We start from the raw sequence: 60948 nt of genomic DNA on the forward strand, positions 1-60948 counted from the left end.
AGCAACCTCTCTCTTGGCGAAAAAATAGCTTAAGTTTCCAGCTAATTAACACACTGTTCCGTACACTCATGTCAGGCTGGATAATTTCATGTACGTAAATTGTACAACAAAAGTATGTGACATGTAAAGATAGACTAACACTTATCTTATAAGTTATTAATATTATAATTAAATATATATATATAAATAGTTTGTTGAGGTTATGTTAAAATCAACATATATGAATACTCATTTGATGTATAAAATCAATCAATCAATCCAACGAAATAATTGTTTTCTAAGAAAAAAATTTAAATATTGTCAAGTATTCTTATTAATATACATGTACACAGCTGTTTTCCAAGTATATGAATTAAAGAGTGAAATTAATTTTATTTATATGTGAAAAACATGGGCCGAATTTCATTTTTTTTTCTTGCAATTAATTAATAATTTTATTAAAGTAATATTTGGTGGATATTAATTTTGACTAGATTTAAGATCAAAAAGCAAGGAAACATGCAGTGCCCAATGCATGAAATGTTCTTTTAAAGCAAAGGTGGTTGTAATACAGCATGCAAATGCCACATTTTTTATGCATTCCCCTTTCTGGGGTTTAGGGCAATTTATTTATAGTGTTGTAGTTTATAGTGAGAAGTAAGATATATGAGAGAGAGTAAACAACACATATACATATGTAAATATATGTAACATTTAGTTCTTCATCTTATTAAAATATGATATAGAGTTTTACTTTTTTGGGGATCTTCTCATGCTCTTCTTGGAGAGTAGCTCTAATATTTTTAAGGGAGAGTTTGATGGTCCCCAGGAAGCATGTGGTTTAGAGAGACCATTTTCTCCTCTTTTTCTCTCTTTTTTCTCTTCTCTTCTATTTTTGGTGTATTATTTTAACTTTTGTTAAAGGAATCAATAACAGCATGCCATGGAGCATGTGATCTCATGATCCATATAATTAACCATTATTGTTAAGAAAATCCTAAATATATAAGAGCTTTTCATCATCATATTTTTTATTAATTAATTAATTATTAGACACTCTCTCTCTCTCTGGAGACACATACACCATGGTTCGCATTAATAGTGATTATAACCTCTTTATTCTTCCTTATCACGATGCTAATCTTGAACGTTGTGCTTCAATTAGGGACCACAACGTCCGATTATACATGTCTATATTATAAGATATGTTATGTATAACTATAATATTATTATATATATGTGTATGTAATTCATTATTATTTTTATTGTTATATGAAGCAGGTGAATATATATATTATATATTATTAGTAATATAATTTTTTTTATATGCATGCAGTCGGCTATTTGATTTTGTCTGATTAAAGGGTATGAAAAAAGAGCCAGCATTACCTTTACGATACCCCAATTACATACACACAGTGATTTATAATATATAAACATACACACACACAAACCATAATTATTCTTTAATATATTAACCCTATTGTTTACTATACATAATAATAATATATTTATAAACGAAACTAAGTTGATCCGCTGATAAACAGCAAACAATGTTGTGATCTCAGTACTTGGCTAACTTTTTAACTTAATTAATTGTTTTATGTAATAAGTATATATTTTATTAGTAGAGGTTTCTGTTTTCTTGCGCTTTGTCTTGAGCATGCTTCTCATCAACATCTGAGCAATGTCTCCCCTAACCTAGCTACATGACAAAATTAACATTCCAATCGATCCATCTTAAAAGGTCAAGTTACAATATATAATTTCTTAACAAAAAATTATATACTAATTAATATATAGTAGTGTTTATTTTTTTGATCAATTAAGCTAGCCTCTTGTCTAGCTAATACTAATTAATATATATATGTTATTAATCTACTATATCTATATGGTTAGTACACCTCACAAAACAAGACAATTGAATTTTGAAGCAAAATTTAGCTAGATCGGCTCTTTAAGCAATATATATTGATTGAACATGTTTCTATGTGATTTAAGTACCGTTGGAGCCCCCTATGCATAAAAAAAATATATTTTGCTACAAGAAGGAGCAAAAAGGCCATTGTTTAATTCTTCATCCAAAATAACCAATTCCTAGAATTGTTTGAAAATAACGAAATGGGTTTTTGTCCCCCACCCAAAGTAACAACATATATAATGTGTGTGTGTGTGTGTGCATCCAAATGTGGGATATATACATTAATTAATATTGATCCCTAAGTAAATACTTAAAAGATTGAAGAGTAGTACACAAAATCCAAATGTGGGGTGTGTATATACGGTCGTGAAAGTAGAGTTAACAAAATCCCAAATTAATTTTAAAAAAATCTGGAAAATGTGTCTTCCCTTGATGAAGCTCTTGTTCATTATTAATTTTATAATTTATATATGCACTGATGCCAAAGCAATTGAGCTGGCTAATGTCTGCCCTTGATTAATGCGACGTTGTCGGTCTGTCAAAAGACCAAAGGCCAGAGAGACTTTCTCTTTGCATGATTGGCCATTTTCTCAATTCCCCCATTAGAATGCCACTTCTGATCTATTTGATCCATATCTCAGTGTTTCAGAACTGCCGAATCTTCACCTACACCTACCATTTTCTCTTCATTCATTTCACTGAGGTTTCTTATTATGATTATTATTTATTAATAATTCTATCTGCCACATGTAATTCCTTCTATTTATTAAACTTATTCACTCAAACATATAAATTTGTATTGAAATAATGAAAAATAATAATAAAAAAAAACATATAAAATTAAAATTGTATTTGTCATTAAACTCAATTCTCATGGCCGGGATAAAAAGTGTAATTTGTGTAATTACAAGTCCAGCAAGGCAAACAGTCCAACAGACATGCTAAATTAAATTAAGTAATATTATCTATCGACCCGGTAAAAAAAATTAAGTAATTATTTCAAATTAAACACAAATCTACCTATAAAGTGATTTTTCAACCACATACCATAGAAAATAAATATGTTCATGAATACAAATAGCAATAGCTGGTTGCATTTTTTTCCCTTAATTAGTTGAGACTGATTGCATTAAAGTGTGTTCTGCTCTCATTGCATATTAGTTGAGATTGATTACATTAAAGTGTGCTCTGCTCTGAGTTCTAACTTCTAAGTGTGCTCCCAAAAAAAAAAAAGCACACTCTCATATGGTTGAATTTGGTTATGTTTTAGCTGATATTTATCTCTTTGTAATTTTTTTTGACTGTTTTGGGCTTTTACCATTGTAATTGGTTGGGCAATATTGTAGCTCATCTTGCTAATTAAGCTAGCTCTTAATTTAGATAATTCTATAGTTTGGGTGATTGGATATTCCAAATTGTATGAGCTAATGCTCATGTTACCTTTTGATAAGGGTTAATTTCACAAATGCACAAAAACAACAAAAAAATAACAAAAATACGGTTTTACGAAATTTTAAATATTTTTACGATTTTTTTTATTTTATTTACATAAAATACGGTCTTTTTATGTTGAAATTTTGTTCATTTGTTGTTAATTTTTTGTTATATGTATGTTATTTTTTGTTGTTTTTTTTGTTGTTATGTTGATGTTATTTTGATGTTACTTTTATGATGTTTTCTTGTTGATTTTATGTTGTTTTCGTGTTATTTTTTGGAAAACCGTAAAAATGTAAAAAATATTTTTTGAACGTAAAAATATAAATATTTGACAAAAAATGGTGCCTTATGTAATTATTCCTTTTGATAAATTATTCAATTCTTTCCAAAAAAAAAAAAAAAACTAAACTAAACAAACATATTGTCTCATTTTTTTCCCCCTATTTATTCTGGGTCGACATATTGTCCTAGATCCCTTTATGTGATAAAGTTTGCAATCAATTTCTAAATGTATCATAAATATGAGTTAGAGATGTGAGTCGTGACTATAATGATCTCAAGTAAAAGAATTATAGTATCATATCTTATTTCTAATTATGTGTTAAAATATATAATTCATCGTGATATATAGTTTATAAAAGTGGTCATTATTATAGTTTTGTCCGATAATATATATAGTTGTGATTAATTTGTTCCTACCCTAAATTTATAATTGCATTTGCTAATATTTTTAAATATTAATTTTCTGTCAAAGACACATGTCACCAATTGTTCGGAGTCGAGACTTAGGATTTAAAGTGAGGATGTAGGATTTGAATCCTTACTTCTATTATATGCAATCTATCTTAACCATTATGCCAATTCACCAAAAATAATAATATGTCTATAAATATATATTATTTTTTATTACAAATATATGTTGTAATTAATTAAAATGTATATACAAACCCCTTGTTAGGAGTTAGGGGTGACAATTCGTGTTTGCGGGTCGTGTTCGTGTCATGTTGAGACTCATGTATAACAAGTATATTATCGACCCGAACACGACCCATTTAATAATCGTGTCAAAAAATAAAATCCGAACACGATCTATTTTGTAAACGGGTTAACACGACACGACTCGTGTAACCCGTTTATAAGCATATTTTGTTCAAACATATCAACCAATAACACGTTTATAAAATATTTATTAACTCGTTTATAACCTATTTATGACATGTTAAAGTACTAAAATAACTTTAAATATATCACTAACGGGTCAATTTCGTGTTAGCCGTATCAACCCAAACAAAACCTGTTTATTAAACGGTTTAAACGAGTCAACCCTAACACAAGCTGAACCTATTTTAAGGCAAATCCAAACTTGTTAACTCTCGTGCGAGTTTCGAGTCGTGTTATCGTATCCAACCCTTTTTGCCAGCCCCTATTAAAAGTGTGTCCTAAAAGTATGTAAGTACATATATTATTTTAACTTTGAATAAATAAATACAATGATTTATTATTATATTTGAATTGTTAAATTATTATTGAATAATTTATGTAAATATCAAAAAAATTCATATTAATTATTGAGAATGTGATCTTGTATTATTATAAGAAAATTAAGATCACATTAATAAATAAAATATTCAACAACTAATTAAAATTTTGGAATTTTGATATTTTCTTTCCCACATATTGCTAGGTAGCAAGTACAAGCCACAACGCTCTACATCATAAGGAAAGTGGTAGGTAGGGGTGTGTATAAATTGTTTAAATTCAATAAAATCTGACCAATCCAATTATAACCGACCACCAAACGTTGGATATTCAATTGTGATCGGATCGGATTGGATGTTATTTTTGAATATCCAATCGGATCGGATCAGATGTTAGATGAGGTGTCCAAAAATTTAATACATCCAACATGCAATCAAACTAATTAATATTTTCATTTAGTTTGAATGAGTAATTAAATTTTATGTTGTTATTATATGTAAAAAAAAATATATGTATATATAAAAATTAACATTAGAATTTTACTTTTTTTTTGGATTGGTCCAATTTAATCCAATAAATATTGAATCTAAAATATTAGATGAATCCGATTCGATTTAATAAATATTAGGTCTAAAATATTGGATAAACATAAATTAAACCAATATACATGAAATATATCCAATGATATAACCGATCCAATCCAACTAATTAATTGGATTGGATCTTGGATCCATTGGATGACTGAAATTAATTGGATCAGATTGAATGATAAAATATATCATCTAATATATAATTTGATTAGATCTGGATAGGCCAAAAAATATTGAATGTGTTCCAATGAATACCTCTAGTGGCAAGTCAACACTTTACACAACCATTGAGACAGAATTGATAGTTAAATACTACTTAACTTTGTATAACAAATCATCTTTTATAGGTAGTGTTTTACGATTGGTTAGCGATATTCTTTAAAAATTAATTTTAAAAGTTATATGTTAGTACTTAATTAATAATATAATGTCTTTTTGTGGATAAGATTGTGGTTGTTCAGGAACCTCTGGCAACTTGGGGTCATGATTTGACGGGTAATTTTAAAGAGAGGATTCAAAGCTGCAAAAGAAGAATTGGTACTTTGAAGAATTGTTCTGATGATTCATCCCTGGTTGAGTACCGTGCTGCAAAGAAGCAACTTGCTGAGATTTATCATCAAAAAGAAATTTTTTGGCGTCAGCGGTCTAAGCAACTTTGGTTGAAAGAAGGGGACAGAAACACAAAATATTTTCATGCTGCAGCTAGTTCTCGTCGCAAAAACAATTTCATTCATCAACTGCAGAATGAGGCGGGCGATTGGGTTAAGTGGGAGTCTGGTTTACCTCAAGTAATGGTTAATTATTTCACTGATATTTTCCATTCTTTGGGGTCTCATGGTAGTGATGTGTTGGATAAAATTCAGCCTTCGATAAGTGATGACGATAATGCTATGTTGCTTCAATCGGTCTTGGAAGAGGAAGTTCGCTCAGCGGTGTTTCAAATGCACCCTGATAAGTCTCCGGGTCCTGATGGGATGACACCTGCGTTTTATCATAAGTGATGGCATATTGTGGGTCATGATGTGGTTCGACTTGTTCAGAATTTTTTCCGGAATAAGGTGATGCCTAAAGATCTTAATGCTACCAATTTTGTGCTTATTCCAAAGAAGAAAACGCCTGTAGTTATGAGGGATTTGAGACCTATTGCTCTGTGTAATGTGCTGTACAAAGTTATTTCTAAAGTTTTGGCTAACCGTCTCAAGGGTTTACTGTCTAAGGTGATTTCTGAGTTTCAGAGTGCTTTCATTCCGGGTCGTCTCATCTCGGACAATGTTTTGGTCTCGTTTGAGATCCTCCACTACTTGAGACGTAAACAGCAAGGTAAACACGGTTGTACGGCTCTTAAGTTGGATATGAGCAAGGCTTACGATAGAATGGAGTGGTCTTTTTTGCATTCTATCTTGCTTCGCATGGGTTTCTCCACTGGCTGGGTTTCGATGATAATGGAGTGTCTGCATACTATTACTTACAACATTGTCCATGGGGAAGAAGTTCTTGGGCCGATTGTTCCAACTAGAGGGATTCGTCAGGGGGATCCTATTTCACCATATCTTTTCATCATCTGCGCAGAGGGTCTCTCAGCACTAATTCGGCTTTATGAAGAAAATAAGTGGATCCATGGTTGTCGTGTGGCTCGTAGAGCCCCTTATGTCATTCACATGTTGTTTGTAGATGATAGTTTTCTTTATTGCTCAGCCACTATGGATGAGGCTCATCGTGTCTTGGAGTTGTTGCATAAGTTTGAGGAGGCTTCGGGTCAGAAGGTAAATCTTAATAAGTCTTCTGTATTTTTTAGCTCCAACACGCTTGATAGTGTTCGCTCTGGCATTTTGTCCACCCTTCATATGCATGCTGCTGATGAGAATAGTTTTTATCTGGGTCTGCCAAGTATGGTTGGTCGGAATAAGAATGTGGCTTTTGGTTTTTTGAAAGAGAAGGTTAGGAAGCGTATTCAGAATTGGGATAGTAAACTTCTGTCGAGAGCAGGAAAGGAGGTTTTATTGAAGTCTGTGATCCAATCCTTACCTTCTTACACCGTGAGTGTCTTTTTGGTTCCCCTTGAAATTTGTAAAGACATTGATCGTCTCATGGGAAGATTCTGGTGGCACTCTAAGGCTTCTCAAGGAGGTGGTATTCATTGGAAAAGCTGGGATAAGCTGTGCCTTCATAAACATAAAGGTGGTTTGGGCTTTCGAAATCTGAGGGACTTTAACTTATCCATGTTGGGTAAACAAGGTTGGCGGCTATTAACCAATCCGACTTCGCTGGTGGCCCGTGTTTTTCAAGCTAGATACTATCCTCATGGTTCTTTCCTTGATGCTGAGTTGGGAGCTAATCCGAGTTATGCGTGGCGGAGTTTATTTGAAGCTCAGGATGTGGTCAAAATGGGAGCTAGATGGCGAGTGGGTTCTGGTGCCTCAATTTCTGTTCTTCACCAGCCGTGGCTCCCATCTGAGGATAATCCTTATGTGATTTCTTCTCATGAGGCTCTTCAGAGTTGTTCTGTTTCTAATCTTCTTCAGCCTGATCGGATGTGTTGGGATATGGAGCTTTTAGAGGACATATTTGAATCTAGAGATGTGGAGCTCATTTGTAAAATTCCTCTGCCTGCATTGCCAGAAATTGATACATGGTATTGGTCGTTTGAGAAATTTGGTGGCTATTCGGTAAGAAGTGCCTATCGTGCTTTGCAAGTGCGAAATGGAAGATGGAATGCGCAGGATAATTCTGGCTTTTAGAGAAAGTTTTGGTACTTGAAACTTCCTCCTAAAGTTAAGAATTTGCTTTGGAGAGCTCTTACCGATTGTCTTCCAACTCTAGTCTCTCTTCAAACTAAGCGGGTTCATGTTTATAGTGTTTGTTCATTGTGTAATTTTGAACCCGAAACCACTTTCCATCTCATGGCCAGCTGCTCTTTTACCAAAGCTTGTGTGGAGCGCGGTTTGGGTCTGGTTTTTAATAATGGGGAGGAGGATTTTGGTGCCTGGTTTGAAGATTTCTGTAATTCTCATTTGACTGAGAATATTGAGAAGTTGGCAATGATTCTTTGGAGTGTTTGGGGGGCCCGTAATGATTTAGTCTGGAATGATAAGGCTATTTCTGTGGAAAGGGTTGTTTCATCTGCAATTACTTACCTTGATCTTTGGAAATTTGCTCAAAATATCAATGGAGGAGCTTTGTCTTCTTCTAGTCAGCCTCGTGCTGGTGTTGAGCACTGGATTAAACCATCTTTGGGAGAGTTGAAGGTTAATTGTGATGCTGCTCTGTTTTCTGGAGAAAGGAGTCATGGATTGGGTTGGATTGCCAGGGATCATGCTGGGCTGTGTGTTGCTGCGGCAGCTGTCAAACACCGAGGAGATATTGATCCTGTTGTTGCTGAGGCGCTGTCCATGAAGGAGGCTTTGAGTTGGATTAAGGGCCCGTTTGGCACAGCTTTTGGAAAAGCTAAAAGCTGCTTTTCAAAAAAGCTGTGACAAAAAGGTGTTTGGTAAGCAGTTAAAAAACAGCTTATTGAAGAAATTATGGAAAAGCTACAGCTAAAAGCTAAAGCTGGTACAACCCAACTTTTAGAAAAAGCTGTTTTGATTAAAAGACTTTATAATAAATTATTTTTACTAAAAATTTATTTAATTATTTATTATATATTATAAAAAATAAAAATATTTTTTAAATGAAAAAATATTTAAAAATAAATAATATTTAAATTTCTAATTTTTTATTTTATTTTAAAAAATATTTTATATTTATATTTTTATTATTAATAAATAATATCAATTTATGTTTCTTATAAACTACAATTTTATCTTTTGCAAGTGATAAAAATATAATTTAAAAATATTAAAAATTATTTTTATCAAATGCATATAAATTTATACTATAGAAAAAAATAATTAAAAATATATAAAAAATAAAAAATTTATATAACATATTTTTATATATATATATTTGTAATTATAATGAACTAGATTAAAATATTATCATTATTGTAATAGAATCTTAACAACTCACAGCACTTTAAAAATTATAATTTACCAAACACTCAGCTCAGCTTTTTTCCACAGTTCTGCTACAGCTGCTTTTTCCCACAGCACAGCTACAGCTGCTTTTCCCCACAGCACAGCTGTGCCAATGTTGCTATAATTTTAAACACTACGCAAGTATACGCAATCAAGTAGTAAATCTCACACAGGTGAGGTCGATCCCACAGGGAATTGGATTAAGTACCACTAAATTATACTTATGATTCTATTCAGTAAATCGGAAGCAATTATGATTTAAAAACAGTAAAATATGAAAGAAATTCAGAAAACTTAATAACGCAATTTAAAGTTGAGCAAGATGAGATAATAGGGAGGAGAATCCTGTTGTTGTTTACCCAAACCGTTAGTGATTAATTACTATCCTATTCTTGAAGTGAATGACAGATTATGAAATAACCTAGCTCCTTTCAGATCTTCTAGATTCTAAACCACATGTTATCTAATTAATTCCTTAATTAAACTAACATGAAATTAGCATTAAGTAATAATCTACTCGTCACATAAGTCATGCAAATACTTTCGTTTCACATAGAACATCGATTATCTTAATTTTAGCATTCTCAATTCTCACTTTTCAAATTTTGAATTGAGATCATAAAGCATGCACAAGGTGATCAATCTTAAACATGAAATTAAGAACAAATTAAGATAATTTCACACACAAGAATTGAGGAATGGTAATTAAACATTAACTAGGCAAAACATTAAACAACAATCATCATCCTCCCTAAATGGGGAATTTAGTTCAGAAACAAATCCATAACCATTCCTATAGCAATATTCAACATAAATAAATTAAAGAGGAATAAAGAAAAGAACTGTTGGTGGATGAATTCTGGATCTTCACTTCAATCTCTGTGCTCTTCCTGCCGCTCTCAGCTGTATTTTAGGGTTTCTGATCGCTCTCCCTGACTTCCAATCGCAGTTTTCTATTTATAACTAATTTTTAGGGTTCGTCGGACAAAAATACCCCTGACCGTACGGACGCTCGCCGCGGCCAAAAGTGGTCTCGCCGCGGCCAAAAGTGCATCAAAAAACTACGTTTCTGCCCAGACTTTCTAGCCGCGGCCATGGAAATCTCGCCGCGGCGAGATGGAATTTTCAGCTTCGACATCTTTTAGTAAAATGGGCATAACTTTCTCATACAAACTCCAAATGGGCTGATTCAAGATGCTTTGGAAAGATAAGAAAGAGATCTAAAACTTTTATGTTTTGACTTTTTCCAAAATATGATCAGAACATAGTCGAATTTAGGCTTGAAGTTTCAGCTTTATTCTCTTTTAAAATTTTCTCTATTTTATAGATCACTGTTTTCTGAAATTTGTCCAATTTATACATTCCAAGTGTTGAAACCTGAAATCAAAGAAAACAAGCGTAATTCTATTCCAAAAATAATAATAAAGAAGAAAAACAACTATAAAATGTGACCCGAAACTTAGGCTAAAAATAGCCTAACAAATTCCCCCAAACTGAATCTTTACTCGCCCCCGAGTAAAGCTAAAACTCAAACTGAAATTAAACAATGCAATCGATAACTAAACCTTCAATTGATTGAACTCCCACTACCACCTGCACAACTTCAAGCAAATCAATAACCAGAATTTCAACTCAATAACTCTACGAACTAACTTGGATGCATAATTCAGAAGTAAGCAATTCATACAGGCACAAAACATCGCTTTTGACATTCATATCACAACCATTCTACACTTTCCGACATTCCGCTAACCCATGTTCAATAAGTTTGGATGACATACCTCTCTCCACTAATGTTGACAATTTTTGCTCGGAATCAAAAGGTCTTTTTCGGTTATAATAGCATGGCTTAGGCAAAACGGGTAGATGAGAAGTCATTTAGGTTACATTATACCATAAGCACAATTATACCAAACAAGCACCCACACTTATCCATTTTTTTCTTTTTCATATATCCCAAAGAAGATAGTAAGAGATTGCATATTTTTTCCTATGTGCCTACCCCATTGTTCACAATTGATTCTCAAGAAGAAATTATCACATGTCATTTTTCTCTTTTTTTTTCTTCTTTCTCTTTTTTTTCAATAGAGGCACAACACATAACAACTATTTAATTTTTTTTTTAATCTCTTACTGCAAAAATTATTCCCCCACTTACAAAAATTTATCCCCCCCCAAACTTGCTTAAAAGCTTATGGCATAATAAGGTATGTTGAGGGTGAAAGTAGTTAAAGATAACGAATTCAGCTTAGTTAAGTGGTGAAAATTTTTTTAGAATAGGCTAAGGCTCAACTTTGGGTATACTAAGGATAAAACTTTTTTAGGTAGGCTTGAAAGGCTCAATCGATCCAAAGAAAATTTGCCTAAATCATTTTCCAAACAAAAATCAACAAGAATTTCGCTTCAAGAGAGTATGTCAAACAAATTCTATTCCATGTCAAGCCAAATCATTCCACAATCCAAATAGAACACAAGTGATATGCCTCAAAAACAAATGTTTTTCATCTACATGAACAACCTTCTAATACACATCCAATTTAATTCAAAGAGTTATGACTCAAGCACACGGTTAAGATTTCAATCAATTACACAAGTGAATAACAGTAAGTCAATCAATATTCCAGCTCAGTTATCAACACATGACACTAACAAAAACAAAAACGAAAACTAAAATAATGAAAACATAAATTGAAAAACTGAAAAAAAAAAAAAAATAAATAAATAAATCTCTCCCCCCAAACTAAAGATGCACATTGTCCCCAATGTGTTAAAATAAAATTGTGGTTGAGAGAGACTTACCTGAGCGCCACATAAATAAGCGGTTGACGCCCGTAATAAGCGTCATGCAAGACAACTTGAAAATTGTTGTTGTACTTGCCTTCAAGCTTGGCAAGTGATGAGTTTGAACCAAAATCAGCACCAACAACATAAGACTTTGGATGATGTGCTTGGGGAGATGCCTTTTGTAGCTTGTAGAGGATATAATATGGTGTTGATGAAATATATGAATTCATTGGTGGTTTATTAGTCAATATCATTGATGAAGTTGAATCAATGATGCCATGTTCTTCTTCATCCTCCAATGTCACAGTTTCTACACATTCATCTAACAACCCTTCTTCTTGTTGCTCACTCTCCACTTGGCTATCCATACCCTTGCTTGTGATTTCATATTCAATGAGTTCCTCTTCACAAGGATCTTGATCTTCAATTGTAGGCTCATTATCTTCCTTGTATTCAAATAATGACACTTCTTCATTGTACCAACAACTCTCATAACTTTCATCATTGGAGTTATTACATTCTGAATCATGAGTCATTGAATTATCACATAAGGATCTCACCATGTCAGTTAAGCGGTTAATCTCTCCTGGAAGTGATTGTAGAAGTGATAGCAGTTGCTCATCTTTTTCAGTTTGTTGGGATGAATTTGGGCAATAAGGTGGGTATTGGTGACTCCAACCCTGTAGTGATGGATCCCAATGCCAGTCGTAATCAAATTCTGCCATATCATTCAACAGATCTATTACGTCATAGCCTCTCATTAATAGAGGTGCTCCAGTGACCTCTGCTCCATAATTAACCCAACTTCTTGTTTCATCATTAAGTCCGTTATAAAAGAGCCATGTAAAACATCCACTTGAGAAAGTGGGATAACATCTCTCTCCAAGCTCTTTAAATCTCCTCCAAGCAGAATAGAATGGTTCATTGTGTTGTTGGGCAAAATCCTCAAGATATAGCATCTGGAATTATCTTGCAGGTCAAACTCATAAGTAAAACATTAGTAAAATTAAAAGAAAAATAAAACTAAATTAGTACTAAAAAGATAAAAATTTGAAACAACAAAATTAATACTAAAACTAAAAAGTAAAACCAAATTAGAACAAAATTTAATTTTTAATAATATTACAAAATTTAATCTAAAAGAAACAGATTAGAAATAAGCAAAAAGAATTAACCAAAGTAGAAGTTAGTATAATTTTATGTAATATCAATCTTTATACAATTCCCCGGCAACGGCGCCAAAAACTTGTTGCTATAATTTTAAACACTACGCAAGTATACGCAATCAAGTAGTAAATCTCACACAGGTGAGGTCGATCCCACAGGGAATTGGATTAAGTACCACTAAATTATACTTATGATTCTATTCAGTAAATCGGAAGCAATTATGATTTAAAAACAGTAAAATATGAAAGAAATTCAGAAAACTTAATAACGCAATTTAAAGTTGAGCAAGATGAGATAATAGGGAGGAGAATCCTGTTGTTGTTTACCCAAATCGTTAATGATTAATTACTATCCTATTCTTGAAGTGAATGACAGATTATGAAATAACCTAGCTCCTTTCAGATCTTCTAGATTCTAAAACACATGTTATCTAATTAATTCCTTAATTAAACTAACATGAAATTAGCATTAAGTAATAATCTACTCGTCACATAAGTCATGCAAATACTTTCGTTTCACATAGAACATCGATTATCTTAATTTTAGCATTCTCAATTCTCACTTTTCAGATTTTGAATTGAGATCATAAAGCATGCACAAGGTGATCAATCTTAAACATGAAATTAAGAACAAATTAAGATAATTTCACACACAAGAATTGAGGAATGGTAATTAAACATTAACTAGGCAAAACATTAAACAACAATCATCATCCTCCCTAAATGGGGAATTTAGTTCAGAAACAAATCCATAACCATTCCTATAGCAATATTCAACATAAATAAATTAAAGAGGAATAAAGAAAAGAACTGTTGGTGGATGAATTCTGGATCTTCACTTCAATCTCTGTGCTCTTCCTGCCGCTCTCAGCTGTATTTTAGGGTTTCTGATCGCTCTCCCTGACTTCCAATCGCAGTTTTCTATTTATAACTAATTTTTAGGGTTCGTCGGACAAAAATACCCCTGACCGTACGGACGCTCGCCGCGGCCAAAAGTGGTCTCGCCGCGGCCAAAAGTGCATCAAAAAACTACGTTTCTGCCCAGACTTTCTAGCCGCGGCCATGGAAATCTCGCCGCGGCGAGATGGAATTTTCAGCTTCGACATCTTTTAGTAAAATGGGCATAACTTTCTCATACGAACTCCAAATGGGCTGATTCAAGATGCTTTGGAAAGATAAGAAAGAGATCTAAAACTTTTATGTTTTGACTTTTTCCAAAATATGATCAAAACATAGTCGAATTTAGGCTTGAAGTTTCAGCTTTATTCTCTTTTAAAATTTTCTCTATTTTATAGATCACTGTTTTCTGAAATTTGTCCAATTTATACATTCCAAGTGTTGAAACCTGAAATCAAAGAAAACAAGCGTAATTCTATTCCAAAAATAATAATAAAGAAGAAAAACAACTATAAAATGTGACCCGAAACTTAGGCTAAAAATAGCCTAACAGCCAAACTGGCCCTAAGTCCTGTTGGGAAGATAGCATGACTGTTGAGGGCTTGTGTCCTACAGCGGTAATGTTGGAGTCAGATTGTCTTGTGTTGGTTAATGCTATTAATAGCAAGAGCCATATTCTGTCTCCTCTTGGTCTTATTGTTTCGGATTGTATTTCTCTTATACGATCCTTTTCTAGTTTTGATATTTCAGTTCAGTTTGTTAAACGATCTGGGAACCAAGCGGCTAACTGGTTAGCTCGTTCTTCTGGTTCATGTCCTGATCGTATTTCCAGTAGGGGGTCTGTCCCTTCTGGTTTGGAAGCTATTTTGTTAGCTGATTTGCTTTAATGAAAGTTGCAATCTTTGTTTCAAAAAAAATAATATAATGTCTTTTAACAATTCGTGAATTAGTATGGCCGCCTTATTATATAGCAGCCTATAAATAGGGTATCACTTTAATCCAAATTTTGGTTTCCAAGCCATATATTACACTCTCGAAATTCTAAGAATCTCCATTGCTATAAATTCACTAAAAACTCTAATGTAATAATTGATGGTCTTTTTTTTCTTTTATCTCCAATATTATTTAATTTATTCTTCAATCTCTATAATCATATAATTAATTGGAATTCGATCACCTAACATCAATAGTTAAATAATAAAAAGTTCAAAAAAAAAATATCTATTTATTTAATTATGAAACACCATCTTCAATTTAAATTAAATTAAATTAATCAAACACTCAAATGCTTCATATGTGAATGAGGAACTCAGTAGATCATAGATCCAAAGTTCAACATTTGCCACAATATTGGTTTTCAATGTCTTTGTCTGTAATTAGTTAAAGCTTTGTTAAGAAAAGAATCTTAAATGATAATTTTGAGGTTCTATGTAAAGGAGTGAGATTTTCAATTTGTCATTATTATTGGACTATTCCACTTGGTTGAAAGAAGTAGCCAATGTGCTTACAATTTCAATCCATTTGAAAAAGATCTCGTCATTCCCAATCTCTCCCATTTACACTAGTTGTATATCTTAAGTAAAGAATCTAAATTTGGCCCCTAAATGGAAAATAAGAGCTTCAATTTCGTAGTTTTACAAAATACTGTCACATTTACACGTTTCATTACTCTAATATATAGCCTCAGGCACATCATATGTCAACAAAGCTGCTCTTTTCATAATCAGGACCAGTTGTTGATTAGACTTTCCAAAGAGATCTCTCTATTCGTTGAAAGTAACAGACAAGACAAAGCTTGTGGAATGGCATCTATTTGTTTTTCCATCTTATTTTTCCTCTGTTATAGTTTTTTCTAGTCCAAAAATAAATGGGAGAAAGTGTTTTCTGTACCTCATTAAATTAAAAATTGTTTTGTTAAAGTTGTTGATATCATGGTGTTAATGATATTGTCTTTTTTCATTATTATCATTAAAAATTGAGTTTTATAAACATATATAAATAAATAAATAATAATGGTGATTTTAACAAATAATAGGGGAAAAAAAAGCAAGATAGAAATAAATAGAGTTGTCCACAAAATCCAGAACATTGGGTAAGAGTTAGCTAGAGAAATATATTTTTTTAGAAAAATGATTATTCATATTAATGAAATATAAGAGGAGCATCATCACATGGGAATGCCAATCATGAAAAGATGTGAATGAGACAATGGCAGAGGATTTGGTGGAGCCACATAAATGCATAACTCATTTGTCTATCCCACAACAACCCCTTCTCTCTTCTCTTTTTTAAAATCTTATATAAACAAAAAGGCCTAGCTCCCACCAGATACATACATACACCATTCTTTTAATATCTTCTCTTTGCATTTCTGTCTACCAAAATGTAGAATTTGGCCTTCATTTTTATATACAATATATATATATTTATCTTTTTTCATTAGAATATTCTGAGCTAAAGAATGACAGTCTGGAACTTTCTTGCGTTTTTTAGTGTCTTACACCCACCTGTGTATTATCAATTACCCCATTATAAGAAGAAGAGAGCATGTGGAATTTATATTTATTGATTTGTTAGAATCATATGTAATCTAATATGATCTCTTGTAAACACATGCTTATTTATAAGCCTAGCTGGTTGCTCAACTTGTTTTCCAATAAAATTGGTTAAACAAAGGAAGCAATCCTATAATATCATTGAAAGCCCAACTTTTTTTAAGCTACATATCCAATAACCCTACTGGACTTGGGTTTCCATTTTAGAGGCCTAAATATTTAACATGTCCATTAAAGGGTTTGACCTGCAAAGCAAGGGGGAAGAAAAGGAAAAAGGATGAAAAAAATTTAGAACTGCTGATTGTTAATATTATTTTTGCTGATTCTCCTATTATTTCGTCACCTTAAAAAGTCAACTTTTTGTTTAGGCAGTGATGCCAGATAAGCTTGATAACAGCCACCGAAGTTGGTCCTTTACAAATTAACATGGCAAAAACGTTTATGTACTGTCTTTTAAACATGTGAATTCTTCCAAGTTCCAACTGATGAATAGAATACCATCTAGTTTATTTGAATTAAGTTTTAATTCGCCATATCAATTGGGAATAATGATTATTCTTACCATTATTTTATATGTCCATGTATATTTACTCGAGTTATGTGTGAATTGTACATGTAAGTGTAGGTAGTGCTGCATGTGAACATTGTTTCACATGAAATAAATAGTAAAGTCATATATATAAGAACATCACCTACTCCACTAATCACCAATTAATTTTGAGATAGAATCTCATAATTCTCAACATGCATCAGAGTCATATCTCTTGCGGACATATGAATACTACTCCAGTCATCATTTAACATTGGTTTTTTTTAAGTTGAAAGATTGCTCAGGAAGAAAGTTTTACACATTCTTCATTACAAGTTACAGTCTCTGAGGTTCCATTTCTATCCAAAAAGGCTAGCTCAAAATGTTAGTAGTTCTGTATTTTTAGATTATTGTAGAGTTAAGAGATACTTATGATTTTGAAAGGAAAAAATTATTAGTTCTTGGGCAACAACCTTTGACCTTCAATTATTCTGAATTTCATAGGTAAACCAGTAGATGATTGTATTAGACTATAGAAATGTAATAGAACCCTACAAATGAAGGGCACTAAGAATACAAAAGATTTTTTTTACTCTACATGTACATATAATTTGCAGAAAATGAAAGTACAGCAAAACAAATTCTATATGAATGAGCTGTGACAAAAGGTTTCGGTAATAAAAAAAAAACCTTTTGTTGTCATTCCATCCATATCAAGCCACAATATTAGTTCTGACTTTCTATGTTTCAGCTACAGAAATCTAAGTCTTATTGGTGTCTTGAAGAACTGCAACAATCCAGCCATAATGAAAATCCTGGCTTTATCACAAGCTATCTCACAAAACTTGCCTGGAATGGAAGGCAATTGCTCAACGTCATCTTTCGACGCTAGGGAGCAAGGTGTAGCAGCCTTGTGAAACCCAGAGAAGCACCAAAACTCTCCTCATATTGGGAGTTTCTTTACAGAGCCTAATTGGTATAATTATGGTCCTTTAGAAATTCTTATGAAGCAAGATAGCATGAAATAGCTTCCTCACAACATAGAGTAATCTGAGTTATCTGTCATAATAGGTCAAAAAATAAATACATAAGAAATAAGTAGCATGATTTCAAACGAATTAACTTTTGTACCCCAGTATCAACACTGCACAACACATCAAGATCCAAAAGGTTCAGTGTTATCAGTGGTTTCTTAGTTTATAAATAAAATAAACTTAAGAGAAGGTAGAGCCTAATATGCAAACCTCCGTGAAATACAGCAGAATGATTAAATGTCTTTTTTAAAAAAACTAATCAATTTGTGTGCAAATCATTAACAAAATCATGCAATGACAGAAAAGAAGATAAATTATATTTAACAAAGAAAAGAACAGTAACATGTATTTTTCAAATTCACCAGAGTAATTTATAAGCATTAAAGGGAAAACTTCTATCCATTTTCTTACAGTGCAGCAAGTTGCTGGAGAAAATACTAATCACATTCTACAGCTATATGAAAAATTTCAAGGCAAAGATATTTTCTGTCATCTAAGTTGTACGCTGGTATCTGCCGAAACCAAGTTTCTGATTTCCAGCAAATGTTCATCATTTGATATATGGAGTGAAAGTCGGAGATTAGTCATCAATTCTTCTTGTTCCCAACTTAAAGGTCCTGATGCATGCAATACTTCTATAGTACAACGGTAAGCATGCAACTCTAACCTATGGATCTCATCAGCCAATTCATTATTTCTTGGAAGGAGACAGTATCCATCTTCATATCTCGAATGACATAAAGATTCAGCATTGTTATAATTCAGGTCCACTACAGGACTTGCAGTAACGCGACCAGGTGATGAATAATAATTATTGCTACTGATGCTACAACTACCGACTGAACTTGCAATACTGTTAGTGTCATCTGATTCTCTATTTACTGCGACTGAATATCCAACATTACCACTTTGCTTTTTCTCCAAGCTCACTTCAGGAAGACAGGTTCTTCTGATGTTAAATGAAGCTAATTCTTTTTCGCCTTGCATATCTCTTGGTAAAGCAGCATCTGCCTGTTCAGCTAATACAGAATGATTCTTAGCAAACACTCGGTGACATATTCCCCCATTGTCAACAACTCTACATTTCTGAGATGTTCTCGCGTGCACATCAGCTTGAGAATTGCAGTAAGAGAATCCTCTTTTCGGTGTTTTTGATGAGGAAAATTGGGGTTCCTGAAATTTTCGTTTTTTCATAACTGGAATTTGGTGACCAATTATTCGTGAACTTATCCTTATGTTTGTCTTCTGATTTTGGAAGCTTGAATTTTGATTTTTCTCTAAAGTTAAATTTTCATTATCTTTCCCATTATCATAATTTCTAGAACCCTGCGTCCACAAGAGAGAAAAATAGACAAAAGTTGGCAAACAGAGTATGGCAATAGAAGAACCAGAAAAAGAAAAGAAAAATGAAAACAGAAAGGAAAAAAGAAGAAAGAATAATCAGACAATTCTTCTTGCTTTTCTTGTATGCAAGCTAGTTAACCGTGGTAAAAGATGTTGAAATTGAAAGATGATAGAGATAGAACCATCAAGCAAGTATAAAGCAATAAAACAAAACACACAGTCAGAAAACTACAACACATTTCAATCCACAGCCTACAAGCATAAACATATACTAACCCAAGAAAACTAGAACAAACGAGGAATTTTAAAAGGGTTAATGTGAATTAAAATCTAGTTACCTTTCCAATCACAATCCACTGATCATCTTGCCAAGACTGTCTGACTCGGATGTCCAATTTAGTAGCTTTATATTCTTGAGAAGATCCAACAAGCCTGAGCAAAACATACTTTGTTCCTAAAACTTTTAAAATTGTTGCCATTTTCCAAGAAAAATTGTGAAAAAACTCCACAACATCACCGCAAAGAAAATCATCTGAAACATCCAACGACGGTGGGCAAGGCCTAATGTCCTTTCTAGATACCCTCTCCACAACAGTGTTACTCCCTAGTCCATCATATCTAACATTGTAGTTGTGACCATTACCACTTATTATCTCAGCACATTGCCAGGAGCCTGAAGGCATTTCTTTCTTACTCAGCACCTCAACTTTGCTTCCTTTTCTAAATCTCATGGTGCTGTCTGACTGTCACCTGAAAGTACAAATCTGGGGAAGAAGAACAAAACGAATGTAAGAGACGAAGGCAAAAAAAAATCAAATGTAAAGAGTCAATAACTGTAGAATTGTAATCATAACATTCAGACAGACCATCACTAGTTATTGAGGTGCTAGAACAACATCTATGTACATATATATATGAATCAAACATCCAATATTTGGGGAATCACAGTATGAAAATTAGGTATCATGTGATTATGTTTTGTGTATTGCAACCAAGAAAAATAATTTCACAAACAATGGGGAAAGCAAAATCGGTGGGATAATTATAATCACTGAAAGGTAAACAGACATAATTACACAGTTTGCATCCTGACTTCTCATATATAATTCACGATTATAAAACACACATATATATAGTGTATATGTATAAATATTAACTTTCTATTTAATTTATTCTTGAGAGTTTATCTTGATATAACCTCAACAGCCAAGAAGTCAATTGCACAAGTATTCCAGTTATTTCTTCCACTTTCTCAACAACCAAACAGAGCATGAAATCACCGATTAAATACTCCTATAACATAATTGAAAACAACTAACTGAATATAAATAAATTATTCTCGATGATCAGATTTTAAAAGACACACTTGCAAGCAGATTATGCTCTTTAGGGTAGCTAAGAAAAAGTGCAAAGTAAGTGAAAGAATCAATTTTTCTTTTTAAAACATAACCCTAATAATTAAATCTTCAAACATTGCAATCAACTTACCCCAAAACAAATAATTTTCGTTCAATTCAACCTTTCTCACTCCATAATACCACATCTAGAAAATACATAACTAATGAAATTTTCTATTTTTTTCTTCCTCCGTTTTTCTCGGAAACCAAACATGGGTCGAGAAAATCTAACAAAAAAAAAAAAAGAGCAAACCCAATACTCTTTTTGCAAATTAATAATGATCCATAAGCAGAAATCGAAAAACTATCAAGTAAATTTTACAACCAAGAGAAAGATATTCAAGACATTCAAAACAAAGTTGATAAAAAAATCAAAAATCAAATTGAAATGCAGAGAGAGAAATAAAATAGTCTTTTTCACTAACCTTTTTCGATTCAGAGAGAACGGTCGTTTCAGAGATTCATCACTTTGAGATGATTATTGTTATTGTTGTGGTTGTGTTTGTGTGTGCCTTTTTCTGTTTGGTTTTGTTTACAAAAAAAAAAAATACAAAAAGTTAAATAAATAAATAAATATAATTTTCTGTGTGCACAATTTATATATATTTAAGTTTTTTAACTTATAATTTTTTGGTGTTGCTTAATGAAAAATTTGCATTTAAAAAAAAAAAAAAAAAAAAAAAAAAACCTTATAATTTTTTGTTTTATAAAATTAATTTAATATTGTAAAATTTGGGTATTTATTTAAATGGACAAAAAATAGAGCTTAATAAACAACGAATATGGTATGGTTTGTATGCGAAGTTGCCAACTGCCCAAGAATAGCTTGTTGAGGTGGAAAATTAACCGACTACATCTTTGGGTAGACAGGGTGAGGTGAGGTGAGGGTGTGGATTACGCATACCTCTTTTTTGAATTACTCATAATAATTTTATCTAATAGTTTTCTAAATATTTATAGGTAGTTCTTAGTAACACTACCACTCACTTTTTTTATCTTCACATCCTCTAATTAACTAATTCTTTCTAATTATATAACCATTCAATATAATTTTTAAAATTTACTTTCAACGCAAAATTAAGTTGAATAGAGCATGACTTTAATTTCCCGTAACGAATCCAATAAAATCGAGTTTAATAAAACACATAACTTTTTTTGTTCCATTAAAAAAAATCAAATTTCGTATTGAACATGTAACCAAAACCAAACACAACTTGTTTCATTAAACTCGGTTTTATTGGATTCGCCACGAGAAACTAAGGTCATGCTCTATTCAAGTAAGTTTTGAAGCAAGGGCAAGGGTTTCCATTATATGTTATTACCTGAAATATTCTTTTAATGGAAATATTTCCAAAGTTTCTACAGATTTCGAGATTAAGGATGTAGTCTTCTGTTTATATCCTCTTAAGGCCCCGAGGCCTGACGAATTCTCAGTGTGTTTCTTTCGCAAGTATTGGGACGTTGTGGGAGCTAGTTTGTGTGCTACTGTCAAAGATTTCTTCTCAAGTGGAGTGTTAGACCCTAATCTCAATAACACCTTTATTTGTCTTATCCCAAAAGTGGAATTTCCCCATTGTGTGGATCATTTCCAGCTGATAAGTCTATGCAATTTTTCGTATAAAGTCATTGCAAAGATTTTATCGAATAGGCTAAGACCACTCATGAATGATCTGGTTTCCCCTTTCCAGTCTGCGTTCATTCCTGGTCGATGGATAGCCGTCCTCTATACTCACTCAAGAAATCATTCATAAGATTCGTCAGAAGAAAGGCTATGGGGGTCTTATGGCTTTAAAGCTCGATATGCACAAGGCCTACGACAAGATGGAATGGAGTTTTTTGGATAAAGTTCTTTGTGCAAATGGCTTCAATGATAGAAGCCGAAAGCTTTTGATGGCTTGTGTGACAAGTGTATCGTATGCGGTTCTTTTGAATGGTTGTCCCCTCAAAAAGCTGACTCCTCAGCGTGGCCTACGACAAGGAGACCCTCTCTCCTCGTTTTTATTTCTCCTTTGTCAAGAGGTTTTATCGAAACTCATAACTAAGGCGGATGTACAAGGTTTGGTTCATGGTATCAAGATAGCTCAGTCAGCAATCCCAGTGTCTCACCTCATGTTTGCAGATGACACTATCCTTTTTTCCTGTGCCAAAATGAATGAAGCTAAAAAGTTGATGGAATGCCTCTCAACTTATGAAAAATGGTCAGGGCAATCTTGTAGCAAATCGAAATCTAGTGCCTTTTTTCGAAGAACCTGTGTAGTGGAAGGAAAAGCAACATTTTGGGTATTCTCAATATTGATCAAGCATGTGATACAGAGAGGCATTTGGGCAATCCATTCGTTTTCAAAATAAGGAAAAATGAAGACTACTTGAGGCTAAAGGAAAGTATGCTGAAAAAACTAGAAGGGTGGAAGATGAAACTTATTTCTTATGTCGGGCATTTAACCTTAATCAAGTCAGTGACTTCGGCCATGCCAATCTATGCTATGTCCACATCTAAGATTCCTTTGGCTAGTTGTCGAAAGCTTGATGCATTAATGAGAAAGTAATGGTGGTCAGGAAATGTGGATCGAAATAGATATTTCGCTCTCAAGGCCTGGGATAGGATTTGCTAACCAAAAGTTTCTGGAGGATTATGTTTAAGAAGATGTGAAGACATGAACAAAGCATTGTTAACCAAGCTGGCATGGAGTTTGGCAACCAAAGAACAGAAACCATGGGTCTCTTGCTTGCTGAATAAATACTGCAAGTTCGAGAGCTTCTGAAGTGTGAGAAGTAAGAGTAGTGATTCATTCCAATGGAAGTGTATTTTGGATACAAGAACAATGATCCTCAAAGGCTCGATCTCAGTTGCTGCTTCGAGGGATTCAATAAATTTCTGGCAACATCCATGGATTCCTTGGTTGGAGTATCAAGAATTTATGGCTTTAATGAATGGCATGAGGAACAGAGGGTATACAATCAAATCTTTGGCGGATATTTCCACAGGAAATGAATGGAATGAGGAGCTGGTCTTACAAGTTTTTGGTATTGATTTGGGAAATTGTATCCTCTCCATTCCAAGGATACCAATTCCATTTCAAGACCAGGTTTATTGGAAAAACACCCAGAACGGGCAGTTTTCTATGAAGGCAGCCTATAATGTTGAACAATCTTGGAGATTTGACCCAACAAAAGATATTTGAAAGTGGATTTGGGATGCTGGAATTCATCCTAGGTTTTCAGTGTTATTTTGGAGAATTTTGAATGATGCAATTCCTACCAAGAACAGATTACACTTTTGACAAAGTGTGTAATCTGTGTGATGCTGAGGAGGAAAGTCATTTGCACTTGTTTTGTAGATGCAGTTTTTCTAAATCCATATGGTTTGGAGGAAGTAAACCAATTAGAATTGGTGATATCACAGGAGACTCTTTGATATGTTTGTTGGAAAATCTGGTTTCATCTTTCTCAGCAATATCAACAAGTGACGGTAGGACTGGGTTACTCAACTACATCAGCTGTGTTTTCTCTGTTATTTGGCAACAAAGGAATACTTTCTACATCAACAATATCCTTGCTAATCCTTTTTTGGCCTTGGCAAAGGCTGAAAAAGATTTTTTGGAACTACAGAATATGTCTTGGTCTAATAGGGGAGGACATCTCGGGGGTAATCAGGCCATGGAAAGCTCAATGAATGAGGCGATAGTACTACCTAGAGACATACTGGTTCGTCATGTTTTCTTCACTGATGCTTCATGGGTGAGAGGGGAAGCTGGCATTGCAGCAATATCCGTTGATACTAGCTCTAGATGCTGGTTTGTCAACTCCCAAAGACAACAATTGCAGTCAGCATTGGAAGGTGAATTCAGAGCAATTCTCCTTGCTCTGTCCTGGGCAGTTGATCTAGGATGGCGAGAGGTGCTTATTCTATCAGATTCAAAAGTGGCAGTTCAAGCTTTGTCTTCGTCAAAGGGTTGTCCTGATTGGAAGGTGTCTAGTGTGTTTTACTCTACAGTTAATATTTCTAAGAGTTTTCTAGTTTGTAATTTATGCTTTATTAATCGTAGTCTTAACTCTTTGGCGGATGGTATAGCTAAAAAAGCTAGAGTTGCTAGCGATTCGGTTGTTTTGTATCAAGGGGAGGGCAATCCCCCTGTGATTCCCATCAACTTTATCTTTTAATGAACAAGCTGTTCTTTCAAAAAAAAAAAAAAAAAAAGAACTTATAGTAAAATGGTCCAATAACCAAATTAAACTTTTCTTGATATTCCATATGACCTTTAACCTTGATACTCTTAACTAGTTCAAAGCAAAATAATAAAGTGTCATCAATGCAAGAAACATGTCTCCTTGTTGATTTTTCAATTGATTTGCTAGTTAGTTGTATCAACTTGTATTTATTTATTTATTTATGTTAGTAGCAGTAAGTAATTGTTAGAAATTGATTCCATTTTAAATTTAAGAAGATAGATATTTTGGATGTGAATATTGAATTTTTAATATTGTATTTTTCGTTACGTTACAACATGATTTGAATATTGAGATATTAAGTTTTCTTTTCTTTGTGTGTGTGTGTGTATTTCTATAGTTTAGTATACTTGTCTTAATTTGATAATAAGCTTATTATTAGTTGATCATTGTGGTAGAAATAATTAAGAAAATCATGTTGTGGGCACTTGCTGATTCTATGTTTCAGTTTAAATTTGCCAAAAGAAATAATTAAGAAAATCATTTTGCTTGTCGAACACATAGAAATATCGAAATGGCAACCTATGCAGCTGAAAGAGTGAAAGAGTTTGCTTCTCAAAAGAGTGGAATTCATGTACTTTTTCCAAACATATATGCATTTGTGGAGAAAGTGAGGCCGCATTAGAAGGAGAAAGAGATCACCAAAGTGTCCGGTACAAGGCTAATAGAATTTAATGGAACTATTCATGAGTTCATCTCTACTGATGATAGTCAACCAAAGCAAAGTCAAATTTCACATATGCTCGAAGAATAAATTTCAGGCCTAGAGATGTTGGCCATGAACCTGATTTGGCTAATGTCTTGCTTTAGAAGAAACATTTTTACTTTGTAAATAGTTGGCTCCATTAGTAAATTCCATTGTTGGATCTGATATAGCATATTTGATTTCTCACAGTGAAATTTTGCATCATTTTTTGGTGTTCCCTTATTTAATTAAGACTTTTTTTCTTCTAAATTTGATAGCAAAAGAAAATGATTATTTTAAAGCAACTGATAACTATTAGTGCATCCAAAACAAAATTAATACAACAACAAAGAGAGGGCTTTTTACAAACAGTTGGCCATCTTTTAAAGTTCATATACCATTTGTCTTAGAAATTTTATCATAAAACAGTGTTGTTGATATTCATATACACAAATAAAATAAATTTACGGCTTTGCAACACTTACTGATCAATTCATAGAATACTTAACTATATAGGTAGACCAAGAAAAAACTCAAAAATAATAACCAATAATTGATGATGATAAATAACATAGAGGCCAACAAAGCATCTGTATAGAGAGAATTACCTACCTAGCTGGTTCTTAAAATGCTCTAATTTACCATAGTATATATGTTGTAAAGTGTATTACATGTAGTTTACATTTAGTTTATTTGGTGTTAGAACTTGAATTAGGTCTTTTATGTAGATGAGGAGTTAACAAGCAATCTGGAAAGTTTGGTCAAAGATGATGTTCAGTTGGATAGAAGTTTCTTCCTAGTTTCATCACAAGATTCATCAACTAAATTGTAAAACCCAAGATTCTTTTTGACATATGTATAATGTGAGGACAATATACTTTATTTAGACCATGTATTTGGAGCAGTTGGGAAGGACTTAAGCTAGAGCTATAGTTATTACCTGAAATGCTCTTCTGTAAGAAATTATGATAAAAGAGTGCAATAACTAAATTAAGCTTTTCTTGATATAGCATATGATCTTTAACATTGATACTCTTAACTAGTTCAATGCAAAATAATAAAGTGTCATCAATGCAAGAAACGTGTCTCCTTACTTGTTGATTTTGTCTTGTATCAAACTCTATAAATATAAGTTTCTCTCAAGACTTAAATTAAGTTTTACAAAGTCTTTAGAAGTTTTTTTTTTTTAAATTGTGTCCTGTTAAGACGTTGTATAGATAATTTCTCATTCTCATGCAGTAAATGACCTTCATAGTTGTCATGCATAGAACCAAAAGGAGGGATAGATTCTGACTTGTAGCTTATTGTATTGGCTTGCTGGTTCGTAGGCGCATAGTTTCAAAGTACACTAGTGTATTTTGCGACCATATTCAACGTCCCACAACCTCAATCTTGAATCAAGACCAGAGGTAAAATCAAAATTTCATGTCAATTCAATGTAGTTGCTCCAATAACCAGTAGCGGATTTAAGATTTAAAAAAAAAAATAAGAAAGATGCAATACTAAATTACCATAGCTGAGTGAACCAGTGCAGTGTATAGAACATGATTATCGAATTGAATTGTCAATATCATGTGAAAATTGTTATGATAACTGATTTTTTTTTTTTTTGAAACAATTAGCATTTAGTTTCTAATATTAAGAATATTAAGTTTTAAAATAAAATAAAAATAAATGTAATGCATTTGAACCCTCCACGTGTCCATATTTATGAGTTAACAGAAGTAGTAGTAACGGTGTAAGAGAGGTGTAAGAGAATTGTAACATTAGATATTCTTGCCTCCAAAAATAAACATTAGGTATTTAAGTGTATAAAAACTAAAACATTAGATATTTATGCCGCCATTATATAAAAAGTGATTGATGACCTCCTGCAAATATGTACATTTCTAATGGCTCTTTAATTTTGTCCAATATATTCTGAAAAATGTAACTAAAAAGATCAAACTAGAGCCACGCTGAATTTCAATTTAAACGAGTCGTTTTTAAACGAAACGTTAATACTAAACAACTCTTTAATAAAAATTGCCAAATTGTGGAGCAAAAGATAGAGAAGAAACAAGTTTCATGTCTTAGAAACAAGAAATTACACTCAGTTAATTTTGTTTGCCATTGCAACATCACACTTTACCTGGATGAGAGAAAACCCAAAGAATAAAACCACAAAGGATCAAAATCAAAGGAATCACATGAATGATATTTTCCCCTGACGACTTGTGCACACCAAGCTCTTTTTTATTAGCATCAGAGTTGGATTTATACAGAGGCAGTTCTTCTGCAGCTGCAGATTTCATGGGGAGCGGGACGAAAGAAGGCGGTGGAAAATTGACCAAGAATTCGTCAGAAGCTCGAGAAGTACTTGATGATCTTTGCATAGTTTGTTTACAGATATGAGCACAAGAACAGGCCAGCACTCAACTTATGTAAGTTAAACTTGCAAGAATTTATAATAAGGCTTCAATTTAAGGAAAATGAAACTGTATTGCTTTGCTTTCAATAGCACCCAAATTTGTTGTTAAAGGTAGATAATTATTGATGTATCAAGTTGGCAATTCAATGTAAGAGTATTAAAAGCTTTTAAAAGGTCAAATAGTGTTGGCATGCCTAATCGAAGCAGCTTCAAGTCTAATTAAATTTAAAGGCATGCATGTGCATGTGAACGAAGTCAATTATGAAAGGCTATTTTATTGTAATTATTTAAAATATATTGATATGTTTTTGAATGACGACTTGCAGCAAGTATTCGACCATAATAATTTTTCACCATTCATTTTTCCTTCCAAAATTTTAATTTGACATCTGCAACAATGCATACTTTCGCATTGTACAAATTACAAACCTCTAAAGTATATGTTCTAATTTTCTGTTAACTTAATATAAAGATAAAATTACAGAAAACACAAAATAAAAAACCAACTACCAAAAACAGCTGCAAAACTCCACAAAAAGTTGTCCATTTGTAGATTTCATCATTTTTGAAGAAGCCTTAGAACAGAAAACTGGTGGCAGGTTTGCAAAGCACATAAATACTGGAAATTGTCAAATTAATTTAGTTAGAGAGGGGAGACCTATTTATTCATGTATTAATTATTAAGGATAAAATTCTCAATAGATATTAATGTAAAAATAAATAAATAATAAAGAATTTCTAAAAAAGTAATGTATAGACACTTATCAAACTGATGGTCTAAAACCAAATGGACCCCTGTGATGCATTCTCATGACAGATAAGAGCTAATAAATTTTTACCTTTGTCAAAAGTCAAAGCCAAACTGTGAGGTTAGCTTCTTTCTCATTCAATGAAAAACTTGTTCTTGAAGTGTGGAATCTTGCCAGAAGATTGTGTAACATCACAGCCAAACTCAACCTCCAAAAGTCTATGATTCTCCTTGGAGCGAATCATTGAGAAAGAAACATTTAATTTGTCGCCTTGGTCAACATGGACGGGAGGTTGCAGAAGAAAAACCTATCCATTAGCCAACCATAATTAATCACACAGTAAAATGGATTGTTATAATTTCAGTTGCATGAAGGTATCTATCTATCAGTGAACCACAACAATCACCCTCAAAAAAAAAAATCACAACAATCAATAAGCAGTTGATTTAGTTTATACACTTATGCTTTTGCTAAATAGATACAAATCTATCTAGTGGATAATACAGACGTGCCAACTATAAATCTGTCCAAAATCAACTAATTCACTTACCAAATTAGTTATATGCTATATTATAGCAAAATGGCAATATAATGACCTCAACTGGGCTTATACAAGGAGACCCAGAGTTTCTAAAGATAACTGAAAAAAAATGTACTTCAAACACCATACCTGTTGCCCCCAATGTGTGCCGTTATTTGGACAAGGTGCAGTACTCAACTCAACTTCTTGCTGAGCTGGGTCCTCCTTTCTTCCCTGTTGCAGCAAAGACACAACAATATATATGTCAATACTGCTATGGAATTGCTCAAGAGAGTATGTTGAAACTAAACAAAATGTTAACAGATTAACTTACTCGAAAATGAACATCAAACCATCCCCCAAAACCACAGAGCCTTGCATGTTCCATTGTTATTGACGAAAAAACATCTGCTTTAACTTCAAGAATATCATTGACAGAGACCGTTAAACAGTCAATCTCCTTTATTATGGCTGGGGACCCTATAACTTGATTTGGATGAAGATTGCTCCACAATGATGTCTACAGAAATTTATAAATTGTATATTAAGCCATAGAACACTTTGAAGAAGTTATTATTTTGAGGACATTTCTATTAGAACTTGGAATTTAATAACAGTTATGCTCAAGAGAAAAAAACAATCTATATCCCAGTAAGAAATTATTAGTCCAGAAAATTATCCTCTTATACCATTAGCAGGTATCTTAGTCCTTAAAATGTCCCAGTGAAAAAATATGCAGATTTTTAAACAAGTCACATTATCAAGAGCATAATAGCTAGACACAATTAAAATTTTGTTAGGAGTCACCTGAAGATAGTATTTTTTCTGCTCTTCTGAGAAAGGTTTTGATAAAATACTCATATCAACACCATAAGAAGATTTTGTCGAACCGACAAAATTATGCCAGTCCTCCATAGCCAAATCATAATCACCCCTTTTATGCTCTCCAATTCCAGACCTGATAGGTGCCACCCACATACGAGCATGACTAGGATACCTATGAAACTAAAGTTGGTCAGCTCAAGAGATCAAACAATTTAAATCATCTGTAAACAGTGGAAACAAAACTGCCTGAATTGAATGGCAAGTGAACATTGTGACAACAAACTGACCAAGGAGAAAGGTCAGAATAAACAATATGAAAGAAAGCAATCTTCAATACTCATTTTCCACTAATATTTAGCCCCCATCTTCAGTGAAATGCCTACTTCTTCCACCAAAGTAAAGGATAAGTAGGCACTATTTTCAGATACCAAAACAAAAGACCGATATAAGGCTCAAACAAACATATTTTTATACTACTATCATTCATCCCAACAACCTATATACATATACAGAGAGGTGAAACTGTTTAAGATAAGAATTCTCTAGGAGATAGAAAGAGAAAAGCTACTGCAAAAATTCAAAAACATTACAGCCTTGCTGCTTTACTCGTACATGAATATCCACTTCATACAGGCAGCTTTTTTACAATAGTTATGAGCCAGTTGAAGAAATGTCTTTATAATTAATCACAATAAAATTCGCAGCTCAATGGTGCCATGGAGGACAATAACAAAAAAAAAATGCAAATTATCCATTCTGCAACACAAGTAACCAAATAAAATAGAATCACAATCATAACCAAACTCACATTACTCCAGTTGGCTTCAACCAATGGTCACGGGCATATATCACCGAATCAAACATAGACTCGCGAAGAAGAAAATACCCCATCCACTCGGAGATAATCACATCAACTGCTCAAAATTTTTTTTTACAGATTCTTAAGATAGAAAACAATGTCATACAGAAGTTAATAAGTAAGTACTTAAATCAAACAATGCGAACCTTTCTCGGGGAGAGAGACGTCCTCCATATTGCTCTCAATCACTTCAACCACATCTTCAAGGTTATTTGCTTTTATAAGGACACGAGCATGCTCAGCCATCTTAGTTGCTTCCACAGCATAGACCTTCCTTGCTCCAGCTTGAGCTGACCATATTGCGAGAATACCACTCCCAGTCCCCACATCCAACACAGTCTACTCCACAAAATACATAAAATAAGCCATTTCCCACAACAAAAATAAAGAAAAAAAAAACAAATCTTTAATGATTACCTATGTATAGACTATATGAAAAACCTCTCCCTAAAAAAAGAAATGATTTCATAATTAATAAATAACCCTAAAATCCTTAATATTTTTCAACCCTTTTATATCATCATCATAATGATTGAAGCAGCAGAGCATAAATATAGTCTATAGTTACGAGTGGTGTTGATGGTATGGTCTCGTACCTTTCCAACAAAGTGGTGCTTGTTCTGGAAGATGGAGTTGTAGTAAGCGTCCATGCGAACACGATCGCAGAGCATCTCCTTCTGGTGGTAGAGAAAGGCATATGTGCAGAAGTAATTAGCGAAATCGACGCCCTTGTCCACCATGGCTGGGCCGCCGCCATTTCTGCTATTGTTTGCGAAGCTTCCCATGTATGATATGTCAACCTAAGATAGGGAAGGAGAAGAAGGTGTTAGGGCAAAGTGAAGTGAGGCGCAGGAGGTGGGTGGTGGTGATGGTGCTGGTACTTGCGCTTGCTAGGTCTCACTCACTGTTTCCCGTCTCCAATTTGTATTCAATTTAAGAAAGATATTTTTGATTCACACACCGTCACCGCGCTTTTTTCGATATTAAAAATGTGTTAAAAATGTAAATATTATTTTGAATTTTTTCTTCTGCAAAAATTATAAATTTGATATTTTATTTTGTTAAATGATAAATTAGATTTTGTATTTTTTAAAATAGTAAAAATAAGATTTTGAGCTTAATTTTTTAATATTTTGTTTTAATATAACCAACTTAAAAACAATTCCTAATACTAAAACAAATGCAGAAAATTTAACTTATTTTGTCATAATACATCTAGGTCGAATTATTATTAAGTTTTATTTTGACAAAAATTAGTTTAGGTCTTATTTATACTATTTGAAAAATACATGGTCCATTTTATCATTTAACAAATCAGAGATCCAATCTCTAACTTTTGCAAAATACAGGGTCCAAAATAGTATTTACCCTTAAAAAATGGGAATTTTACAAAAATACTGCTTTTTGACCAAAACTTTACATTTTTACTGGGACACGGCAAAAACAACTTTTGTACTGCCCAAGCCCAATTTCATTACTTTTGTACTGCCCAAGCCCAACATCATTTCATTTATACTGTGTGTGTGGGGAAACAACCTTCTTCGTGTGTGGGGAGACGCCGGAGACTAAATCACCAAGAAAAAACCATTAAAACCGGCAAGAATAAACAAAAGCAGTAAAATCGACGTCAATAAATAATCATGGCAAAACAACAGTAAAACAACACTAAAACAATCAAACAAAACAAAAGAAAAAAATGATTAAAAAAAACAAACAATCTGCTGCACAACCTCAACACCAGATGCAAAATCAACTATATTTGCAAGTCTATTCCTAGAAAATTATAAAAAAAAACTACTAAAACAACACTGAAACAACACAAAAACAAATGAAGCAAATATAACTACTTAGAAAAATATAAAAGAAACACACACCTCCATCTTCCACACTCACAGACATAACCATCACAACAACACGAGAACACCCAGAAAATACCTATTAATTCAAATAAATAAATCATGAAAAACAACAGTAAAACAATACTAAAACAATACTAAAACAAAAAAAACAATAAAAAAATGATCAAAAATTAACTATGTTGTGCACATCCTCAATACTAAATGCACTATATTTGCAAGAAAAGTTCTAGAAAATTAGAACAAAAAAAAAACCACACTAAATCTTATATTTTAAAAAAAAACATAACTAAGAACTTCAAAAAATTAAAAAAAAAGAAGAAGAAGAAAAGAAAAGAAGATGAAGAAGAAGAACTAAGAACTATCACCTTCATGGTCTTCCTTCCCCTCATCATCTCAGCCATAAAAACATAGCTTTTATTTGGGTAATATTATAGATTTGGGAAAAAAAAAAAGAAAAAAAAGAAGAAGAAGAAGGTGAATAGTAGAGAGATTAGTAAACACATAAGAAGAGAGAATAACCACAAAAAATTTGACCCTAAGACAATAACTGGATGTGTTTTTTTTTAAAAAAAAAAAAGAAGAAGAAGAAGAAGAAGAACATAAGAAGAAGAAGATGAATAATTAAATGGGATAGTAGGTATAAAAACGTGGTGTGAAAGAGAGTAATTGTATTGATATGATGATTAAATTGAATTAAAAGAAAAGAAAAAAAAAAAAAAAAAGGCTGCCACAAATGTGACAATTCCCAGTCACATCATTTTTTTATCACTTAAAATAAAAAAAAAAAATAAATAAGCTAAAGTTTTAAAGGCAGTAAACTGCCAAAAAAAAAAAAACAGTAAAAAGGTTGTATTTTCCGTGCAACAGTAAAAATGTAATAAATTGGGAAAAAACAGTAGTGGGTGTAAATTTCCCTAAAAAATTCTATATTTAGGGGTCTCATGAATCACTTTTTGTAGACATTTAAGACACCCTGCAAAAATTTGGGTAGGGGTGTTCATAAAAACCGATAAACCGAAATCGACCATCAAACCAACCAGACCGTAACCGAATTTTTGGTTACACGTCATTACCGAATTTGGCAGTCGATTTCGATTTCGGTTTTTTTGACATAGCAGTCGGTTTAGGTTTTTGAAATAAAAAAAATGGTTAAACCAAAAAACTGCCAAAATCGCCAAAAACCGCAATAAACCGCCAAAAACTGCCCAAAACCGTCTAAAACCGTCAAACCGAAAAACTACTAAAAACTGTACGGTCGGTTTTATACGGTTATAATTTCTAAACGGTCAGTTACGGTTTTCGTAAAATAAAAACCGTAACCGACCAATCAGTTATAAAATTGTAAAAACCAACCATAACCGACCGATTTTCACCCTTAATTTTGGGCAATTCAAAAAAATTTAATACACCGAAAATAAGGTTCAAACAGTATATTTCACACGCGTATAAAATAAAAGAGATATGTGCAACAGACTGTTTGAACCCTATTTTCAACGTATTAAATTTTTCTAAATCTCTCAAAATTTTACAAGATGTCTAAATAACTACAACGTAGACGACCATAAAAAGAATTCAACTAAAAAATTCTCTCAAATGCTAAAACAGATAGAGAGTGCATCGATAGATTCCTTTTAAGGGGTACATTGTAAAAATATCCAAAACCATATTGGACCATACATTTTGTAAAAGTTAACGATTAGACTTCTGTTTTGTTAAATAACAAAAAAAGACTTTGTATTCTTTAAAAAAGTACAAATACGACACTAAACTCAATTTTTGACAATATTTTTTTAATGTAACAAACTTGAAGATAATTTTTAGAACAAACAAATGTAGAAAACGAAACTAGTTTTGTCATAACACATCTATATGATGTTATTATTGTTGGGTTTTATGCCCTAAATAAAACTCATTTCAATATAATCAGATTTACTTATTAATATAGATCAGAAATAACATTTAATGTTGCATGGTTCACATGATTTATTTCATGATTACGTGTACATAATGTATGAATTCATCTGAAACCCTTTTCACATACTTGATCCTGTTTATTGTGTCGTCAACACTTTGGAAAGTAAACATGACTATGTGAATAAAGTTTCCTAGATTTATCAGACACGGGGTTTTACTGATATGATAATCTACAACAGAGTTTACTTGCATTTGGAGAAATGTTATGTTCTTTCCAGAGCATTGGTTAAAGTAAAGCTCAGGTTGGATGCATGGAGTATGCATCGGAAGGGACCGATATTGAACTTTGACTTAGATTTATTAAACTTACCGTAATATCTATTCAAGTCAATATCGCCTAGTTGATCCTAGATCAAATGATCTTAATCATGTTATGATTAGGCTCAATCTCAAGAGGTTATTCTTGTTTTTTGATTTGTTAGTTAAGCCTACTTTTGGGTCAGGGTGATACGTACATTTTGGGAACACGGTAGTGCAATTGAGTGGGAGCGCTAACATAAACATGGAATCTATAGCTTCTATCCGGCGAATAGTAAGTAAAGGATGATCTCATTCGAGCTTGACCAAACGAAAATAAATGGTGGAGTACTCATTTCACATAAGCTGAAATATCATTTATACGGGGTTAAGTGTTTTAAGGATAAAATACATTGTAGGGTGTAACGGTAATCTAATCCATTTACAATGTAGATCATTCATATAGAGGATCATTGATCAAATTAGGATTATAACAATGGATAACTAATGATGTGTCTATATGGTGGAACATATAGAGCATTCTATATACTGAGAGTGCAATTCTAAGTTCTATGCGTGGATTCAACGAAGAATTAATAAGTCAGTGAATTTAGGTTATAAATTCTTGATCTGCTTATTGGAAGCTCGGTTATATAGACTCATGGTCCCCCCCACTAGTTGAGATAATATTGCGTGTAAGACTCATATAATTGGTTTTGATTAATCAATTATAATTCTCAAATTACACTATGTCTATTTGTGAATTTTTCACTAAATAAAGGCGAAATTGTAAAGAAAGAGTTTTAGGGGCATATTTGTTAATTATGATACTTTGTATGGTTCAATTAATAAATATGATAAATGATAATATTATTTAATAATTATTTATAGTTATTAAATAGTTAGAATTGACATTTAAATGGTTGAATTTGAAAATTGGCGTTTTTTATAAAATAGAAATAAAATTTGTGAAAACTGTAAAATCTAAGTAAGGCCCATTATACAACATGGTCGACCACTTGGGATGGTTTTTCAAACTGATATTTTCATTATTTTAATGCCAAATAATTCAAACCTAACCCTAGTGGAATGCTATAAATAGATAGTGAATGCTTCAGGAAAATTACTTTTTACTTCTGACTTTCCTTCAGAGAAAAACCCGAGCCTTCTCTCTCTATACCTAGCCGCCACCTTCTTCTTTTTCTTCCCTCTTCAATTTCGAAATCACTTAGTGTTAGAGTAGTGCCCACACACAGCAAGTGATACCTCAATCATAGTGAGGAAGATCGTGAAGAAAGACATTCAACAAGAAGGAGTTTCAACACTAAAGAAGGAGAGAAAGAGATCCAGGTTCAAATATTGATAATGCTCTGCTACAGAAAGGAATCAAGGGCTAGATATCTGAACGGAAGGAGTCATATTATTCCGCTGCACCCAATGTAAGGTTTCTCATACTTTATATGTGTTTATTTCACAATCGTTTTAAAAGTTCATATTTAGGGTGTTAATCAACATACTTGTGAGTAGATCTAAGATCCTGGTAAAATAATTTCCAACAATTATGAAGTTTTATTTTGACAAAAATCAGTTCATAATACTATTTAAAATTATTTTAAAAAAATATAAGGTCTAATTTCTTATCTTACAAAATAAAAAGTTCAATCAGTAATTTTTACAAAACACAAGTTAGATAATGATATTTACCCTTAAACAAAACACAACCCTTCCTTTTTAAAAAAACAAATGTGCCCCTAATAATTGTAGACTTTTGTATCTTCTGTCTAAAAAATTACTAGTCTATTGCCGTGACAGTTACATTTTATTAATTAATTAGTTTAAATTTAAAAAATAAGTAAAAAAAATAAATTAATAAATAAATACATTAAGTGGATTATTTATATTATCTATTTTAGTAAACAAATATAATTTTTTTAGAAAAAGATCTAAACTTTCATTCAACAAAAAACTAAAGAATAAAATTATTACAAAGTTCATCGATAAGCAAAAGCAAATCAATCTCGACAAGGATAAGCAAACGACAACAAAGCCAATAGACTAACAAAATGAGGTACACATGTCCAATCGTAATCACAGTCATTTTAAAGTACCATACCACTATAAATGGAAATAGGAACGGAAGGTAGGGAGGGAATATGAGGGCCAAAATGTAGAAATAAAATTTAAAGAGAGTCATTAAATAAATTTGTAAAGAAGAATACAAAAAACTACAAAATTATAACCACAAAAATTGAAGAAAAAAATCAGTGGGGGCGAAGGCCCCTCATAACCCTTCTGTACATTCGTCCCTCGATGCAAGGTAAAAAAAAAATAAGGATACAAACCCAAAAATCTCTAACAAGAGAAAGTCTATAACTAATAATCTAAAATCATATCTAAAGCAAAACTGTTAGAAAATCAAATGAACTAGGATACAAATTTGTATATAATATAGAGCACAATAATAATTGATAATAATTATGTATTCATACCTGATTGATCCATTAAAAATATCGCAATTTAATAGTACAATACTATCAACTAAGTCTTCCTCTTTAAATCTCTAAATCAGAAACAAATTTATTTATTTGGTTAATAAAAGTATACAATTGTGATGAGACAATATGTATTTATAGAGTTAGGGAGGACACTTAGCTACATAATCCTAGTTGGACTGGGCATTCTCATCAAATGCTTCAGTCAACTAGAAAAGCTCACATTTCTGCTTCAACTAGACTTTATACACCCAGATGTTAAGTCCATTAACTATTGATTACTACTAATATGGGCTAACACATCAAAGAACTATCCAATCAACCCAAATTTTAATAAAATTAATGTAACCCCGAATAAAAAGTATAACATTCTCCCACTTGGGCTAGATGAATTTTAATACATATATATTATATAACAAAATAGTTTTATTTAAAAACGACTCATGGGTTGAACAAAACAAAAATATTTGTGACCACTTTAAAGTAATAGTTTTTTTAGAGCAGCTTAACATACAAGTGCAATTTAACTTTTGGTATTAAACTATGACAATCATATTGTTTATAAAGCAACAAACGATAGTCATACTCACAAATACCAAAGTATTAAATCAACATGGTCAATAAGTCTAATAGTGTGGTAATTAAGGAATTATGTTCAGCATGTGATCTATTTAGAAAACATAATATCCTTATCAGTCCTCAACTTCACTAATATCGTGATGATTAATAAATAAGCCAGTGAAATTAATCATAGACTACTTAATAAATAAGTCAGTGTCACTAAACATACTTAAAAAATTAAGCCAACAAAATATCATTATCATTAAGCAATTAAACTTAAAAAATAATAATCACAACAAGATATGACCTACATGTTTTCAATTCAATTATTGAGAATAAATTTTTCTACTCAAGAGATGTTAGTTTTCATGAAACTATTTTTCCCTTTGTCTAATTCGATTCTTTAACTGTTGACAAGAGCAACTATTTTCCTTCAATACTGCTCCTAATCACTCTTTCACTTCTAATCCCATTGTTTCATATGATAACTCAACATCTCATGGTAAACCTCATCGAGTTTTTGTTAAGCCCTCCTATTTCAATGATTATTATTTTTTTTATCAACTAATGGTTATTTTCTTTCATCGGACAACTTGCCATCTATTTCGTATCCCTTGTCCCATGTACTTGATTACTCTAAATTATTTTCTAAATTTTGAGCTGCAATACTATCCATTTCTAGCCATCAAGAACCTTAATTTTTCCATCAAGCTCATGGTATTCTTTAGTGGGATAATGCAATGGACACAAAAATTACAACTCTAGAAAACAAGCTCACATGGATCATTGTTAGTTTCCCCCCTCATCAACATGTCATTGGATGTAAATGGGTGTATAAGATCAAGTACCATGCAAATGGTACTATTGAGAGGTTCAAAGCTTGATTGATTGCAAAGGGGTACAACCATCAAAAGGGTGTTGACTACTTTGACACATTTGCTCATGTTGTTGAGATGGTCACAATCAAGCTTATCATTGCTTTGGCAGCCATTCATGGTTGGTTCTTACACCAACTTGATGTAAACAATGCTTTCCTTCATGGAGATCTTCATGAAGATATTTATATGACTCTACCTTTAGGGTATAGTCCTAAGGGGCAATCTCTACCACCACATGTTGTTTGCAAACTCAAGAAGTCTCTTTATGGCTTCAAACAAGATTCTAGGCAATGGTTTGAGAAGTTTTTCACTGGTATGGTTCAAGAATATTTCAAGCATTCAGCCACCGATCACTCACTTTTTATGAAACATTTTGGCACAACTTTTATTCTCTTGTTGGTCTATGTTTATGATGTGATAATATTGAGCAACAATTTGGTTGAGATGGAAACTTTGAAAACCAGATTGGACAAAATGTTTAAACTCAAGAACTTGGGAGAATTAAAATACTTTCTTGGTCTTGAGATATCAAGGTCTAAAAAGAGATTTTTGTGTCACAAAGAGGATATGCTCTTCAATTATTGGAAGACTTTGGATATTTAGGTTGCAAACCAGTAAGCACACCAATGGAAGTAAACCTAAAGCTATAGCAAGATGACAAAGATAATTTTGCTGATCCAAAACTCTACAGAACAATAATTGGCAAGCTTCAATACGTGACCATTACAAGACCAGACATAGCTTATTAAGTTAATAAGCTGAGTCAATTTCTTGTCACTCCTAGATCAACACATCTTACTGTTGTACAAAGGATTTTGCGGTACATAAAGTTTTCAACAAGAGAAGGTTTATTCTTTTCTGCAACATCCAAAGTGTAGCTCAAAGCATATATTGACTCGGATTGGGCAACATGTGTTGACACAAGGAGATCCACAATAGAATTTTGAATTTCCTTGGTGACTCCATAGTTTCATGGAAAAGTAAAAATCAACAAATTGTTTCAAGATCCTCTGTTGAAGCAGAGTACAAAGCTATGACATACACAACTTGTGAACTTATGTGGTTACTGTCATTACTCAAAAAAATAAAGGAGGATCATAAAGGACTAGCCATGATGTATTGTGACAATCGAGCAACCCAACACATTGCTTCTAATCCAGTGTTTCATGAAAGAACGAAACACATAAAAATTGATTGTCATCTAGTCTGAGATAAAGATTCAATAAGGAGTGATCAAAACAACTCATGTCTCAACAAATGAGCAGTTGGCAGACATACTAACCAAAGCACTATTTCCAGCTCAATTCAAGGCACTAAAGGACAAGATTAGACTGATAAGTATATACACTCTATCTTGAGGAGGAGTATTAGACTTAGAGTGAATTGGGTTTGGTTAGTTAGAGTCAGCTAGAGTTAGTTAGATTTTGTTTTCATTTCTATAACTAACTATCCAAGCTGCATCTTGAGGTATATATATGCTCCTCCTTGTACAATTCATTTTTGACTGAATATCGAGACTTTCATTCTCTTTATCTCTTTTTATTTTTAATTCTTCTTTTATAAACTAATAAAAATTAATGTAAATCTAAATAAAAAATCTAACAAGTTGTCCATCCATTGATTATAGTTTATATATTAAGGGAAATTTGATTTTTTATGCTTACATTTGGTTAAATTTTTTTTCCTAAACAAATAATAACTAATATTTGTAAGATATGACAACTTTTATGATATCCCTAAAATACCCCCCATTTACACAAGGGAAATTTGAAATTCTATACTTATATATACATAACATTTTTTTCCCTAAACTAATACTTTTCTACATTGAAAATATATGACCACTTTTTCAAAACTCCAAAAATACCCCTCTCAAAAACTTTTTTTTTCTTCAATTTTTCTGGGATTTTAAGGGGTCGGGTCCGATGGGGCCCGATGCCCGTCCGATGGGCCCGATGCCCCGTCTGATGGGTCCCTTATGCATGGGTCCGATGGGTCCCGATGCATGGGTTCGATGGGCATTTTTTGGGAGTTTTTGAAGTCGGGTCCAATGGGCCCGATGCTGTCCGATGGGTCCCGATGCATGGATCCGATGGTCCCGATGCATGGGTCCGATGGGCATTTTTTTGGAGGGTTTTGAAGTTGGGTCCGATGCCCGTCCGATGGGCCCATCGGACCCGACCATAAAAACCCAAAAAAAAATTTTCTTTGTGCGCAACATCGGACCTTCTTCTTTTCCGGTGGTCTTTGTGTGTCGGTGCGTGTTTACGGTGTTGTGGATGGTGGGGAGGGACCGACGTATTGGGCGGTGGTGAGGGGTCGGCGCTTTGGGCGGTGGTGAGGGGGATTGGGGGTTGTGGTTCGGTTGGTTGAGAGAGAGAGATAGACGAAGAGAGAGATGGGGAAGAGAGAGAGAGATGGTGAGGGGCCGGCGCTTTGGGCGGCGGTGAGGGGGATTGGGGGTTGTGATTTTGGGCGGCGGTGAGGTGTGGTTCAGTCGGTTGAGAGAGAGAGTGATAGACGAAGAGAGAGATGGGGAAGAGAGAGAGATGGGGTTGAGTTATGAGAGGAGTAGTATTGGGTTTTAGATAAAATTGTCACATATTTTCAATTTTCATATGTATTCAATTAGGGAAAAAATTATCTACCAATTAATGCATAGATATTCAAATTTCCCTTTACACAATCGGACCCCCCATCGGACCCCCCATCGGACACCCATCGGACCACCCATTGGACTACCATCGAACTCATCGGACCATATCAGGTACCAATTTTTTTTTTTTTTTTTTTTTATGTTTTTATACATAAAAAAAAAAATAGCATCAAGTGATCATCGGACCACCATCGGACCAGATTTGCTACCATTTTTTTTTTTTTATGTTTTTGTACACACAAAAGTAGCATCAGGTGACCATCAGACTACCAAATTTATTTATTTATTTATTTATTTTTATGTTTTTGCACTAAAAAAAAGTATGGGAAATTTGAGAGGGGTATTTTTGGGTTTTAGATAAAGTAGTCATATATTTTCAATAGTGATATGTATTAGTTTAGGGATAAAATATTAAGTATATATAAATATAAAAAATTTCCAATATTAAACACACTCATATTAAATAATAGAAATTTTGACATGTCGATAATTTTTAAACCAAAAACAACATACTATATTTGGGTTGTTAGCAAAAAAAACATAATATTATTGAGTTCCATCAAAATTGTGAGATCACTAAAGGAATAAATATTATTGAATTCTCAGAAAAAAGTACAATTTTTTTTTAATAAAAGTAGATAAATACATTGATGTCTTATTAGTTGTAAACAAATAGTTGAGAATTATATTGTAAAAGCGTTAATCTTAACTAAATCGAATGACCAATCTAATCTCCCTGGCCTCCATATTCAGTCTTTTGTTAGGTTTCAAATCATATTATCAAAAAAAAAAAAAAAAAAAATCATAACCAACATACAATGTGGATAGTGTCAAAAGAATTAGTTCAAGAATGAAGTAGGTGAGTGAGCACATTACAATGTGATAGGCAAAATCTAAGATCACCCAACAACTAAACTGACTTTGAAAATATTTTTCTTAAAGAATTAAGAGAACTTATCTATTTGGTTTTTTTTTTTTTTTTGGAAAAAAAAAGAAGGTAAGCTCATTTCTCATTGCCCATATTCATTCACAATTTGACCGCAAAAATCCATAATTGGGACCAAAAAGAGAAGGCCTTTAAAAAAACATTGTTTTATTTTTTTTAATATTTCAGTTGCAATTTTCAAATTTCCATTCATTGACATCACGACCAATGTCTATGCCCACCAAATACTTAATTTAGATGAGTTTAGGCATAAAAAATAGTACAAAGTCTGAAAAAAAAAACAAAATAAAACCCTTGGTTTGATTGGTCCAATCTTTTTCTGCAAAGCAATACTGATTACATAAAAGAATAGATTACCCAGAAAAAAAAGCAAAAGGAAGGCATAATTTTTGGCTTTCTTCTTCATTTTTTGGTGTGGGGTACGTCTCAAGTCTGAACTCAACTCTGACCTTAATAGGATCAGATAAAAATTCGTTCTTGGAGGGCCTTTCTGTAGTAAGTGGTCGCTTACGCTTAGTCAAGGCGTTTTTAAGTCTTGTGTAACTTTTCCACCGTCCGATTGGCCTCGAGATTCCCTCCAATAGTATCATATAGAAAGAAAAAAAAAACATCCAACGGTTGGTCTAGTGGGAATGTCTTACTGTGCTAACAGAGACACTAACTCGTGTTTAAGAGTTAATGACTTTGTTTAATTTAATAAGAAAATATTAAATAGATACCACCTCCATACCCTTCCATAACGGCTTGCTTTATTGTTTTGTCGGCTATAAGTGAAAACAGCTCACTTTTCAACTTGTTCCATTTCGCTTCCAATCCAAGTTGAGTTCCAATAATAATAACAAAATTATACTGTGTTTTTTCAATTTTCCTTTCTCTTTTCTTACAAAATTATTAAAAGGTATAATTTTTATTTTACACTGGAAATTTTCATGCATTGGCAATTGGGCACATATATCAAACAATCTTTCAAAATTTAATTTTATCATGAATGAAAAAGTAAGTTTTTTTTTAGTTATATTATAATAAAAAGAGAAGTAAGGCACTGGTCAATTGGGTTGATGAGCCTGTAAGCCAAGCCAATGGTGTACATATCTAAATCTGAAGCCACCAGACATGGATTCTGTAAGCCAAGCAACTAGTGTTATGTTACTATCTTTGTTTGAAGAGAAAATAATAAAAAAGAGCCTAAAACCAAAGTCTTAAAAATATTCCAAATCTTAAAACCCTCTTCTTAAACTTTTCACACTCTTCTTCTTTCTACTCTACTCTACTACTGCTTTTTTATTTTTCCTCTCTCTTCTTTCTTTCTTTCTTCTTCTCTTCCCAAAAGGCACTCTGTTTCTTCAAAGAATTTAGCTTTTTCTCTCTCTAGTCTACTGAAGAAGACGATTGATAGTTTAGCAGTGTGTGAGTGAAAAAATGAGGGGTCCTTTAGGTGCAGTCATTGGAAGATACCCATCAAGTGATGGTACTCAAATGGGTGGAATCATTAGTCATAACAGGAAATGTAGGGATATTGTTTTTCTTGTGATCTTTATATCTTTCTGGGTTGCTATGATTGTTAACTCCAGCTTTGGATTCAACAAAGGAAACCCTTTAAGGTAAGAATCTTGAAACTACCCCATTTCATCTCTTCTTTTTTGCTCCAAATGCCTACCTTTATTTTTCTTAAGTTTGGGTTTTATATGATTTTTATGGTAATGATTAATTTCTCTTAAATAAGTTTCTTTGTTAGCTCATGTACCTCTAATCCTTGTTCTGGGTCTGTCATTGTTTTTCCTTCTTTTCTATATTTATCACTTTAGCTTAACTGTTACAACAAAGAGTGCTCATGTCTGACTTACCCTCTTTTCGAGTCTTGCATTTTCCTATTTCTGTAGAGATCCACTGGATTAATGGAAACGAAAAATTGGGTTTTGTGTTTAATGTTTGTTTGGTACTGAGAAAGTGAGAATGAGAAGCTTTATTCATTTACTTGATGAAAAGCTACAAGGTTTTAAGTTTCTTTAACCTGCACTTGCTTAATAGCTGCATTTTTAGTATTTTCTTCATTTTTTTAGCCTGATAGTGATGCCCTTGTTAGTATTTTTGATAATACGTTTGTTTCGATAAGATGCGTGAGAAAAAGAACTACTTTTTGCTCCTATGATATGCCAAAAACTATTATCTCACCTCCATTAAGTCTAACAAACTCTATCATACATCCTATACCTTTTCTTGGGACTCAATTTGTTTTCTTCATTTTATTGTATGGAGCAACTCAAGGGAGAAAGAGAGGATAAGCTCACTTCTTAGCTTGGTTTATGCATGTTGTTCGTGTGATTTTGTTATTTTTGCTCAACTGTCAATGCAATTTTCTGTGACTCTGTTGGTGTTTGGAAAAAAAATTAAATGTTCACTTCCTGATCGATGTTACCACATGATTGCTAAAGATTTTTTTCTTCATCAACATTGTGACCTATAGTACTGTGATTAACCAGGCTCACCTATGGGCTGGACTACAAAGGAAATGTTTGTGGGGACAAGCATGCGAAACCTGGTCTTCATCAGCTTGAACTTAAATATTGGTTAAATCCTAACCAGGTCTATCAAAGTGGTTTGAAAGACAGTGACTTTGAGTTAACCAATGCAAGAACTATATGCTTATTGGATTGTCCTATCCCTTCTGATGATGCACTAAATTGGGTGTGTGATTATCCAGAAGGAGATATCCGCCTCTCAATGAACGATTGGATTGATAGAAACTATGATTATTTTGAGTTTCTCACACCTGAAATGAGAAACAGCTCTCTTCAGCTTCAGGGTCCTTGTTATCCTATCATATTTCCGAGTGTCAATGGTAAGTGGATTCGCTATGATTACTGTTTTGTTGCCAAGGGATTTTTTCATTCTGTGTAATTGTGCTTTATGCATGAGAAGCTCCCTGTTTGTTTGTTTGATTGATGATTTTTGCATTATATAGCATTACACAGACATTTCTTTTTCAGTTTATGCAAGAAAATGTTATCTTCTGTTTCCTGTTCAGTTTGTAAATTCATTTTTTATGTCTGCATTATAAAATGTTACTAAACAAATCTTTCCCTTTTCCAGTTTACTGGAGCTGCCAATTTATTGCACGTTCATCAAACATGTCTATGAGGCATTGGCAGCAAATGGGCGGAGTGCGCATCAATGAGGACATTGTTATAGATAAATCCATTCACAGATCCATCAATTCTCAGTCATCTGTTTTAAAGGTGATTTATCTTATGGTTATTTAGTATATTTTTATTGTTAAAAAATTATAATGCTTTGAATTCTTAGAGAAAATGTCTTAGTCATTCAATATATGAAAATTTTGTAGTATGGTCTCTGCTTTTAGCTTGTTACTAATTTATAATTAACAGGGAAATATATAAATAAAACTTCTTAACATGCAAGGACTTTTCCAAATACAGTTGATTTTGTTATGTTTTCCTATAGATGTTGTCGACCAACCTAACTGATTCAAGATCTGAGATCAATTAGGTTAATGGTAGGGTATTAAATTCCTATGCTTTTCTCTGAGTATGAACTACTATTGTTGATAACAACATATTTTAGGTTTATCTTATAGTTATCTTTATAAGACAAACCCTGTCTGTGGCCTATCTACTTCTAAGGCAATGAAGTGAACCAGACATAAATGTCATTCATCATGGTATTATTTAGACGAAAAATATATGGTCTCTCTCTGATTCCCCAAAATGGAAACTTGATTAATTAGTGGATGATGGACACAAAATTATTTGTTTGATAAGACACTGATAAATAAGCTTATTTGCCTGATATGTATCTAGTTTTCAAATGTATATTCATGTGTTACAACTTATTTGCAGAGGTACATGGCTGATATTGGAAAATCATGGCCAGTGCTAATAGTTTGTGGAGCAATCTTGCCTCTGTTTTTGTCGGTGATTTGGCTTCTGATGATTCGGCATTTTGTTGCTGCAATGCCTTGGATAACAGTTGTCCTCTTTAATATTCTCATAATATCAGTCACTATGTTTTATTATTTAAAAGGTGAGTAGCTTTTTGAGGCCTTGTTAATGCGGTTACTGGCACTTTCCCAGGTCTTGTTGTACTTTCTGATGCTTGTATTAGAGTCAAGCATTGGGCTTTGAATAATAATTGTTCTCTATCATGTATGCGTACTGTGGAAATGTTTTTCTTTAAACATAAATGCTGAATTTGATCTCCCTTGCTTTCTAGCTGGATGGATTGGAAATGATGCCATCACTCCCATTATCGGTCCCCATGATCCTTATGTCCATGTGTCTGCAAGGGTAGGTACCATCATTAGCCTAACCCTCAACACTGAAAGCTGCCTATACATAGTTTTGATTGCTTCTTACATTTTTTGTGCTTTCAGGAGCTAAATCAACTTCGTGGTGTTACTGTTCTTATGACTTTTGTTATGGTTGTTGCTGTTCTTACATCAATTGCTATAGTCCGCCGTATCCTTATGGCAACATCTGTTCTTAAGGCAAGTATGATATACTTCAAATAAATGTGCATTCTGTGAGAAAGCATTAATTTATGGAAAGGAAGGAAAAAATCTACTTATTAATCAAAGTTAGCTAGCTACCAAACCTTTATCGAAATCGGAGGACTCTGGATTTATAAAAGGATATCTTATTTTTGTAGCTGTGAATATCTAGAGTTATAGAAGGATGTCTTATTTTCTTGTATCTGTGAATCAAAGAGACTTTGTTATTACAATCTGCTAGGGTCAACTATCAAGTGATGTTTCCCCAAGATGAGGCAATTACTTTTCACAGATGGCAAAATCTCTCTAAGAATTTGATTGAATTGTTAACATTCATAGGAAATTGTAAACTTCTTAATACCACTATCAAGAGGAAAAAGATAAATATATTTTCATCATGCATATTGGATTCTTGACACACCTGCTTGTCCTTTAAATCAATTTCATCGATTCTGACAAACTGAATCACTGACCTGGATTTTTTCATTTCATTTACTAATTAATTTGTTAGATTCTTCTATAACATAAATATTGATATTACAGGTTGCTGCAAAGGTCATTGGAGAAGTTCAAGCGCTCATAATTTTTCCAGTCATACCATATGCCATCCTTGCAATTTTTTACATGTTTTGGTTTTCTGCTGCCTTCCATCTGTTCAGTTCGGGTGAGGTCCTCCAGAATAACTGTAACTCCAACTGCTGTGCTTATGATCTCGTGTCAAGAAAGGTCAACTGTGATCGTTGCTGCGGTTACAGCATTCATTACACTCCTCATATTGGAGTTGCCATTCTTTTCCACTTATTCGGGGGATATTGGGCTACACAGTTTTTTATAGCATGCTCCTCAACAGTGATTGCGGGTTCAGTAGCTTCTTACTATTGGGCTCGTGGTGAAACATCAGTAAGTTCTGAAGAAATATGCGTTTATATTAACATCAATGACATGTGTTGTGGTTCTGTTTATAATTATTTAATTTTTATTTGGATGACAAGAACTTAAGAAAATATATATTTTTAGACCAGAGATGGCCACTGTAATGTGGTATTATCATATGGGAGAATATCTAAGACTGGGTTAATTGCATGACACTGAAATATGTATAACTTAGCATGGGGACATTTAATTCTTCCAATTGTTTTTCCACCAGTTTGTTATAGAATTCGTCAGGTCCTATGTGTGTCATTGAAATCGACTGGTGAAGTGAGGTAAGGCATTTAATCCTCACCCGAGGCATTTTGTCCTGGTGAGGCGAGGCGTAAGCCTCAAATCCTACATTAAATATCTTTATTTTTGAACTGTAAACTTTGAAGCACTAGTATCTATCAAAACCAGTACTAGGATTTTAGGAATAAATTGCTAGATGAGGCACTTTTTTTAGGCCCAGTATTTAGAAAATTCAATTAACATAAATAATATAATTGTTATTTAAGCTATTTTTGTTAGGTTCAACACTTTGAACAATCCAAAAAGTGAGACTGTAGCCTTGAGACGTTCCCTTTTTGGGTGCCTGAAATAGTGAGGCCTAAGCCTTAGTTAACCTCTTCTTTGTAATGTGGGTTGGTTGAATTGTTGAAATAGCAATGAAGTGGCCTGGATTTTAATTTACCTGGTCCATCTGAGGTCTCAAAAGTTGTATGTGATTGGCTTTTTGTAAGAGGAACTTTGTTTGGATATAATATCTTCTCATAATTTGGATATAATAGTCTCTGCAAGATGAAGTTTTTTTCCTTCTTGCAACTGCTAGATGAATTGTTTGAGATATTATACTATTTCATTAAATTGCATTACTTTTCTCATCATATGCTTATTGTAATTATTATATACGCAGCCAGAAATTCCATTTCTTCCAGTCTTTTCCTCCATGAAGCGGCTCATAAGGTACGGCCTCGGGTCAGTTGCTCTTGGCTCCCTGATTCTGTCATTCGTGGAATCAATCCGTTTTATGCTTGAATCAATTCGTCGGAAACTGAAAGTTGCTGGCACCTCGCCTGATAATTGGTTTGGAAGAGTGGCATTCCATATTTCCAAGTTTTGCCTAAGATGTATAGATTGGACCATCAGATCAGTGAACCGCAATGCCTACATCATGGTAATTCAAGAAATTCTACTTGTAGTCATGACTTGTGTAGTTAGTTCTGAATGCATTGATGTTTGGCTTCACCATCACCAATATCGTCCTTGGGATATACTAGAGTCCCATATATATTATGTTCTACGGCAATAATAATTTCATGCCACCATAAATACTTAGTTGTTATATAAGTATTTGGTCTAATTCTTTGTATGCTTTTTAATGTCTTTGCAGATTGCGATAACAGGTAAAAGCTTCTGCAAGTCATCTTCCATTGCCACAGATTTGATTATCAACAACATACTTCGAATAGGGAGAGTCAATGTGATTGGAGATGTGATCTTATTCCTTGGAAAGCTGTGTGTTAGCCTCTCAAGCGCTCTTTTCTCATTCCTCATGCTGGATACTCACAAATACAGATCGTCACACAACAAGATCTCTTCTCCGCTGTTTCCTGTACTGGTATGTTATGATCAATAGCTAAACGTCACTTGTTCTTCATTAAAATCAGATATGTTTTTTAAATTAAACCTCTTTCATTGTTGTTTTGTGTTGTGTTTCATGAAGGTTTGTTGGGGCCTTGGTTATGTCGTCGCCACTCTTTTCTTTGCGGTGGTGGAGATGTCCATCGACACCATCATTCTTTCTTTCTGCCAAGACTCGGAAGAGCACCAAGGGACCGCACAATACGCTCCTCCCCTTCTCATTGAAACTCTCAACGACCAAAATGAGATGCAGAGACTTACGCAAGGACCTCAGTGAAAATAGCTCATATATGTATAATTGGATCATATATTTGCTTGATGAAACTCAAGAATCCTTATACTTTATTAGGTCATTTTCTCCTACCTTTTCACCCTTTGAAATTTTTGTTTCATTTAACCTGTGTTGTATATGCTTAAGTTTTTGGTAAAAGCCAGAGGGAAAAGGAAGCCTTTCGAGAGACAGTTTTATACTTTTCAACTGAGAATACAAGACAATTGTAGGAATAAGTCATGTAACTGAGAATATATATATAAATAGTTACTAAAAAATTGCATAGAATTAATCTGTTGGAAATATTTGGAAACTGAGAAACACTTCATAGAATATATGACATTCAGTTATTCCCTACAATATGAAATATCAAAATAACCGTGTTGTATACTTTTGGCTTGTCGGCTGGAATTCCTGCTTCGATGTTCTGTCTTATTCAGATCACTTTAAACAAAAATAAAAATTGTTTGATGAATGCAATTTGTTTTTACATTACTTTTTTTTAAAAAAATTCTGCTGTAAAGTGTAACACTAGTGTTAGTTTGTGTGTGTTTAGTGGGATGGTATTTAACATTGTTTATTAGATTATATAAGTGAGATCGATTTTAATAATTTATTTTTAGTGGGAAAAAATCAATTTAAATTCAATCACAAAGAATGTATTGCTATACATCAAAATTAGTGTTTTATGAGTTTTTATACTATGTTTGTAAAAATGTGGGTTTTATTTTTTTCTTTTCAACATAGTTATTTTATGAGAAAAATAGTTACTGTTTAGTCTGTTTACAGTATCCAGTTACTGTTTTTCCTGTAAAATAAAAGTTCCCCTCAAAATAATTCTATTTTAGTAACAATATTACTATGTTGGCTTAAAAGATTTTGTATAAAAAATGAGTTTTGTTGACTAGCAATACTGAATAATGTAAAGAATATCAATATCTACCGTGTATTTTTCATTGTTTATTGAACTAGGATTGTTTTATAAATGTAATGTACACACATGACTACAAACACATACGTAGAATCCAAACATATGGGTTCTTATGTTTAGGAAGAAAGTAGGTATTTGTAGAATACCATAGAAAGAAATGAGAGTAAACATTTCCCCTTGTTTATTTTGTTTTGTAAGAGAAAATGAGAATGTTAGAAAAATTAATAATGAACCCAAGATCTATTTGTATATAACATAGAACACAATAGTAATATATAATAATTAGGTATGTGTACCTGATTGATCCATAGCAATTATCTCTGTTTGATCCACAGCAGTTACTCCACTTTGATAGTGCAATACTATCAACTAAGTCATCCTCCCTAGATCTCTAAATCAGAAGCAGTTTTATTTATCTGATTATCAAAAGGTATACAATTGTGATGAGACAATATGTATTTATAGAGTTAGGGAGGGGACTTAGCTACAAAACCCTAGTTGGGCTGGGCCTGCTCATCAAAGGCTTCAAATAACTAGAAAAGCCCACACTTCGCTTCACCTAGACTTTACACACAGATGCTAAGCCCATTAACAATTGATCACCAACAACATGGGCTAACACAGCAAAGAACTATCCAATCAACCCAAGTTTTAATAAAACCAATAAAATTTAATGTAAGCCCAAATAAAAGTCTAACATTCTCCCACTTGGGCTACATTGATTTTAATACATATATATTATATTAAAATAATTTTGTTTGAAAACGACTCATGGGTTGAACAACAGGAAAACATTTGTGGCCACTTTAAAAAATGATAGTTCTCTGATAGCATCTCAACATACCGGTCCAATTTAACCTTTGATAATGAACTATGACAGTCATATTGTTTTTAACTCAACAAAAGACATTCATAATCACAAATACCAAAGTATTAAATCGACATGGTCAATAAGTCTAGTAGTGTGGTAAGGAATTATGTTCAACATGTGATCAATTTAAAATAACATAATATCCTTATCAGTCCTCAATTTCACTGATACCGTGATGCTTAATAAATAAGCCAGTGAAATTAAACATACACTACTTAATAAATAAGTAAGTGTCACTAAACTTGCTTAAAAAATTAAGCCAACAAAATATCATTGTCTTTTAGTAAATATACTTAAAATACAATGATCACAACAAGATATGAACTACATGCTTTCAATTCAATTATTCTCGAGAATATAACAAAGCCTAACTGAAAGCATAAACATCCAATAATCAAAAAATATTGGCCCACAAAGTAGTTCATAACATTAACAAGTAAATTACATATAAATGTAATCTCAAAAGATAAAGCAAGAAACTCCCACTAATCCAAAGGAGCAAAAGATTATAAAATCCCCATATCAAAAACATGTTTATCAAACAATATGGCACTTAATCCTTTGGTTAGAGGATCTGCTAACAACAACTTGGTCTTTCAATATTCTATCACAATGTCTCCTTTCTTGACCAAGTCTCTAATAGTGAGATACTTTATTTCCATATGTTTAGAAGCACTACTAATCTCATTATTCTTTGAAAGAAAACAACAATATTATTATCACAATAGATTAGTATAGGAGAGGAAATAGGATCAACTAGTCGTATCTCTAAAATCAAATTCTTTAACCATAAAGCTTACAAAGATGCCCCATAACATGCAACAAATTTAACATATATAATAGATGATACGATTAAAGTCTATTTAACACTTTTTCAAGAAATAGCAGCACCAACAAAAGTGAAAATATAGCCAGAAGTTGACTTTAAATCATCTACATAACCACCAAAATCTGAATCTGAATAACCAACAACTTAAAGATTGTTGACATGCTTATACACAAGCATAAAACTCTTCGTTCTATGCAAATATCTCAAAACTTTATTGGCTGCAACCAAATGATCATGGCCAGGATCATATAAATATCTCCTAAGAACATCGACCATGAAAGCAATATCAGGTCTAGTGCAAACCTAAGCATACATCAAACTCCCTACTGCACTTGCATATGGGATATTCTTCATTGCTTCTCTTTTTTAAGTCGTTCTTAGGACATTGTTGCTTAGTGAACTTGTCCCCTTTCAGAATAGGAACAGAACCAGCTTTACACAAATCCATGTTGAACCTTTTGAGCACACGATTAATGTAAGCTTCTTGAGATAAGCCAAGAGCTTTTCGATTCCTGTCACGATGGATCTCAATCCCCAAAACATAGGATGCCTCTCCAAGATCTTTCATATCAAGATTGGAAGACAGAAAATTTTTGGTCTCATTTAGTAATGACAAATCACTGCTGGCAAGTAAAATGTCGTCTACATAAAGAACAAGAAAAATATAACGACTCCCACTGATCTTCATATAAATACACTGATCAAACTTGTTCTCTACGAAACCAAACGATGTCACAACCTTGTCAAACTTCAAGTACCACTGGCGAGATGCTCCGTTTCGAGACCATAAATGGATCGTTTTAACTTGCAAACCAAGTTGTCATTTCCATTTTCCTCGAAGCCTTCAGGTTGAGACATATAGACTTGCTCACTCAATTCTCCATTCAGAACAACAGTTTTTAACAATCATTTGATGCAACTTTGAATCAGATTGCACAACTAAATCCATAATAATTATGAATAAATCTTTAGTGGAAACAGGTGAGAAAATTTTGAGTGTAATCAATACCTTCTCTTTGAGTAAAGCCTTTAGCCACTAAACACGCTTTAAACCTTTCAATCTGTCCCTTTTTATCCCTTTTAGTTCTTAAAAAATCCATTTGCAACCTATTGGTTTGAAACCATCAAGTATTGGAACTAACTTCCACACATACATTATTTTTGTCCATGAACTTAATCTCATCATCCATAGCTTCTATCTATTTTGAAGAATGTGGACAATTAGGTGCTTCACTGTAAGTGACAGGATCCACAAAATGATCAATATCATATTCTCCTTCTCCAAGATAAACAAAATTATCATGACACTTTGTTGACTTCTTTTGTCTCTGAGATCTCCATATAGGAGGTACTTCTGGAATAACCTCTATTTATTGACCATCATTTTGAATGACATATTCCACAATTAGATTTCTCTGATAACATGACCCTCATCAACAACAAAAACTTCTTCAATAATAGGTTCCTTATCAATAATAGGACCCTCGTCATCTTAGATATTAGGAGCAATATATTCATCAGTAATGGGAGTGTTATCAACTAGAGTAAGAATAAGACTACCATTATTATCATCTCTTGAAAAAGACATAGGAATAAAAATTCCTTTAGATGACTCCCCCGTTTCAAGAGACGTTGAAGGAATATTTTCAGCAACATCAAATTCTAAAAATTTAGCAGTCTGAGATTCAACAATTCGCGTACCACGAGTAGGATAGCAAAAGCGATAGCGTTTTGAGCGCATTGGATAACCAATGAAATAACAGCGATTTCTTCTCGGATCTAACTTTTTCAAATTAGGATCATAAATCTGTACTTCAGCTGGACAACCCCATACACGAAGATGATTTAGACTAGGCTTCCGCCCAGTCCACAACTCAAAAGGGGTCTTATGAACAGATTTACTGGGAACATGATTTAAAATATAAGTTGCAGTCATAAGTGCTTCACCCCATAAAAACTCTGGAAGATTTGTTCTACTCATCATGCTTCTCACCATATCCATGAGAGTGCGATTTCTCCTTTCAGCAACGCCATTTTGCTCAGGTGAACCAGGCATAGTGTATTGAGCAACTATACCATTTTCTTGTAAGTACTCTGCAAAAAGCCCCATGTGTTGTCCAGATTCTGTATAACGACCATAATATTCTCCTCCACGATCAGAATGAACAACTTTGATGACTCTTCCTAATTGTTTCTCAAGAACATTTCGAAAGATTTTGACTTTATTAAAAGCCTTGGATTGTCTCTGATCAGGTAGGTGAGGCCATAAGAAGAAAAAACATCGATAAAAGTTATAAAATACTTGTTGCTGCACAACGTGTTGGAATAAGGTTTACTGATGTTAGTGTGGATAATCTCTTATAAAGAGTGACTATAGTGAGCAGTCTGCTTTCTTATTTTAGTCAATTTTTCACCAGTACAATCAGCACAAGTATCACAACCAGAAACATCAACAGGAGAAAGAATTTTAGCTAGAAGTAATCGATCAATTCTTTCTTTAGAAATATGACCCGATTTATCGTGCCAGAATAATAAGGATGTTATCTTAATATAAGATTTCTTATCCACAATATTCACAATATTGAAAAAGGAAGCTACGGAAGTCAATGATAATTTGAAAAGAATATCAGAGTAAAAACAATTTCCAATTATTCGGAGTCAAACATAATGTTAACACTATAATTGGTAAAACGAAAAGAAAATCATTGTTTAACTAAATGCGGAAGCGAAACTGAATTACTTTAAAAGTAAGAATCAAGAAATTACTGTTCAAAATAATCTGAACACTAAACTGTAATTCAAGAATAAGTGTGCCAACATAGATAGGATCAACTCCAACATAAGTGCCACTTTAAGCTTTGACTCCCTCTCACTTATTTGCTTGAGATCCCTTAGCCTCTGGTTGTGGTTGTTTCTTTTCATATTTTCTTTATCCTTTGTTAGGCTTGAGGTGAGAAACAAAGTGAGAAGACTCATTATTTTCAATTTGTTATCTTGCTTGTTTCAGCTACACACTGAGAAATAAGGTCACTAACACTCCATGCTTTATTATAAGTGTTTAGGCAGTCTTGATAAAGCTAAAAGAGGTAGGGAGTTCATGAAGAACTTAAAGAATGGTGTAAAAGCCGGGAAGAGGAATATTATGTTCTTTCAACTCGGACTGAACATGAATAATTTTCAGAATAAAACCTCGCACTCCTTTGCTTTTTCATACTTAATGGTTGCCATTTCATCCATAAGATGTCCAGCTTTAGCGATTTCACTAGTGTGAAATAGTTTTTCTACTACTTTGAAAAACTCATTAGTATTTGAGGTGTTTGGCAAACCATCAAAAGATGTTCGGGAATTAAACGGTTCATAGCAATGAGACTAAGATGATTTGAATTTTTCCAATGTGCATGAAGAATTTTTTTTTTTTTGGGCAACAATTCTGATATTAGAATAAGATCAGCAGATTTTTCTTCTCGAAGGCATAAGTCCAAATCTATTATGCCTAAAGTAATTTTCACATCTCGTTTCCATGTCTTAAAGTTGGAAGCATTCAGAATTCAGATGAAAACGTTATTGTTGTTCGCAGAAAAGAGACCGAAAAATCCAAAAATTAAAATTAAAACTTGAATAAGCAATATGAGCAATGCATTAGAAAATATTGTAGAATCAACTGGTCATTATAAACTCCCCTTTGGGGTGAGAATATAACACACACATGATCTACCTTCATGAAGTTAACAACAAAGAAAAAATACATATCATTTAAGAATTTTATTACCTTTGGGCAAATAAATTTCTTAAAAATATATATTAATTCAAGCAAAAAATAATAATAAATTTATATATTTAAATTATTACCTTTGGGCAAATAATGAAAATATATGTATTTAATATTAACTCACTTCATGGAATGTGAACTAATACATGTAAATACTACCTTTGGGCAAGTAATTACACATATAGTCAACCAAAATATATAATATTTTCTTCAACATGTGAAATTTGGTGATAAAACAATCATTGAAAATTAATAATTTTCAACCAAATTTCTAAAAGAGAGATATTAATTGCTTTTATTATATTGATAATAAAAAAATAAAGTGTTCACCATAACACATTATTTTTATATCAAATAATCAAGTTTTATAACTTTAGAACAACAATTAATGGAAAAATGTGAAATAAAGAATATTGGTGGAGATTACATAGTCAAGATAAATCAAATAAGAGAGTGACTATGTTTTATGGAACGAGAAGAAACCCAAAAAATTTTCTATGATTTACGGATTTTGAAAAATCATCAAAAATTATTTTTAATAATTTTTTAACTGCATAATTATCATTAAAATAATAATAATTATTAAACGGAGTCAAAAAATTAATTAAAAATCATAGAAAAATCAGAAATTTAATTTTAAGCACGATGGAAAAAAAAAACGTCGAAAAACGACACCCGACGGTGCCGCACGCGCCCCCACGCGCGGGCTGTGCGAGTGGGCATCGCTGGCTGGGAGTCATCTTCTTCCTCCAGCATGGGTGAAACGGGTCGAGCCCGACCCGGTTGCAGGCGGTCGGGTCTGGACGTGAAATTCCGGCGAAAACCGACGGAAAACTTTGGGATTTTGAGGGGTTTCGATCGGTATTGGATTTCTAGTCCATCTAGACTACTAATTTCGAGTTTTTAAGGCTCAATGTCTAGATCTCATGGCAAAAACAATCCGAAAAATTAAGAACAAAAAACAATCCGATTTTACAATGTGTGTTATCCAATTCGAAAAATTAAATGGGCAGAAACATTGTAAATTAGTTGGTAATGAGATTTGCACTACCAATTTTAATGTATAAACAATAGAATCAAAAATCCCAAATTGAATTTCATAAAGAAAAAATACATAAACCCTAAAAAAATTAATCTTAAAATTCTCCTAATTTACTCAATGATTTTATGCAAGTAATATATCAAAAGAAAGAGAATTTAATGAGGAATAAAACCCCTAAACTTTTAAGATCGAAAAATAAAAAATTCAACATAAAATAATAACGAAATTAATATGTAATTGGAAAAAAATAAAATAAAAATAACATATACATATTAATTGTTATAAAAATTATAGGTTCTAAATCATATACAATAGGCAATCTGATACCACATGATAGATAAATTAATAATGAACCCAAGATCTATTTGTATATAACATAGAACACAATAGTAATATATAATAATTAGGTATGTGTACCTGATTGATCCATAGCAATTATCTCTGTTTGATCCACAGCAGTTACTCCACTTTGATAGTGCAATACTATCAACTAAGTCATCCTCCCTAGATCTCTAAATCAGAAGTAGTTTTATTTATCTGATTATCAAAAGGTATACAATTGTGATGAGACAATATGTATTTATAGAGTTAGGGAGGGGACTTAGCTACAAAACCCTAGTTGGGCTGGGCCTGCTCATCAAAGGCTTCAGTCAACTAGAAAAGCCCACACTTCTGCTTCACCTAGACTTTACACACAGATGCTAAGCCCATTAACAATTGATCACCAACAACATGGGCTAACACAGCAAAGAACTATCCAATCAACCCAAGTTTTAATAAAACCAATAAAATTTAATGTAAGCCCAAATAAAAGTCTAACAGAGAAGGCTAACGATAAATCAAAATCTTCTAGTTTTTGTATAAAACAGGACTATTTAATGTTATATATTTGCACGAGTACAGAGCAACACAAAGTAAATGAAATATTTGACTAATATTTAAATCTTTATCAATTTCCATTTTTAAAAAAAAATCTTTGTCAATTTTGGTTTTAGCATGTAACATCATGAACAATAAATTGTATGTTTATTTTTGTTTTTCTTTTTTTGGCTAAACAAATTGTATGGTTTAAAGGTTAACAAACGAAAAATGAAAAATGTTTGTTGACTGTTGCGCTATTGCATATTCTGTAAGATTGTAAACATAATTCAAAACTCATTTATATAATACTTTCACTTGTGTTCATTTAACTTAAACCATATTTAAATTTAAGTGATGATCACTCTTGCATGCAAGGAAAAGAAATGATCTATATAATCATTTATTTGTTCTTAAAGTAGATGAATGTTTTTAGTTTAAACTTTAAAGGGTTCCTCTCTTAAACTCCTTTCTCTCAAAGGACTTTTAGTGACCTCTCCTCTCCTACCTAGTATAATAAAACACTTTAAACAAATCTCAAACCTGGTTTGGCTGTATATCTTCACGAAAGTTCGAATAATTTTGTAACCCGGAAATCTTATACATGTACAACATTAAATATGTTTAGCAAAAGCCAAATCTCTCTCTCTCTCTCTCTCTCTCTCTATATATATATATATATATATATTATTTAATATATAAATAAATAAGCATGCAAATCGCAGGGAAGAAAAGCTGGGAACGATCCTATGAAAAATGCAAAAGAAAGTGAGAAAACCATGCCAATGGTTTCGTTCAGCTCTCTTCAATCTTAAATTTTGTTTACAACACAAACTGCATGACTATATCCCGAATACTCGACAAGAAATAAACCCAAAACACTCTTTTCTATATATATACGTCTTTATTATTATATATACGAATACCCCAAACTCATTAACCATATACTCATCAAACATGGCCGCTTTCAAGTTAGGCCTTACGATCTTCCTCTGCTTAAGCAGTTTCAGCTACTCTTACAGAGTCCTTATAAACACTCCACAACAACAACCGCCGGATTTTCCCTCGTTCACTAGAACTGAGGGAGTGTATGTCGATGCTCACTGGGGGATGATGGGCCTTGTTCCCCACTCGGGTTTGGTCGCCAGCTCCGGTACCGGCACCGGATACGGCTCTGGTACTGGCTCGGGTACCGGAAGAGGGTACGGATCTGGGCCAGGTACTGGAAGAGGGTACGGTTCTGGGTCTGGATATGGGTCAGGTATCGGAAGTGGGTATGGGTCTGGGTCCGGATACGGGTCTGGGTCCGGATCAGGATACGGTGGATCTTCAGGAACTGGAATTGGAATTGGAGTGGGCCAGGGTGGCAATGGTGGTGGTAACTGTGGGTATGGGGGATGTAATGGGCCTTATAACTGTAATCCTGTTACGGGAGAAGGTTGTGGGCCTGGGGTTGGGAACTGTGGTAATGGGCCATGCCCACCTGTGTCTAATGAACCTCCATGTAGAGACACTTTTCCTCCTCTTCCTCCTAACCCTCCTACTAATCCTCCTTTTAATGGGCCTCTTCCATGTCCTTACAACAATTGTCCACCTTATACTGGTGGCAGCTACCCCAACGGCCCTACCCATGTTGGGAATGATATTGGTGACCACAACCATGCTCCCAATACTAATCCTGGTACGAATCCTAGGGAGGTCCATAATGAGCCCGGTAATAATGTTCCAAACCCATCCTTGGTCCATAAAATGCCACTTGATGAAGCCTATGTTGGATCTGCTCAAGGTTGGGCCGCACAAGATCAACAGATTCGTAACTAAATTAGTAAAATTATATGTAACAAAGTTGAAATAATGAACTTCTCACTAAAGCCTTTAAAAATAAGATCATCTTCGTATAGTTCTTATCCTTCAAATGAAAATGAAATGCATAGATGATGTCCCTGTTTTTGTTGTGTTACTTCTCATTAAAAAAAATGTTATTTGGTGCTTATAAAATGAAAGAATATGTTTTAAAACAAATTAAATAGATAATTTAGGCCAAAATAAAGTTTCTAACACACCATCTATGTATATTCCTGTTAATTATTTAGTAACTACTCACAATTGGATAGCACTTAGCAGAAAAACTGACTAAAATCACATACGTTTGTATCTGAAATACATTCAATCTCTAATAGTCTAATTCTCCTTGTGAGTAATAATAGCAATACTAAAAATTTCAGAGATTTCTCAGCCGTTATTATACCATATGATTTCCTATTTCCTGCAGTATTATGTTCACTTGTATTCTTTATGTCCAAGGTTA

At 33.0% G+C, this 60948-nt stretch overlaps 4 protein-coding genes across 4 annotated transcripts; 2 read left to right on the forward strand and 2 right to left on the reverse strand.

The window, feature by feature from the left end:
* Positions 1-8306: 8306 nt before the first annotated feature.
* On the forward strand, positions 8307-8879 carry LOC133034147 (uncharacterized). The gene has a single exon (XM_061109181.1). It carries the CDS (start codon positions 8307-8309, stop codon positions 8877-8879), a length of 573 nt encoding a protein of 190 aa, XP_060965164.1.
* A 9803-nt stretch (positions 8880-18682) lies between these two features.
* On the reverse strand, positions 18683-21815 carry LOC115707670 (uncharacterized). Its single transcript, XM_030635696.2, has 3 exons — positions 21554-21815; positions 20070-20495; positions 18683-19713 (listed from the first exon to the last, which is right to left on the reverse strand). The coding sequence occupies exons 2-3, from the start codon at positions 20460-20462 to the stop codon at positions 18877-18879; spliced, it is 1230 nt and encodes a 409-aa protein (XP_030491556.2). The 5' UTR covers positions 20463-20495; positions 21554-21815; the 3' UTR covers positions 18683-18876.
* A 5975-nt stretch (positions 21816-27790) lies between these two features.
* On the reverse strand, positions 27791-32370 carry LOC115706212 (protein arginine N-methyltransferase PRMT10). Its single transcript, XM_030633789.2, has 8 exons — positions 32000-32370; positions 31550-31742; positions 31353-31458; positions 30527-30716; positions 30054-30239; positions 29870-29953; positions 29290-29506; positions 27791-29069 (listed from the first exon to the last, which is right to left on the reverse strand). The coding sequence occupies exons 1-7, from the start codon at positions 32186-32188 to the stop codon at positions 29333-29335; spliced, it is 1122 nt and encodes a 373-aa protein (XP_030489649.1). The 5' UTR covers positions 32189-32370; the 3' UTR covers positions 27791-29069; positions 29290-29332.
* Positions 32371-43737: 11367 nt separating this feature from the next.
* LOC115706213 (choline transporter protein 1) lies at positions 43738-50628 on the forward strand. The gene is made up of 10 exons (XM_030633791.2): positions 43738-44607; positions 45487-45845; positions 46097-46242; positions 46864-47047; positions 47237-47310; positions 47397-47510; positions 48057-48413; positions 49342-49602; positions 49819-50046; positions 50152-50628. The coding sequence occupies exons 1-10, from the start codon at positions 44426-44428 to the stop codon at positions 50344-50346; spliced, it is 2100 nt and encodes a 699-aa protein (XP_030489651.1). The 5' UTR covers positions 43738-44425; the 3' UTR covers positions 50347-50628.
* The last annotated feature ends 10320 nt before the right edge of the window (positions 50629-60948 follow it).

This window comes from Cannabis sativa, chromosome 1 (assembly GCF_029168945.1).
Source record: "Cannabis sativa cultivar Pink pepper isolate KNU-18-1 chromosome 1, ASM2916894v1, whole genome shotgun sequence".
NCBI lineage: Eukaryota > Viridiplantae > Streptophyta > Magnoliopsida > Rosales > Cannabaceae > Cannabis > Cannabis sativa.

Excerpts from the sequence above, each read along its gene's own strand:
- LOC133034147 (XM_061109181.1), top strand. The coding sequence starts at position 8,307 with ATGGCCAGCTGCTCTTTTACCAAAGCTTGTGTGGAGCGCGGTTTGGGT.
- LOC115707670 (XM_030635696.2), bottom strand. The coding sequence starts at position 20,462 with ATGAGATTTAGAAAAGGAAGCAAAGTTGAGGTGCTGAGTAAGAAAGAA. Across the intron at positions 19,714-20,069 it reads AGTGGATTGTGATTGGAAAG|GGTTCTAGAAATTATGATAA; the intron begins GTAACTAGATTT and ends TTGTGGACGCAG.
- LOC115706212 (XM_030633789.2), bottom strand. The coding sequence starts at position 32,188 with ATGGGAAGCTTCGCAAACAATAGCAGAAATGGCGGCGGCCCAGCCATG. Across the intron at positions 30,717-31,352 it reads TTGAAGCCAACTGGAGTAAT|GTATCCTAGTCATGCTCGTA; the intron begins GTGAGTTTGGTT and ends TTAGTTTCATAG. Across the intron at positions 29,954-30,053 it reads GGTTTGATGTTCATTTTCGA|GGAAGAAAGGAGGACCCAGC; the intron begins GTAAGTTAATCT and ends TTGCTGCAACAG.
- LOC115706213 (XM_030633791.2), top strand. The coding sequence starts at position 44,426 with ATGAGGGGTCCTTTAGGTGCAGTCATTGGAAGATACCCATCAAGTGAT. Across the intron at positions 44,608-45,486 it reads AACAAAGGAAACCCTTTAAG|GCTCACCTATGGGCTGGACT; the intron begins GTAAGAATCTTG and ends GTGATTAACCAG. Across the intron at positions 50,047-50,151 it reads CTCCGCTGTTTCCTGTACTG|GTTTGTTGGGGCCTTGGTTA; the intron begins GTATGTTATGAT and ends TGTTTCATGAAG.